Source organism: Orycteropus afer, unplaced genomic scaffold (assembly GCF_000298275.1).
Source record: "Orycteropus afer afer isolate SDZICR_OR568_19922 unplaced genomic scaffold, OryAfe1.0 scaffold00075, whole genome shotgun sequence".
Lineage (NCBI taxonomy): Eukaryota > Metazoa > Chordata > Mammalia > Tubulidentata > Orycteropodidae > Orycteropus > Orycteropus afer.
In genome coordinates, this window is record NW_006921662.1 from 2,587,564 (window position 1) to 2,659,504 (window position 71,941).

Consider the following 71,941-nt stretch of genomic DNA (forward strand, 5'->3'; position numbering starts at 1 on the left):
TAGTTCCATAGTGATAGTGCCTCGAAAACCCAAGGAGGGGTCGCTATGAGTCGGGTCCAACTCGAGGGCACTTAACAACAACAACAACATAACATAAAGAAATGTGGTACAAAACAAATATTTTCTAGAGCAAATCTAGAGAGAGATAAAAACGAAAAAAAAAAAAAGAACTCATTGTTGTGGAGTCAGATCTGACTCACTGTGACACCTCCTTGGATTTCCAAGGTGGTCTCACCAGAGAAGTAGATTACCCAACCTTCCTTCTGAGGAGTGGCTTATGGGTTGTGAACCTCCAGCCTTCTGGTTAGCAGTCAAATGACTTAAGCACTACGCCACCAGAGCTCCTAGATAAGATTTACTGCTTTGTAAATAACATGAGGACTTAGCTATCCACTCTTCAAAGTGGGACTTAGTGCCCCAACTTTTCTTCAGTTTTGTCTATTGTGAGTGAATAGAATCTGTGAAGAAATGAACATGTATTAGAATAAGGTAAGGGCAAGCTCTCAGGAGGCTTTTTATAACAGGAGACACAGTGAATAAAAGTTACTTGGTGTGAAATGACACTGACTCTAAAGTATGAAGAACAAATGAAAATTGAAAGAACGTCAATAATAATTTAAGTAAATTATCAAATAACTGGAAATTACTATTAGGATACCTTGTCATCTCTTTTAATGATACAAGTTTTCATCTTTGATTATACTGTTTTATATGACAGATGGATAGATAGATAGGTATCTGTAAGAATGCACATGTAGGTAACTTGTGAATAGTACAAAACAGCTTTGTTAGCCAGAAGTCAAAAGGTCTTCGCTAATGAGACTGATTTCTAAACCTGGGAATGGAGAGGGTAGGGAAAGTTGTAGTTGATTCAGTGATCTGTCTTACCACAGATCTGAAAAACATTTTCGCGTTAATTTTTGCAATTATTATCTTTGACATTTTGAAATAATTATATTTTATATAATTAGAAAAGTTGCAAAGACGGTACAGAGAGGTTCCATATAACCATCACTTAGTTTCTCCCAACTGTTACATTTTACATAGTTTTAGTACAGTATCAAACCCAGGAATTGGACAGTGGAACAATGTTTATATATAGTTCTATGACACCTTATAGTGTGTTTGTGTAACTACCATCAAGATCAAGATACAGAATTATTCCCTTAACACATATGGTCACTTATCTCCACTCACCTAAAAAACTTCCGGTAACAATACTTACACTTCCTAATAAGCTCTATTTGTTTTCTATTTGAATCTAGTTCTATTTTTTAAAAATTGATGTCATGATGTCAAATAGGCCTTGATCTTCAATTTTTAAAACACTGCAATAAATCTCAACCTCCTGACTTATTTCCTTAATTTGATTTGGGTCTTTAAAAAAACAAGCTGATTTACCGTGAATCCGCTTTTATTTTTAGTTGCTTACTTTCAGTGGCTTTAAATTTGGTCCTACCCTTCTACAGTTTTCCCTAGGGTCTCTTCCTAGCTTTCCAGCGTTTAAACTCTTCTTTCATTGAGCAGTCTCCAGATTCTGGTAACAAATTTATTATTCCAACACAAAAGAAAGAGATTTGCAAACTGGCATTCCAGTTAATTCACCATAAGATTTATAGTGGACCAATAGGGTTTTCCATCAGCTATCCGTTTACATTCCAGTTAAGTTCTAAGAAAATCAAAATACCTTCATGGTTGCACAGTAAACACAAATACCAAAAAAGGGATAGTAGTGGTCTGCGATGGCTTATGTCCCCCTTCTGTACAACTGAAAAGTCTGCTCTTGCCCCCGGGGATTACCTGCTGCCCTTTACAATACTGAAGAACACTAACAAAATTGCCACTCCATACTCGTCCTTTTCCAAAAACCGGAGAAAGGGGAGTGTTCATTCTAACGTCTGAAAACCTCCTGAGTTCATGCTAATTTTCTTACTCTGAATTTTTGTGAGGATATCAGAACTTTAATCTTTGAGTTAAGTATAATTTAAGTTTGCATTTACAAATATTTACGTCGTACCAGTGCTTTTTCTTATTCAGTGTGTGATTTTACTTTTGGTCCTCATTTTAGGGTGTGTCAAAGAATCAAGACATGCACCTCCGCTTCCAACTTTATCCCTAGTACACATTATCCTTACCCGTAAACAGTCTTTCTGGATAGGGCGGACCTAGTTATTAATAAACGTCAGTTATTTTGATCATTTTCTGGCATCTTAAATGTGGCAGTTACGCTGGTTGATCGCAGGCTTAGTTTGATATGGGGGAAAAAAAAAAAAAGGCCCACTCTTCATCTCAGGAGAAAAATGGAATAGCTTCACAATTCAGATCCATAGACGTGGGAATGCCCTGTTCTTCCCCGTCCCCACATCCAGTTGGCCCTCATCAGCTTCGACAGGGCTTTCTTTGGGTCGCCACGAGCCCTAAAATCCTTATCATTTCCGCAGTGGGGCCAAGGGGCGGGGGCGAGAGGCTCCGGTCGCGCGCCCTTCACCTACAGTCCTCGCGGCTCGGACCCGGCCCAAAGCCTCGGCTGTGCTAGAGGCAGGGCGCGCAGCTCCAGGCCCACGCGCCGAGCCCAGGCCGCGTCTGCTGCCCGCCGGGCCCCAGCGCAGAGCGCTCCGCCTTCCCCCAGGCCGGCGGCGGCCATGGCGGCCAGGCAGATCCGGGCGTTGGCAGGCGCCGCGCTCGGGAAGCAACCTCCCGTCGCCCTGCTACCAAAACCTCTCTGGGATGGAGCAGGGATCCGCCAGCACTTCAGCATCACCTACTGCTCGGCTTCCGGGGAAGAGTGCAATGGCTCCGGGCGCCTCTCGCAGAGCAGGCCGGAGGGTGCAGCGAGGAGCTCAGCGAGCGAAGAGTTAACGGCGGCAGAGCGGCGGATTCTAGAGCTGCACACCACCGCCTGCGCGGTGAGGCCCCCTCCAGCCCGCCCCGCCCCTCGCCGCGCCGCCAGAAGTCGGGGAATCGGTGCGTTTGCGCGTGCTCCGCCGCGCAGGCAACCGGAGGCGGCCTAGAAGAGGGGAAGGTTGCTGGGAGCCGGCTCAGTTCTACCTTCCGCCTCAGACACGCACGCGTGTTTCCTGCTGCCATCGTTTCGCTTGGAAACTGGCCATAGTTTGTTATTCCAGGGAATGGGTTTACCTTTTATCTGTCCTGAGTGTGACTCGTTTCTGATTAGCGTCCGGGCTAAATTCTAACCGCAGAATGGGACCTCTCTTCACCCTACAAAGCGCTCTTGTGTTGGGGTGGGAGTGGTTAAAGAACTGACCGAGAGGAAGGTGTGGAAGCTAAGCCGTCTCAGGGAAAATGTGTGTGTGTTTGAATTACAGGTTAAACATTTTGCCATCTGGTGATTTCATCCTGAAAAAAAAATTGTCAAGACCATTCAGACTTTCGCTTTCCAATCTCTGTTCTTTTCCTGGCCACTGGAACGAATCGCGATTACAAAGGAAACTAATCCGGTGCTTACGTTCTTCGCAGACACTGTTGAACTGTTTTCTAATGTTGTGCAGATTTGACAGTTGCTTCTTGTTGTTATGTACCCTTGAATCGGACCCAACTCATAGCGACCCCTCCTTGGGTTTCCGAGGCGGTATTACTACAGAAGTAGATTGCCCAACCTGCCTTCCCAGGAGTGGCTGGTGGGTTTAAACCGCCAGCCTTCTGGTTAGTAGTCAAGTGCTTTAGGCACTAAGCTACCAGAGCTCCTAATTGCTTGTTAGAGCCAACATCTAAACTTACCATATGCCTTCACAGTTTCTCACACCCCAGCCTACTTGAGTTTAAAGATAGAGTGGCGTGTGGTTAAAGCTTTGGGATGCTAACAAAAGATGGCCGGTTCGAACCCACCAGCTGCTCTGCGGGAGAAAGAAGAGACAATCTGCTTCCATAAAGATTTAAGACCTTGGAAACCCCATGGGGCAGTTCTATTCTATCCTATAGGGTCGCTCTAAGTCGAAGTCGACTCGATGATAGTGGATTTTGGGGTTTTTATAAACAAAACTATGTGGTAAGAGAAAAAGTAAATTTTATAATGGAGATAGAAAAACTGATATGAAATTAACCTAATTGACAAGGTGTGTGTGTGTGTGTGTGACTATATGAGACCAATACTTGAGCATTTGTGTTACCTGGTGTGGCTTGAGCCAAAGGGGTAAAGAAGAAATCTTGGAGATTGGCTAAAGCTGACTTTTTTCTCATTGACAGTTAGTAGGCCCTGAGAAGCCACAGAATCTGCTGTCTGATCTATTGTAGTACTTAGGAGGATAGTCGTCAGAAAATGGCAGCTTTTGTTTGTTCTTGTTTATACTATCCTTTTAAATAGGACTTGTTTCCATTTTCACATTTGACTTTGGAGATAAATGAAAAGTTTTCATCTTTTTAGGGCAAACACCTTTGGCACGTAAGGACAGGTTCCATCAGCATGGGAAAGGAACTTTCTTCTCATTCAGGGAGTCCACAGTGGTTTCATCAGTGTCAGTATCACGGGTTAAATGACTGTCCAGGAGACCATAAGTAAACCCGATAACATGCTTGTTGTTTTTCCTTTTCAACAAATCAGACTCCTCACCATGGTTCTTCTTCTACCCCTTGAGGCAAATCACGCTCTTACCTTTTTCCCTGTGCTGATGTGCATCACTGAACATCTTGCTCTCCAGTCAAACTGTCAGAGCTCCTGCGCATCTTTGCTGCCACCATTACGTGAGGCTCATTTACTAAGGACAAATTAAGTTTGTGTGGGCCGCCAACAAGCTCAAAGGTGCTCAATCAATGTGGAAAGCAGAACAGGTGCAAGCACAAGAGCAATCTGTTAGGCTTCCAGGTTGCCAGATAATTGCCTGCAGAAGACTCCAGAAGCTATGAAAAGTGAAAAGAAAACAGCTACAGAGCTCCCAGTGTTTGTTTTTGTTTTTCCTCCAACTTCTATACACAGGCTTTGTAAATAAAGAAGTGAGATCCTAACAATCGGTCATTCTAAAGTAGTGCTTAATGCTCCCGGTTTCATGTAATCCGCTTCTGTGTTCCCAGAAGATTTGGGAGGCCCCTTAGACCAGGCTGGGGACTTGCTGGCTGGCTTTCTGCTGCCCTACCTTTGCCAGAATGCTATAGAGTGGACCTAGACTTCAACTTTTATCTGTCCTTTTGCTCCATACTTTATTCATGAAGCATAGACGGTTAAACCCTCAACCAGAATAACATATTCAGTGACTGACTACAAAAGAGAGCCAGAAGTTGTTCCTGGCTCATATACAAATTTGTATCAGAAGACATGGGAATTTTACCTGTATTTAAATGAAAAGGCTCTATACATGTGTATTTACCTGAAAAGTGCATCTTAATGATGCACTGAGTTACTGCAAGGTGAACCCGTAATAATAAAAGGCCCAGGAGAAAAATTCTCTACAAAATCTCAAGGCTTAGTATTATTACTCATATAACCCAACTCTACAACAGAGGAGGTTGTATATTAACTTTCACACAAAGTAATTGAGACACCTTTTTTTTTAATGTAGGTAGAGTGTGGTTCCTTGACATCTGAACTGATGTTGTAAAAGTTGCTTTTGATCAAATTTGTGAAACCAGTGAATGTTAATATGTTAAAACAATACTTTTTTTTTTTTTTTTTGCTTAAAAATAGAACCAACAACACCCCAAAAAATGAAAGTAGGGTAAAATATGCAATGGAATAACATCATGAAAGTAAAGAAAAATGTTCAATAATAGCAGACATAATACTTTTTCTATAAGGACTGTTGGTTTTGATTAGCACCTTTTCTGTAAGTTTCAATCATTATCCACATATTTTAAGTACTGAAATTGCAACTGCAACTTCTGAGTGAAAGTTCATTTTCAGCCTCTTAAGCTCTTAAAATCATTTAAATCGCCTGTTATTAACCTTGTTACCTAGAAACCAAATGAAAAATACCGAAGCTTTGGCTACGTAGTTATTGGGTATAGAGGAGTTCTTGTTTTTCCATCAACTTCTCATTTTTCTCAAACTATATATTTTCTCCTATGTCATATAAAGTTGGATTGTGTATAGTGTCGGAATGCATTCAGTCTTTAATTGCAAGTGCCACTAAAAATGCAGGGAAGAAGTTTAATACTTTTTAAAGCAAAATGTATGGTATTTTATGAGTAGAAATTATGGTGCGGAGATATGATGAATATTTAGATTAATGAATTGTTTCATTTTATTACCCTTCAGGCTGGCCAGCTCACCTATGTGGATCCAGCTACTGGCTATGTGGTGCTCACACAGCTTGCCCACTTACAGAGAGGTGAATGCTGTGGCTCTGCCTGCAGACACGTGAGTAGCAAATTCTCACATTACAGCAGCAGTTTTCGGTGCTTCTGTAACTTCGTAAATACCTATTATTTGAAAAACAAGTCAAATAAAAAAGCTAAATAGACCTGGAGTGTACTTTTCACAAGCTACTTTAGTGAAGGACAATGGAGTCCTTAGGGCCAACATAGGACCTTTAAAGTTAATGGAATTTTGTAACATTTCACTATGAGCATCAGTTCCTGGAAATACTGTGATTTGAAATTCACGGGAGCTCTTTATTACCAGGAAACTTTTCATGAGGTTTCACTAGGCAGGCACAAAGAGGGCAGGAAAAGAAATTCAAAGTGCTGAAAACTAGATCCCAGCAAGCATTTTCTTCATTAACTGAATAGAAATTGCCAGGCATTGAGAGGTGTATATGATAATGATTTTATATGATAATGATTTTCTTTCTTTTTTCCTTTCCTTCTCTCTCTTCCTCTCATATTTTTCAAGTCTGTCTTTAAAATAAGGTCCCCCCAAAATTAATTCTGTGCATTTCCTAAAATATCTATTTCAGTATATACATCTCTGTATTCATTAAGATGAATTAACTGATCCTTGCCTATTTTGAGCAAAGAATTAGTGGAAAAGCTTCTTAACTATTATTATTTTTTTAAAAAAGGCATAGTGGTAAGGTAAATTGTTATAAGGTTAAAATTATAAACATATAACAACCTCTGTTTTAAAGAGCACTTTGACTTCTTACATGATTCCAAAACATAATCCATTTTATTGCCTCTGTGGATAATGGGAATTCCCTTTTTTGTAAAGGCATCTGTAGAAGCTCTGGTAGCATAGTGCCTAAGGCACTTGACTGCTAACCAGAAAACTGGCGGTTCAAACCTACCAGCCACTCCTCAGAAGGCAGGTTGGGCAATCTACTTCTGTAGTGATACTGCCTCGGAAACCCAAGGAGGGGTCACTATGAGTCGGGTCCAACTCAATGGCACACAACGACAACAACAAAGGCACCTGTGAAAAGACTTTTCTTCATCATGTTTCTAAGCATCAGTCATGAATAAGAAAGTATATGTTATTTGGAGCAAGGAGGAGTTTGTTGTTTTCTTTAACTGACCCACTTTTTAGTTAAGGAATAGACACTAAATACATGTGTCAATGATAGGCAGTATTGGTAAAATAAGCTTTCAATTTCATGTATGCTCTTACCTGTGCTATTCACTGTTTCTAATCAAATACATAAGCACTTGTGTAAATTGAAGACTTGGGGATTTTCTCAGATGGGATTTTTGACAGTAAAATTCTTAAAGTTGGAAGTATGCATTTAGGAAGTAGTTCTTGGATCTTAATGAGGACCATTTGCCCGAGGTTGTCATTACTCTCGTAGTAGTCTGAAAGACTTTATAGATGAAATGATCTGTATAACATTAACATTCTCTTTTTTCACAATGAGTAGTATTACACTTTTTCAAGATGGTTGTGCAATGTTTCAATAATCATTTGTTTTATTTCTTCTGCAGTGCTCATATGGTCAAGTCAATGTTAAAGATCCTTCTAAAAAGAAGCAATTCAATTCATATTTTTATGTTTGACAGCAATTTCATCTCTGTTCTCCATATCATTGAACTTATATTTTTAAAACTTAAAACCTCAATCCAGAATTGCTCTCCTTGTTGTTAGTACTTGAGCATCAGTTTAATCTTAAATATATATATTAAAAGAACATCAAATAAATAAAAAAGCTAGCAAGTGTGTATGTGTTTCTAGAGGGGCACATTGATAGTTATTTCCCTTTCTTTTTACTTCATTATCAGACACATATGTTAAAGAAAGAAAATAATGACTGTCCCATTAAATAATAGTAGCATTCAGGTCACATTAGTAGCTCTTAATTTTTCATGCAGCCTCAGTTTTCCTACTGTTTTCTCATCAGTGTTATCAATCCAAGTGAGTTGTTGGCAAATAGAAGAGTCTGAATACAGTCTTCATTTTATTTATATCTTGTGCTATATAGAAATTGATATAATGCTATATTGTACAGCATATGAGTACCCAAGCAGTGCCATCCTGCATCAAGAAATGTTCTCATCTTCCATCTGTTCTCTTAATAAAACTTTAAATCGTTCTGACTTGGGGGTCAGGCTGCTAAATATGCCTCGCTTAGACCATTCTTCCTTCTCTCCCCCACCGTTCCCTCCTCCATTTATTTTGGTACTTCCCAGTCAAATCTGTTTTGCAGCATCTTGTTAGTGTCACACCCACTCAGTTCAGTGCATTGATACCTCTGGGTGTCATTCTCCAACCCTGGTCAGGACCTTGCTGGAACCATTCTTTCCAGACTTTCTTCTTTGCTTCTTTCTGAGGATAGTGGCCCCCAGGGGCTTCTGTTCTACCCAATGAAGCCATCCTGTGCCAGTGGAAGTTATTCAGTAAAACTGAATTTAAAAAAAAAAGCTTGCTGCCCACTTTTACCCAAAGCTGACCCTCAGCCTTTTTCCCTAGAGGAATCTGAAGGTTCTGAACACCTCAGGGGTCTGCCTCAGGCTCTGCCTGTGGCAGGAATAAAGGCTTTAGAGATCTTAAGCAATGAAAAGGTCCTGTTACCTGCCTTTAATTCAAAATAAAATTCAAGGCTTCAAAATAAAAGCCTTTCTGAACTCTGAAATAAGTGAAAACAAGCCAAATAAGGTTCTAATTTCCCCCTTCATTGTGGCTTCTGGGAGATTTTTTTTTTTTTTTTTTCAAATATTAGTTTCCAAAAATTGTCCGTATATTTGGTGCCCCGGTTTTCCTGGTGCTCTAACTGTAGTGCCCTAAGCAAACTGCCTGGGCCCTGTGGGATGTCAGCAGTCTTCTGGCGGTAAAGGAGCAGTCTCAGTGACCTGGTATTGTCCCATCCAGAAATTATTGTGAGGAAGGGGGCAAGAAAGGAGGCTAGCATTGTGATCCTGGAGGCAGTTAGCCTCTCCAGAAAGGCTTATGGATTCTAGGAACCAGTTTCCTTTTATCTTAGAACAAGAATCAACCTAATAGCTCCATGTTTTCCACTAGGTTTGGAGATTACCAAGGCTATTTTGTGAGGGCAGGATGGTGCTTTCTTTAGCAGCCTCAGGAGTTGGAGGGGAAAAGTTTGGAGCCTTAAAAGACCTTTTTTTTCCCCTGGAGAAACCGAGGAAAAAGAAAGATAGCTCACTCTGAAAGAAGATTACCAATGAAGGCAATTTTGAGAAAGTCCCTTGGCAGGTGGAAAAAAATGGTGAGATGCCTCTTTTCTAAAGGCTGCCCTTTCCTCCTCCCAGTGAACTTCTTGCAGTAGGAACTGGCCAATTGAAAAAGGATTCTGGACGTCCATCAGAGAACCCTTATTTTGGGGATGGGGTGGTGGTGGTGACTGTGATTATTCCTGGCAGAATGTCAAGTTTTACTGGCAACAGCCCGTGCTCTAAGGAGCCACTAGGGGCTGGGAGAGCCGGGAGGAGCCCGTCCTTACTCTTTCCTGCACCTGGAGCCCTGTAGCCTAGTTCTGAAGTTCTCCGCTGTGTCTGGAGAGATGCATGTGAACCACGCGTCAGGGGTGGCTCCGGGGCGGGCGATCCCACAATAAACACAATATGGGCACATAAATGGGCCTCGCTGCAAGAGCTGTAAGCTATATTGTATTCGCACATTGTAAAGTAAAAATCCGGGTTTCTTATTGGGTGTGTGTATACAAACATGTGGATGCAGAGAAATAGACTTCCCAATTTAAATCAACTGCTGCAGCTCGACTTTCAAGATTTCTGGAAACTCCTTCTGTCCCAAGGCCCAATAAATCAAAGGAAAAGTTTCTAACACGGAAGTGCCTTGTGGAAACTTGGGGGTAAAGGGGGCGGGATCCTGCAGCTTCGGTGGTGCTTCCTTCGCTGGAGAAGGACCCTGCAGTTCTCAGGGCAGGTGGATCACGATGCACAATTTCCCCTCTTAAGAAGTCGCACCCGCCCCTCTGATTTTTGCAGAGAGAGGAAGGGAAGGGCATTTCTTCCCCCACCCCCACCCCCAGCAAAACTTGGGGTTCCAAAAGCAGATGTGTTTGGGAATCGGGAAGTGGAGGCGCTTCCGGGACCTGCATGAGTCTTTGTTCCAGTGCGGTGCCGCTACTAGGGCGTTCGCAGTGTGTTCCGCACACGCGGTTCTACCGCCAGAAGCCCGCACGGCTAGAATTTGTCTCCGTACAAGGCTGGGGTAGGGGAGAGGAGCTCTCTCTACTAAACAAATGGCGGTTGGCTTATTGCCTTCCTACCACGTAGGCCCTGGTTAGCCCAGAACGTACTTCCCACTCCACTCCTGGCTACGCCTTGTAGTTTCATCTCTGCATTCGAGCAATGGCTTGAGTTTGTGGATCGGACGACTGTCCATGGTACAGGATTTAAAACTTGGTACTTTTTCACTACCCTGAAACAAAAGGGGTTCCTCTTTCCCCAGAAAAGAAGAGAAAGAAACTCAGTTGTCAGATATATAAACGTGGAGGGGGAGGGGGAGAAGGGAGTCGTTGGGGTCGTACCTTTTGCAAGCGTCTGTGAAAAGCCTGATTTTTGAGATAAAGTTATTGAAGAACTTGACTCCTTGGGTTGTTCCTAGGTCACCAAGCCTACCTTAGATCTCTGATGCCCTGCGGAGCGCCCCCCTGGCTTTGGGATGACTCTCAACTTCATAAAATGTTTCGGGGTTGGGCTCAGTGACAGGAGAACTCTAGAGTCCTGAGACTATGCGCTTAAAATAGAGTTAACCCGGGAATCAAGGAATGTAGAGGCCTTAGGAGATCCGTGACGACCGCATGCTCCCACGCGAATTTTTTATTCTAAGTGTGAGCTTCTGTGTTCGCTTCAGTGCGCGCGCGCGCCAGTGTGTGTGTGTGTGTGTGTGTGTGTGTGTGCGCGCGCGCGCGCGCGCGCATGATTTAACAAACACCTAATATCGTTCGTGACTCTAAAGAAGTATAAAAAATCGTTGCTTTGTACAGGGATGAGTGAGAGCATGCAAGCGTTTTTGAGCCGGTATCATTGTCCACCCATTCTTTGACCTCGCCGGCGAGCTTAGAGACGGAACCTGAACACTTGTCTCCTACCTTGCTGCTAAAACCGTCCGAGATAGGGGGGACTCTCGAAGAGAGAAGGAGTCAAGTCGAGGGGTAGGGTGGTTAAAATGTACATCGGTGGGGGCTGGTGGGCGAAGCCAAGTGGTTAGACAGAAAGGACTCTGTCCCAGGACTTTCTGAACTACAATCCAGGCTCGGATTCACCGCTCCGAGTCGATTCCTGACCCCTTCCCCTCCCCCCCCCCACACACAAATGTGTGGCCGAACTCGCAGAGCCAGAAAGAGAAAGCGACCTCTCGGGCACAGTCCCCAATCCCCTAGTCTAACCCCGCGCAGCTCTCACAGGCCGATCGGAGGCGCGCGGCGTCCGCAACCTACTGCGCCCTGCGCACTCTGCAGCCACGTCCAGCGACGGTGGCGCCGGGGGCACTGAGGAGGGAAGCATCATCCCAGGACAGGCACGCAGGAGCAGCCAATCTCGCTGTTCACACCGCTTCCACTTCGGGGGTGCCGGAGCCTCCACTATAATCTTCCGCCCCTCTCCCCAACCCTGAGCTGCGCACCGAGTGGGGGAGGGGCAAATCATTGGCCTGGGGCCCGGCTACCAGTTCTTCCTTCATTGACTTGAGGCCTGAGTGTGCCCTGGGCGGCCGGGGCGGCACAGCCCCTGGTGAACCCCAGACCTGGTAACAAGGCCCTCGCCCCATCCCGAGCACCCGCGTCTGGCTGAGACCCCGCGAACGCGTGTTTCCCAAGGTTTGAGGTTTTTTTCCGGGAGGGTTAATTGCCACCCTCACCCCCTACCACCAAACTGCGCTGACCCGACCGCCCACGGAGCGCCCTCAAGGGCCGAAAACTCCCCAAGTGCTTGGTTCCTGAAGACCTGAACAGGAGCGCTCAGAGTGAAGGCAGCACCGGGAGGGGAAGGCGGGGATGTGGCGGGTGAGCAATCAATGAATGGCTTGCTTAGCCCAGCTCCCGGCAGGAGCTCCCGCCCTTTCACCGTCTACGCCGGCACCAGCTGGCGGCAGGATCTTTAGGTACTGGCTCAGAGAAGGCTATGGCAAGCTGTAGGCTCGGGAGCCCAGGGCGCGCCGCGGGACTCCAGCCCCCGCGCGGCGCTGGAGTCTCAAGATGCTCTGGCCTTTATGAGGTTCACTTACGGCCGAAATCCTCTCTTAACACCTCCCCTGATTATTGAGAGGCTGGAAGGGCGAACGCAGCTCAGACCTTGTCTCCTGGCACTAGCCAGCGACTGTGTCCTCTGCCCACTCCCTCCCTTCTCCCTCTCCCAATTTAAAAGCAAGAAGAAAAATAAAAGACAGGTGGAGGGAGCCGCGGGTCAGAGGTGAGGGATTCAGGTCATTTCTGACAGAGAGAAAGAGAAAGAAGGGAGGAGAAATGAAGACAGATATTAATTTCCATCCAACAATTATTTATCTATTTGAATTAACAGGGGGACCCTCAGTGAGACGCTGGGACCCACGTGCACCTCTGGCCGCCGCCTCCCGCCCTCCCTCGCGGAGGACTGGTTCTTGCAGGGGAACATAGGAACCTCAAGGTAAGATCCCTGTGGGGGTTGCCTCATTCGAGTAGTTTTTGGCCCTCGATGCCCGCCGGGATGGCGAGGCGCCCTCCCGGAGAAGAGTGGGCCTTGTTTCAGGCCGCCGCCCTACCTGAAGTCGCCTCGGGAGGAGCGGGGAGGCCGCGCCCCCGGGTGCGGTAGGAGGTGCGGGGGCTCCCCGGCCGCGCCGCAGCCTGATGCGCGGCTTTTCTCTGCTAGTGCGGGCCTACCCATTACGGCGCGACCAAGTCCTTGTTGTCTAAGATGCTGAACGACACCACTCTCGAGGCAGGTGAGTTATACGCCAGATTCCTTCTCATTTTCTCTACCCTTTTCCCTGGACCGATGTGTGGATAATGATGATGATGAGTGTTTCTGTGTGTATATCTGTGCAGGCGTGTGCGTTCCTTCGTTGGGTGGAATGTTCGTTGTGTGTCTGTTGATCTTAAAAATGATACTGCTCTTCATAGGCTCCAAAATAAACAGTCTCGTTTAGAGTGTCCTGACAGGATTTCCAAAGCGTGCGTTCCCTTCCTTTTGCCTTTCTCCTGAATGTCTTTGACCTTCCTTAGGACCTGGGGGCCGCGGCGCATGGCGTAGATCACCGAGCCCCGAAGCCGCGACTCACCAGTGGCGTGAGAGACGCTTTCCTGGATCCTTCACAGAGCTGCTGGGGGCGGGGAGGGGGCAGCGTCTCCCCACTGGGTGGGATGGGCTGGGGGAGAAATACACCGTTTCTTGCCTGTGTGGGGCTTCAGTGGAGATTGGCTTCCCTCACATGTTTTTGTTTCAACCAAACCCCGCGCGGTCGTGTCTGCGCGTGTCAGCCGCCACAGTACGAAGACTGTCTCTATTCCTGGGCGGCTGAGAGCAGGTTGCGCGGTACCTCGCAGGTAAAGGGTTTCGGCGGTTAGAAGCTCAAGTGTTGAAAACTCCGCAGCCGCACCCTCCACCTCGGAAGAGCCCTGGGGGCTTGTAGGACAGGGGTTTGAGAGGGGCAAGCAGCTGGCCAGAGGCTTTGCGGGAGGAGGGTGTGCGTGGGCGCCCAGCCTCAGAAAAGGCAAGGCTCCAGCCGGTCCTGGTGCCAGGAGCTGCGGGCAAGGTTCTGGGGAGTTCGGCCGAGCTCTCCAGGTCCCAGTTCCTCTCGGTCCACTTGCCCTGGTCACGAAGGAGGCCCACATGGCAGGATCAAATCAGGCATGCTTTGCTCCAGCCTTTCTCACAGTAGGGGAAGGATTGCCCGTAGAGAATCCAAATCTCCACTGTCCAGAGAAAACCCTCGTGCCTCCGGACCATCCTTCATATGTGGGGCATTTGGGGCCGGGAGGGGCAGTGCGGAGCCCGTGGTTTCCAGCTCCAGGAAGCGGCTGTCTTCCCTGGGGCCCTAGGGTGCTCATTACAGTACCCAAAGCCAGTTACTAGTCCAAAAGCTGAACTTATCAGAACAAGAGGGCTCTTCAACCAGCTTAACCTCTGCCCCATTAAGAGCAAATTTGAGGAGGGGAATAAAAGAGTCATGGTCTAAAGAGCCCTTGAATCACTTGCACTCTCATGCAGGCCTTTGTGCAGACTAGCTAGTTTTTCTCTCCTCTCCACCCTAAATCACAGCCCTCTAGGAAAGGCCAGGCAGCCTGTTACTTCCACTCTCTTCCCCTCTGTCGAGTTACCTGGGCCTACACTCTTTGTCCAGGTGGGCCTGCCAGAGTCTTGTTTGCCCTCCAGGACGCCAAACCATCAACCTCAGCTCCTCTGCCCCAATAGAGCCCAGTTGCCTATTTTCCTGAAAGTGGCAACAATAATGGCCAGATGAGGGTTGACAAACAACAAGAAAGGAGACCTTGGTGGATTTCGTGTGCCAAATTTTGTGAGAGAGGGCAGAACCTGATCAAGATCTGCCACCATTGCTCCTAAAAGAGCTTTTGACTTCAAAGACGAGGCTCAAGACCCTCTTTTCTGGGGTCTCAAGTGGCCAAGGAGAGCCTCTTGCACCTGTCCCATTGAGTGAGGTGCGGGCTCAGCTCCAAGAACTGAAAAAGTGAGCATTCACTTTTATAGAGCACTGGAGGCCCATTCAGCCCCTACCTGTGGGTGGTGGGGGACAGTGCTTCCTGTCCAAAGGTCCCAGTTTCTCCAGAAGAGAGAGGTAAAAGAACACTGAGCCAGGAAGGTATTCTTCAATTTAAAGTGCTTATTGTCTTTTGAAAGTGAAAAGTGATAAGGGAGTACCCTCTTAGGCATTCTAGAAGAGAAGATTAGGACACCCCAGGTCACACACTCAATTCTTGGGGCAGCTCCCCTTCCCCCAACTTCCTCTTTGGGAAGTGTGAGAAGAGGCAGGGCTAGACCGAGGGTGAGCTATTTCTGCAGGACTAACTGGGACCTCCCAAACTCCAGCCTCCCCCACCCCTTCAGTTTTCAGCAGACTTTCTACATTCACTGACAATGAAGAATCCTGGTAGTTTGCTTCTTTATGGGGGAGTAGCAGATCCCACCTGGTGCAGGAACTTGTAACCTGAGTTTTATAAGAAAGAGCAGGCATAGCTAGGATTCAACACGGCTGCTGATTACAAAAGGGGCTATACCTGAGAGATGATGAACAGAACAGATATGTGTTGAATAGATGAATGAATGAATGACTCAAGGGTTTATAGGACTTTTGTGCTTGGCTACCCTGGAGATGCCTTACAAAGTTCTGGCTTCTTCATAAACTTTTTCTTCATAATTGTCTCCAAAGTTTCATCTCATACAAGGAGAGTGTGCTCCAGGATTCTTTGTTGTTGCTTTTTGCTGAACTGACAAAAATCCAACCACAGTCAAACCCAATTCCAAACATCCCATTGGGATGAGGGTTCAACACAGAAATGAAATGATTCAAGGTCCCCTATTTACTTTTTCTTTGGAGCTTCTTTGGGTTCATTGAATGATGTTCTTGTCAGAAACCCCTCCTGTTTTCTCTTTACCTCCTCAGCTCTGAGTCTGCTTAGCTGCTTACTTGTGTGAAGGCAATCTGCCCCTTTGTAAGAGTAGCAGCTCTTAAAACTGCCGCGTGCCCCTAGCCCTTCCTCTGGGGCACTTCAGTGTGTATGCCCTGTGCGTGGGTTTGAAAAGCTCATTGATTTCTATCCAAAAGGACTAATTACATTACTTATAGTAAATAGCAACCCTGCTGTCCAGTAGAGCTGCCAAAGGTGTGTGTGTGTGTGTGTGTGTGTGTGTTTGTGTGAGGATCTCCAGCTTAGTTCACTTGATTGGCTTCATTTTTGTGTGAATTTGTGTTTTATGATCTGTATTCTGGCACCCAGAAGACGTAACAGTGTACAGTCTGCAAATAACATTATTTTCCACCCAGAAAAAAAAGCTAGGGGGAAGCATTGGAATCTTGGGTTTGATGGAAAGGGCGACTCCAGCAGTCTCAGAGGCTGTTGCTTTGGGACAGGAAGTCAGGCTGCTGCAGTAGGGATGGCTTCCTCCCTCTTTCATTCCTCCTTCCTTCCTTCCTCCCCCTTTTCTAGTCCTTTCCTCACGCTCTTCCTCCCATTCCCTTCCTTCCTTCTCTCCCGATCGACCTTCTTTCTTTCTTCCCTCCTTCTCTTTCCCTTCATCTTTCTGGATTTGGCCACAGTTCCAAGTCTTGCTCCCCCGGGCGGAGGAAGGCGGGCCTGCCGCGCGCCCGCTCCCAGAGGTATCGAGGATGTTTCAGTACACCGGAAAGCTGGCGAGGAGTGGTGGGAAACAGAGGCAGACAAAGGGAAGACAGGAGTAGAGTGTGGCCCAGGTTTCATCCCCTTTCAGGTTAAAGCTGAGTTGGTTCTTCCTACAGCTCCTGGCTTTGGGGCCCCTAGGGGGCCCCTGGCCTTTTGAATGAATCCACAATATCAGAGTATTGTGGACACTTTTTAATGGGGCCGGAGAGGGGCTGCTGCTAACTGGAACCGGGAGCAACAGAACAATTCCACCTCTTGTGAGGCGCAGGTCTGCCTTTCTACTCCTCAGCTCTCACCTTACCCTCCTCCACAGCGAGGAGCCCCTCTCACACACTCCTAAGTGTTCCGGGCGCCCCTGCAAAGGCAATAGGAACAGCACGCCATGCCGCGCGCGCCTTGTCCCGCTGGGGCGAGAGCCGAACTCCCGGGATTCCCGGAACCACTGCTCAAGTAGACAAGTTTCAAATTGGACTGTAGAACGCCGTCAAATCTGAATTGGGTAAGAAAATGAATCACCCTATGGTCACCGTATGGTTATATACTCGCTCCTGTCCCCTAAACTCGACTTGGTCAATGAATATATATATTTTTTTCCCAAAAGTAACCTCTCCAAGCGCGCTTTCCACTTTGGGATATGCTGCAGCGCCTGATAGGGTTGCAGATCCTCCGGGAGGTGAGGCGAAGAAATGAACTGGCAGAAAACTGCTCTTAAGTGAGTTGAGGAAAACGGGATGTGGAGGAAAGGAACGAATATTATCTTGACCTCAGTGATATACTTGCATTTTTGCCCAATATTTACTTATTTGGGGTGTTTGGTTCAACTGGGGACCACAAAGTCGAGGAAAAGTGAACCCAAAGTTGGAGCCAACATTCTGTGTGCCGCGAGCCCGGATGTGGTCTTGAACGCGGACCACGGAGGCAGACCCTTCTTCCTGCGCCATGGCGGGGACAATAAGGACTCCTTTCCCCCTTTAAAACATAACCACTAGGAACTCTTGGAAGGATGTGTACGTCTGCGTGCGCTGTGTGTGTGTGTGTGTGTGTGTGTGTGTTGAGAGGAGGGAAAGACCCCCTCCTTTTTCCCCCCTCGTCTCCTTACCCCCCCCCCCCTTGTAATGTTTGTCCCCGCTTGCCCATCACCAGGGGGTTGAGAGGAGTATGACAGGTCTTTGTTGTCTGAATAAAAATCCGTGGCAGCTCCAGGGAGAGAACTCCTCCTACTAAATTATCAAAAATGGGCTGGCTTTAGTCTCTTAACAAATTGGACACAGCTCCGGCAGGAGCAGTCCCCAACCCAACCTACAGGCACTGGGAACTTGCAAGCAGTCAGGGACAGCTGAAAATAGCACTTCTTTTTCTTTCTTTGTGTTCAAACTATTTTCTTTCTTCACTAGATTTTGTTTTTCTCCCCCCACTGCAGTTGTTTCCCATTAGTAACCCGATCTCCTGGAGCAGTAAGATTCGCCTGCTTTGCCTCCTTTCCCCTCCGCCCGTGTTTGTTTATTTTCTGCACTTCTCCTTCAGGGAACCGCTGGGGCTTTTTTTTTTTTTTTTTTTTTAATTGTAGCCCAATTTCCACTCTATCTGCCTCTTTTTTCTTTCTTTCTCCCCTCTTCCTCTTGCCGTCCGTCCCCGAGAGTCTCCGCGTTCCTCCACCGCGCAACCATTGGCAGTCCCCTTCTGTTCCTTCACTCGAATGAGCTGAGAGCCCGGGGCGTGTGTATATGGAAATAGTAGGGTGCCGAGCAGAAGACAAGTCGTGTCCTTTCCGCCCCCCAGCCATGCTCTTCCACGGCATCTCCGGAGGCCACATCCAAGGTATTATGGAAGAGATGGAGCGCAGATCCAAGACCGAGGCCCGCCTGGCCAAAGGCGCCCAGCTCAACGGTCGCGACGCGGTAAGGAAGTGTCCCGCAGTGGCGGCAGCCCGGCGTCCGGGTGCGCTCGTTTAAGACGAGCCTCCGGTCCTGGGTCAGCAGTGGTTGAGGATGGTGGGTTATAAGGACGCCCACTTCAGGCTGGCGGGTGGGTTTTCTTCAGTCCTCCTAGGTCTGCGGGGCTGAGAAACTGCCCCCTTTCTGACTTGAAACTTCGAGAACTCGCTATCTTCTGCCGCAGTTGTTCCTGAGCGAACAGGGCGAGCCGGAGTAGCAGGAGGGGAGAGTCCTCCTCTGTAGACCCCAAACTTCAGTCTCCGTGTCCCCTATTGGTTCCCGAGACTTTCCCAGCGAGGATGAGCTGGGCGAGGGCAATGAGCTGAGAGCGCGCGGTTGAGGCTCAGGTTATAGCCAGAGTTCCCAGGACCTTAGTCTCTGGGTCTGATCACTGGACTTTCGGGGCGCACTCGGACGCAACTGAGCCCATCTTCAATGTTCTTACGCTTGGTGCTCAGCACCTCTAAACTTAAAGATTCTCGGGTCTCTGGCAACCCGACTTGGCTTCTCTCGCTTGGCGGGAGTGAATTCAGCTTCCGGGCAGGGTGAATGTATTTGCGCCGGGAAATCAAAAAAATAATCCGGAGGAGCGCGTACCAAACCCAAGAACGAAAACTTTTTTTTTTTCCCCTTAAACCTTAACTGTGTAATCAACTACCACTCTTACTACATTCATAATAATAAAAGCCACGTCTACTTAATAAAGAAAACCAAATCTAAGAGCTTTGCTTCCCAATTACAAGCTGGTGGGGAAAAACTACAAAAGCCTCCGGAAATGATTCCAACCAAACAGCAATGGAGATCTTTTGGCATAGGGAGTTGTAGGTCAGACTAACCCAGATGACTGCTCTAGCCCAGTCAGCGGTGTTTTGTGGTCCCGCCAAGTTGCGGAGATGGTAGATGTGCCTACTTTCGCAATGCTAATTCAGTGTTGGGCCCTGGTCAAAGTAAAGGGCAAAACTTTTCCAGGCCCGCCGAAGTTTCATAGAGTCTTCCAACCTATTTCGGCTACTCTTGAAGGAAATCTCCATTGGTTAACTTCTTTTTCTCGTTAGTGGCTATCCTGTTTATAAACAAAAAGCCAACAACCGAAGCCCCTATTTCTTGGTTCATTCACGGTGATGTTTTCCCCTCCTGGGCTGTGCTGGTGGAGACCAATGCGGGACGCTTGACTTGGGCACTGAACAGGCATTCAGGACAAAAAAAATCTTGTGGGCATATTGATGCCACCTTAAGAGGAGCCCGGACAACGGACTCTTCCTGAGAACAACCACTTTATAACATTTCTGGGAAAAGAACTAATATTCCTGAAAATTAGGGAACACGAGGGTCTGCCAAATATATCCTAATCAAAACGGTGGCCTAAATTATGAGCACAGTTATAGTAAGTAACCTTTTAATTTCAACACTGCATATAAGAATTTAGAGAAATTGAATTGTAATATTGTTTGGGCTTAAAAACAATCTTTGCTAGTTCGAATCTCTTTTTTTCCTCGCTCAATAACAATTCCCATTGTTTTCTTTTGTGTGCCTTGAAAGCTACAATGTCTAGGTTGTAACAATTCCAATTCCAGAAACCTCTTCCCTCCCCCGCCAAAGTATAGTTGATGCGCTCCCAGTCCGTTTAAAGCGACGTTCGGGGTGGCCAGGCTGTCTTTAGGGTAACAGTCCCGGGTGGATGCGAATGTGGGTTCAGGCAGACATTGCAGAAAGGGAACGAGCCACAAACTTCAAACATTTCGCCGACGTTTGTCGGTTCGCGATGGTTCGGAGGTGCGCGGCGCCGAGCGCTCTCCTCAGCGGCGCGGTGTGCTTGCCTTACAGGGCATGCCCCCGCTGAGCCCGGAGAAGCCGGCTCTGTGCGCCGGCTGCGGGGGCAAGATCTCAGACAGGTACTACCTGCTGGCCGTGGACAAGCAGTGGCACCTGAGGTGCCTGAAGTGCTGTGAATGTAAACTGGCCCTCGAGTCCGAGCTCACCTGCTTCGCCAAGGACGGCAGCATTTACTGCAAGGAGGATTACTACAGGTACTCACGCCCCTACCCCTCTTACCCTGTCACACCTGGCGGGGCCACCTCACCTCAGCCTGGGCGCCCCATCCCCGATATTTGTCCCTTCGGGCTGCAGTCAGAGGGCCCGAACCCAAGAAAGTCTACCCGGGCCTCTGCATACACCTTCAAGCTGGTACCCTCTGGACCGGCGCTGAGGCTGAGTGCCAGGGACAGCCAAGAGCTAGATCGTTGTCAGTCAATACCACGCGCTCAGGCACTTCGCAGCTCGGTTGGGGGAACCTGGGGAAATCCAAGGAGGGTTTCCAAATGGACATGTCTTTGCTTTCTGAGACTTGAGCGGTTCATTTCCGCTTCCTACGAAATGAGCAATGTATAAGCCTTGGAACCGAACCCGCCGCCCAGGCAACAGCCAAGGGGTGTTAGGTTTTCTCGCGGGTGGAGGGAGATCTTGTAAGTGACCACGCACGATCGGGAATAAACACCGTTGCCAAAACCCAAGGCACTCAGTTTCGAGCTCTCTTTACCATTAATTAGCTAGAACCGTGAACTCCAGGCTGGAGAGAAAATTCAGCGACAGACGTGCTTATTGATCCTTCCCATTTGTTTGTCTGGATTGGGAAAGACAAAATTATGTGCAGGTGACCTGGTCCGCTTTCCGCCAAAGCGAGAGAGGCAGTTAAAAAAGAACATAACCTTTCATTTACAAAATTGTCCTTTTCTGGGCTATGTCTGTCTGAATGCTTTCAGGCACACTTACACACCTAGGAAATAATAATATTATTCTTCATTGATAGAATGTTTTGTAATCGATGAAACGTTTTTACTTGCCATAGCAATTCAATAGCGATTCTTTCAACAGCGCTGTGCAGGTTTTTTTTTTTTTTTTTAAATCCCCAATTTACCGAAAAGGAAAATGAAGTCAGTTACCCAATTCTTCTGATTTTAATGCAAAGGTTCTTTGTCCTAGTTAACCAGAACAGGCCAATAAGCAGATAACATTAATGTCAAAAGGGGCTCAACTACTGTCCTCCCGGAGACCACTCTGGGCTCAGTCTCTGTCCGCTGTAGACCACCCCTCAGGCGCCGGGCGTGGGAGATGGCCCAGCAGTGCCTTACCCAGGGCCCTGACTCGGCTGTTTCCTTCCAGAAGGTTCTCTGTGCAGAGATGTGCCCGCTGCCACCTTGGCATCTCCGCCTCCGAGATGGTCATGCGCGCCCGCGACTCTGTCTACCACCTGAGCTGCTTCACCTGCTCCACTTGCAACAAGACTCTGACCACGGGCGACCATTTCGGCATGAAGGACAGCCTGGTGTACTGCCGCGCCCACTTCGAGACCCTCTTGCAAGGGGAGTATCCCCCGCAGCTGAGCTACACTGAGCTGGCGGCCAAGAGCGGAGGTTTGGCCTTGCCTTATTTCAATGGCACCGGCACGGTGCAGAAAGGGCGGCCCCGGAAGCGGAAGAGCCCAGCGCTGGGAGTGGACATCGTCAATTACAACTCAGGTGGGTCCCTATCCCCCATCCCCCGCGCCTTCTGGCCTCCAGTTGCCCTAAGGAGGATCCCATAGAATTATTTCTTCACCCAGGATCTGGCTGCAAGAGGGTGCTTTGCCCAACATTCCCCCTTTCTTTCTTCAACTTCCACTAATGCAGAAGGAGGGGAAGGAGAGAGGGAAGAAGAAAGAGGAGGAGAAAGAGGGAGAAAGAGACCTTCCTTTAGGCTGTGGCCCAAAGTGAAAAACGAAACAAAACAAAAAACTAACCCAAAAACCAAAGGAAACAACAACAACAAAGAACACATCCATAACTGTTGGGCTGTGGTGACTTCCCCTAAACAAGCAGAGCCAAATCCTTGTTGCCCATTAGTTAATGAGCCCATTAGTTTCTGGCTCCCTGTCGCAGCAAAATAGCCCCAAGGCAATTCCTTTGTGGACGCCAAATTATAGATCCTGGAGGAGGTTTTCCTAAATACTGGGGGGGAAAAAAATCTTCAGAGGCCAACCCCAGTCTGTCTAGAGGGAGCAGAGGCTGTGGTGACCAGCCCAGAGTTAATCAGAAACACAGTTGGGAAGAGTGTTGAAAAACCAATTCCCCGATCTTGGTGACAAGCAGCTTTAAGGGTGGAAATCATTTTCCACAGCTGAGCTGGATTGAACCTTCCAGAAGTCAGAGTCCTCATCTATCTGGCTCTTCTCTGTGTGATAGACCATCTAGACATCCAGACCCCCAGGCAGACTGGGAGAACCTCCAGGGTAGGCCTGCTGAGGTGGCTTAGCTCCGTCTGCTCTTCTGTCCCTCATTAGCTTTCTCTCTTAATTAAAAACAAAATGTAGGCAACAGGCCAGAGAGCACACTTTCTTGCTTGCATTGGGGGATGCACCCACCCTTTATTAATCTCTCTTCTTCAAGCATCAGTTTTAGGATGCCTGAGCACCCACTTGCTAGGCTGGTAGTTCTTTTCTAAAGGTTGGTGAAAGTGAGAATGGTAATGGGCCCTGCTAATGTAACCTAACTCTGACCAGGATCCAAGCTCCTCTTGTGAGTCCCAGATACTGGGAAGAGGTTCTAAACACCCTGGTAACTTTAGGGAAAGGGCTGGCCTGCCTGCTCTGGCTCCCTTTGCCCTGGCCCTGCTCTGACTGTAAATCCCAGCAAGCAGGAGATTCAGGTGAAGAAAGACCATTCTGCTATCCAAGGAAGGGTCTTTGGGGACCTCATGTGGCAGCCTTGTGTACTCTGAGTACCCCAGTTGCCTCCGTTAGTCCCCAGTGCCTGGTATGGTACCTGACATTCAGTTGGTGCTCAGTAGTAAAGGAAAGGTGCCCAGCCAGATAAATGACTTGCCCAAAGTCACACAGCGAGTGTGAAGGAGTTAGAACTAAGAGTCGTGCTCTGAGTTGAGAGTTTTTCAGAGGAAGCCAAGCAGGTCAGTGGTTGCTGCCCAGCCCTCTCCTCTGCTCACTCCAGATCTACCTGAAGAGCTGATTCGAAATGCAGTGAAGGCTCAGCAGGCAGCTTCTTGGGGGAGAGTAGAGGCTGCAAGCTCAGAGCTGCTACGGTTGTCCCTAAAGCAACGAGAAAGATGATGAGAAAAGAGCCGGCTGGCTCACTACAGAGAGCACCAGGATCGGTTTGCATGAGGACAGCGGGTGCAGCCCAGGGTTTTGCCAACCTCCAACCGAGGGCCGCGCCCTCGCCCTTTTCCCTGCTGAGCTCGGTCAGGAGCTTTGGTGCAGGGCCACTTGCCCAGTGCGCTTACTTCATCTCCTTTGATGCATGGTCTCTGCGACAGGACAGGCAGGACACTAATTGTTCTTTATTAATAGAAGATGACATTGGAATCTTGAGTCACTCTCTAGGACTCTAGTTAGAGTGAGAGAGACAGACAGAGACAGAGACAGACAAAGAGAGACAGACAGACAATGAAGGACTCACACACAAACAGTGCTCTTTGGAGAGGGAAAATCCAGAAAGGGTGGAGATTTTGAGCTGAACAGTGGCAAATCTGGCTTTTTGCTTGTCCATTTAACCTAATTAAGCTGACTCTGATTTCTCCTTTGATCTTATTTTATATTAGAAAGATACAAGGAATTTTTTAAAGACAGTAGAATTCAGCTTCTACTTCTTTGAAGAGAACTAGAGACTACATACTTACATTTTAAAAGGAATGAAAATCTTTCCCAGAGCTGCTTCTGTCTTTAGACCATCCAGACATTCAGACCCCCAGGCAGACTGGGAGATCCTCCAGGTTAGGCCCACTGAGGAGGCTTTTCCACTTTGTCCTTATTGAGAATGCTCTGGGAATTTAGAAAAGGCTAAAAATTAGAACTGACTTTGATTCTTCCTTAGTTGATAGGCTTTCAGATTTGAGAGATCAGAAGTACTTGTGAAGTTGCTACAAATGTACTGGAAAGTTGAAGCTGTCTTGTAAGTGAGGGCAGGAAAAGTTCTGAGGCCCCTCCCAATTGGCATGAGTTTGTACATCACACCACTACAGATGGGGATGCCTCTTAATTAACATCCCTCTCCATCCTTTCTAAACACTCTCCAGAGAAGCTAATAAATAGTATATATCTCTTTAAAGTCAGATGAAAATAATCTGGAGCAATTAGTTTATAGATGCCTTATCAGAAATCAACCTACCATTTAAAAAAAGTTTTTACAAACCTACTGCCAGTTTGTTACAAGACTAGCAAAAGAAATCTTTTGGCGAATTAAAAGCATGTTAAAATATAGAATATAAAATGGACTCCCAGTTCTAGCACATTATTTTAGTTTTCCTTGGATCTTATATTGCCACTTCTGCTTAAATGTAAAGTAGGCTAATAAAGGATAGCAGTGATACTAATAAAACAAAAGAGGGGAAGGCCCTCAATGAGATAGATTGACACGGTGGCAGTGGCTATGGGCTCAAGTATAGCAAGGATCATGGAGCTGTCGCAGGACCAGGCGGTGTTTCATTCTGCTGCACTTAGGGTCAGTATGAGTCGGAGACGACTCAATGGTGCCTAACAACAACAACAACAATAAAACAAATACCACTTATGCATTAATATATTTTCAAAAACATGACATAAAACATGTTTGTAAGTCAAAGATTGCCTGAGAAGATGTGAAAGTTGGCAAAGGTCAGTTGATGTCATTTATTGGGCATATTCTTAGTTTATACTTCTTTGTGCCATTAATCAGATAGATATTATAGAAAGAGACATGTAATGTTTATCTGGTATCTTGAATTGAAATAAAGCCCTGCATGGGTGGGAAGAAAATTTAGTTGTAGGGCTCTTACTTGGGCAGTTTAGCACAATTTAGAGACTGAAGTTTTACCACTTATCAAAATTTCGGTTCCTTAGGTTCTTTGTACCGTTCAAACTTTTAAAGGTCCTGCCTGGTAGCTATTAAATAAGCCAGCCTGGCACTGACCCCTAGTGGTCTTCCAGGGATCAGTTAGCTCACAAAAGGTCAGACACCTTCAGAACAGAAAACCACTTTAGGTTAAGTGACTATTTCAAAAGTAATTGGAAAATACAGTATTTAGATCTTCTCTTTAATTTTATAAGCCTGGATGTGTACTTAGAAGTGGATGTTTCAGACAATTTTAAGAGATTTGCCATTTCATCTCATAATTAAAGAAAAAAACCTGTGGTTACAAAAGTAGACCCTAGGGAAACACAATCACTTGTAAGTTAACCTAATGGTACTTGTAGTTAAACATAAGTAACTTAGGATAACATATTAGTTACTGTGTAGAAGAAACAGATTGCTCTATTAAGTTGTATGATATAAGTGATAACATAGTTACAGAAAAGTCATATACTAGGAGCTCTGGTAGCATAGTGCCTAAGGCGCTTGACAGGTGCAGAAGCCTGGAGGTTCAAACCCACCGGCCACTCCTCGGAAGGAAGATAGGGCAATCTACTATAGTGATACTGCCTTGGAAACCCAAGGAGGGGTCACTATGAGTCGGGTCTGACTCAACGGCACATAACAACAACAACATCAGATAATATTTGTTTACTAACGAGAGAACTTCACCTATCTCTTTATCCATTGACTTGTATTCTATGTGCAAACAAGCCCTATAATTTTGTTTAATGCACTAATATACACTGCTGAGTTTTTAATCCTGAATAATGGACACAGAATGCATATTCAGGAATGTAGTTTTATTAAACCTCACTGTAATTATGTTTAGAAACTTCATCTTAAAAAGTAATGATTATATAATTCAATTATGAATCATGCTTTTCTCAGAAATATTACATTGGGGGAAATGGTTCAGGGCATTATTTAAACACCAGCTTAAGTCTTCTATCTCAAGTGTAATATTTAGTGTGATGTGTGGTTCAGGAAGAGTTACATGTTACTCATATATGATAGGAATGAAATCTTATTTGAAGAAGCCTCCAATGACTGAGGTGTGCCTCTTTGACCATTTTGTGGTGGGTACATTTATAATCTGGCTGTGAAACAGGGCCCAGTTTACTGGAGATAAGTGTAGTTTTATAGTAGGTCCTTAGATTCTGTTTCATCCACTTGAGGATAGGAAAGTGCAATTCTGTAAAATATTTGAACTTGACATATCCTCATTGGGCTGAAGTAGGGTAAAATGTAAAATAGATTCTCTCCATTATCTCTGAGCCTATGTTACCCTTTCTGATGGAGTTTAAGAAGTCTATGTTCAACATTTGAATGTGTATATCTTACTTACATCCTATTCCACATTGATTTTATTTTGCATTAATATCAATCCATAATTTTATTGGTGAACAAAAGGTTCAAAAATCTTGACTGAATGACTGTTGAGCCTGGCTTTGCTAGGCTCTGAGAATCCAAAGGTGAATATGATATAGCGCATTCACTCAATGAACTCACTTACCTGCCCTTTTGCCAAGTATGCTCTCCTACTTATGGATATCTTATGGAAGTATCAACCAAAGCGACATCACTCCATGCTTACTCATGCTGTATTAGTGAGAATTTCTCGTTAAGTAGGTTTCATGATGCAGCTGACCTCTTGGTTGATGATAGCAAAACTTCTGGGTTTCTTTCTATTCAGTGACTTACTGAAAACTTTTTTTTTAAAAAAATGACTTATATCCTTTGTTATTTCCATTATTGGACTCCTTATTGAAGATTATGCAAATGGCAACAGTTTATGGTATTTGTATTTTGTTTCATTGATTTTTTTTTTTCTTTTCAACTTTCTATTGTGATTTTAGCGAAACTTTACAGAGCAAATTGGTTTTCTATTTAACTGTTTAAGCAAGTGGATAACATTTTAGTAGGCAGAATTGAAGAGCTAATATTAACAGATGGCCTTACTTTCTTCAAGATTCAGGTTTGTTTTTCCCCTGGGTGACAAGATCAGTTAGGTTTTTAGGTATTCTATGATAATGCAGCAAAATGCAGGATATTCAAATCTAAATAAACATCAGACAAATATCCAAAATAAGGATTTAAAGGGGGGAAAAATGCCATGCCCTTTAAGTTGTGAAGTTGACTGAATAAGTAAATATTTAGCAAAATGCTTTCATTTCGCAAATCATATTTCCTATGCAGAGCCAGTAGGTTATTGGAAATGACCTTTTAAATGCTTAGCTTTACATCCTGGGGATAATGATTTTCAGGCTGGGTTCAAAGGGTTGAGTTGTTATGCCCCCAGTGCTGAGGAGGAATTTGCAAAGGGAGAGGACTGCAGCCCCGCTCTGCCAGAGCCCTCTGCCCTCAGCAGCTCACAGCTTGCATCCCTCACACACACCTCCAGAGAAAAAGGGCGAACATCTGAGCCTAGAAATAAGCAACCTCAGTGGCTGGGGGAGCGCTTCAGGCATGCACAGAGTAAAGAGAAGTCTGGGCTCATTTTCTTGGAGAAATATTTATAAAAATAACTCATAAGGAAAGATATTTTCTTCCTGGAATAGCCCTATGTTAACCAGTTATGGCTAAAAAGCCCTAAAAAATATTCTTATATTACTTAAGAAATCTGCAAACTTGTATTTCTTAATTTCTCAAGAAATTAGAAATAATTTCTCTATTACAAGCTGCTTTTTCTAAAGAGGACGAGGAGAGGAGGTAGATGAAATCTGCCCCTCCTTGTCTACTTTTTTACTTTGTCCTTATTGAGAATGGTCTGGGAATCCAGAAAAGGCTAAAAATTAGACCTGACTTTGATTCTTTTTTACTTGATAGACTTTTAGATTTGAGAGATCAGAAGTACTTGTTTGCTATATCCCACATGACCAAAAGCAGTGCTTTCAGATAGTATGTCTATTCCACAAATATAGACAAAACAAGGAATCTCTAATTCTGTGTGTATGGAGTTGGGATGGGGAGCTAGAGGTGAAGTGTTGATATTAAATATATTTATTAGAAAAAGTTGTTTTCTTTTAACTTTTGGGTTTGTTTCAGTCCCACTTTACTGTTGTAAGTTGCCAATTGAATTGATTCCAACTCGTGGAAATCCTAGGTCTGTCAGAGTAGAACTGTGCTCCATATGGTTTTCAAGGCTGCAGATCTTTTGGAAGCAGATCCCCAGGCCTCTAAGGCACCTCCTGATAGGTTTGAACAACCTTTCGGCTAGCAGTCTAGCACTTGACCATTTGTGCCATCCAGGAACTCCTTTCCACTCCACCTGTTATGTGCCCTGGAGCTGATTCTGCCTCACAGCGACACTATAGGGCCTGCCTGAAACCTTTGTAAGAGCTGATCACCAGGACTTTTTTCCGACAAAGTGGCTGGTGGGTTCGAACCATCTACCTTTCAGTTAGTGGCAAAGTGTTTAACCATTGCATATCAGGGCTCCTTTTCACTCAATTATGTAGAGCTTATTTATCTTCCCAAGTTTCTCTAGCAACGATTAAGCCAAAGAGATGACTTATCTATTATTTTTCTCTTATATAAACTATGGCTAGTTTATATAGGTTAGCTTAGCTGACTTTGGCAATTAACCTCCTTCTCTTTGTCAAGATACCATTCACAATTGAATCATCAGTCTTTTTCACTGTTGCTTTATTATCCTAGCATTACCATACAGCCTACCACCATTTCCGCTAATAAAGAAGTTTCGCTGTTAAACACAACAGGTTGTAATGAGAATGAGGCAGACCATTTGGACCGGGACCAGCAGCCTTACCCACCCTCTCAGAAGACTAAGCGCATGCGGACCTCCTTCAAGCACCACCAGCTTCGGACCATGAAATCCTACTTTGCCATCAACCACAACCCGGATGCCAAGGACCTCAAGCAGCTTGCCCAGAAAACAGGCCTGACCAAAAGAGTTTTGCAGGTAAGAAAACTCCATCATTGGCTGTACATACATCTCCCTTTCCCTTGCCAATAAAAATAGTTCTATTCCCTGTTTAGAGTGATATGATTATCTCCTGTACTGCTTCTCATTAGTTTATCTATCTCCTGAGAGGGTGGACTGAGATTTTGTGGGGGCTTACCAGAGGCCTAAAGAGAGAACCAGAGTCTTTTGAAATGCAGCATATTCTCCCTACAGATGGGGAGATAGATCCACTACAGCCAGCAGAGCTCTGCAAATATGGGTGATGTTATTTGTGTAAGCTGTGGCTTTAGAAATTTACATTCCCATTAGGCTCAATGCATAGACTTGTAGGAGGACCTGCTGTTGCTGTCCTACTTCAGCAAACTCTTGGCAGTCTTAATCACTTGTTATGATTTTCCAAATTCAGGTTGACACTTATTTTCAACTCTTGAAAAGCCAGAAGTATGGTTAGCATTTCAGCAACCAACTGGACAAGTATTTTCCCATCGTCAGTTATGATTTGTAACAAAACTACATTTAAAAACTGAATACTAGGAGTTAATTCTGCTGTCCAATTGCTTCCCTAAACTCATCATATTTCCTCTGTAAGAAGATAGAAATAATGAAACTAAAGTATGTTGCTGCGGGTCACCTATGAGCCTTTCCCACTTTTCAGGGACAAATACTAAGTGTTTTTGTTCTGCTAATGGGTTTAGGGCTGCCTGTGGTCCATGGTCCCAGAAAAGCTTTTCTTACTGGAAGAAAACTTACTCCATGTGAGACATGTGAACAGCCCAAAGTCTGTCTTGGTGATGTTTATTTCATATGAGTGACTCTTACTTTGAGATACTTTCAGTGACCTATCTCTCCCCATTGTCAAAAGACAACAACTGAGGAAGCAGTGTATATTTTTTCCCCTTATATCTCTGTGCCTTCCTTTCCATGGTATCTCGATGTAGGCAGCAGTTGTCCCAAGGGACACTTGTTAATGCTGGGTGGGGGGGAATATGTGCAGCTGAGAGGGAATAAATCTGTAGTATTATTCGAGTTACTTTGCTTTTAGAAAGAAAGAAAGAAAGAAAAAAAAAAAAAAAACCCTTTCTCCCAAGAAAAAGTAAACAATTATATTGAAAAGAAATATATATCAAAAAAGAAAGAAAGAAAAGGGGGAAAAAACAAAGAAATAGAAAGAAACATAAAAATAAACATCGGTAAAGAAATCAATTGGGATTGGTTTGCAGGTTTGGTTCCAAAACGCAAGAGCCAAATTCAGAAGGAACCTTTTGCGGCAGGAGAATGGGGGTGTTGATAAAGCTGATGGCACGTCGCTTCCGGCCCCGCCCTCAGCAGACAGCGGCGCTCTCACTCCACCCGGCACTGCGACCACTTTAACAGACCTGACCAATCCCACTATCACTGTAGTGACATCCGTGACCTCTAACATGGACAGCCACGAATCCGGAAGCCCCTCACAAACTACCTTAACGAACCTTTTCTAACATTGGATTTTTTTTTTTTTAATTCTTCCTCTTCTTTTTATTATTATTCTAATTATTATTATTTTATTATTTACAAGATTTTTTTTTTTAAACCCACAAAATATTTGGGAAATAAAAAACAACAGCTTGGTGTGTAGCATCTGCAGCCACTTGGCAAATGAGTTTACAGTATTGTCTCCTTCTGGTGAACGTATTTTGTCTGCAAACTGTATTTGGATTTTTTTTTTTCCCTTTAATTAATTAGGTCTTTCAGTAGGTAAGGGCAGTTTTTGAATTATTCTAATAAGTGCCTCTTAAAATTGTATATTACTTATTTCCAGAATCTCTCTCTCTAAAAAAAAAAGAGCTGTATTGTGATGGGCAAATAATCATATTCCCAGTTAAATTATTAAATTAATAAATAACCAGATAATTAATCAAGCAGTTTTTAAACCTTGCAATTTTATGTGTCCTTATGCAATTTAGCAAACTTTACATTTAAAAAAAATTTAAAGGTGAAAAGTTTTGGTTAATTCTTATTTCTTACATGAATTGTGAATGCAAAGGAGGAATATGATTAAACAAAAGTATTAACTATTGCAATTTGAAATATAATGATTAATTGGGCATAAAATCTATTCCAAGAATGTGACTTCTAGGGATGTAAAACCCAACACAACATTTTATTTAGTTGTTTTTCAAAATTTGAAAAATAATTAAACTTCCTGTATACCCATGAAAAGTCCACATAGGATTTGAAATTCCATGCTTTTATTCCCCAAATCATTGTGAAACCATTCTTTCTAAATTACCTTTTTTTCCCCAGGGAAAATGGAAATAAGCAAAATATAATTTTTTAAGAAGTTTAAAAAGTTAGTTTAATTTCATGAAAGCTCTATTGATTGGCTTCAGATGTACCATAAGATTATATCTGGCATTCTATATGAGTAATGTTTTTTTTTTTTTTTTTAAACAAACTTAGAGTAATACCAACAATGAGAAATCTTTGGTTTTGTTTTGCTTTGGGACAGGATATGATATATGTGTAGAAGAAAAATATTTCTGGTATTAGAGATTTGAAGTTATTAGTCTTAAAGTAGGTAAACTCAGAAGCCTTGTGGATGCTGATCTGAATATATTTCCTCGTTTACAGTAGCATTTTTCCCCCCTTTTAATTTAAGCTAAAAATCTTACTGGTCTGGGCAGTGGTGAATGTTCATCTATATGCTTCTGTTGTAGTTAAATACCAATTAGATTGTGGATTTCCTAAAAAAATAAAAAGAAGTCAAGATATATGTCTTGCTTTAGTGGATTGTTAAGAATAACTTTGCACATACTCTCCACTTTTTGGACCCCTTAAATCTCCTCTGGTGGTCGAAGTGGTTATTTAATAGATTTTAAAGGTGTCCTTCTGGCTGTATAAATGTGTGGTTAAATATTGACAGTTCACTGCCCACATTAAAGTGCATTATGTAACTTTTGCTCAGGGTCTTTAGAAAATTAGCACAGAAAGTAGCTTATTTTTTAAAAAAAAAGATGATGGAAGAGAAGTTAACACTGTAACAGAAGAAAGGTGTGATTGCCATTATATATTTAGCAAGTGTGGTTATCATCTTATATGGAGCTTAAATCTTGACTTTTCATATTTCTATTACATTTTGGGCATTTACCACTAACCAGACCAAACAACCTTGGTAAGGCTGAGATCTTATTAATACACTTTTACAGGTAAAATATTGATACTTATAAATTTTGTTCTTTGACAGAACAATATATGGTACTATAGATCTACTTTATTAAGTAGACTAATTATAACTCAGTTCTCCTATGTGCCTTATGATATAACTTGGAAGTAAGTTTGTGAAAAATCAGGATATATGTGTTGTTTGTTAAATTAACTGTTTGAAGCCCTTTGGACACCTCACTAGTTTTGTACTGTTTTACCTCTTATTTCTGACACTCTTTTTATGGTGTATCCTGTTAGAGGGGACAAACATGTCATAGAAAGCAGTTGTGCACTCTTTCAAATATAGTTGATAAATTCAATAATCTTATATATTGAGCTTCGTGTTTATAGTACAGTAAGTGGTCTAGCAAAATTGTCCATGTTTCTTTGTTTATTGATAAATGCATTGTATAGAAACTATTTCCCGTAAATATTTATGGACCAAACAATTGTGATATATCCTATTAAATTTGTGTGAATAAACCATTTTGAATCTAAGGAGTTTTATTTCCTATCAGTTTTATTTAAGGTTTAACTGTACTAGTGTATATCCAATATCAACATGTAAAAGATATTAAAATGGTAATACAACAAATTTTAAACAAACATACAAATAGATTTTAGATTTCCAAACTTCTGATTTATATGAATGTACACATCATTGCATCTGCAATGTAATTCAACCTAGGATCACCTTTAAATATATTTGCTTATAATGAAAGTAATGCCCCACTGATTTGACTCAGATTTTCAGAATTAAAAAAAAAGATAATTAGCAGATAAAGTAATTGCATGAAAAGAAACCTTAAATATGATTAAGATTTAATGTTAGGTCTATTGAGCACAAGTGGATATTTGTAAATCTAAATAGAAATTGCAGACCCCTAAAAGCCAAGTTGCTCTGTAGTTAATAAATTGTCACTATGATTTTTTTCAGGGAGAACAAATCTTGGGGCATTACAGCCAAACATCCCGACGTTTGAAAATTCCCTAAAGTATTAAAAGAAGGGGAAAAGTTTGATCGGAAATCCACTGCAGTGAAGACAAAGAGAATATTAGGTTATGATAATCATACATTTAAAAATCTATTGAGCCAAAAATATTAGAAGAGAGAGAGAGAGAGAGAAAGAGAGAAAGAGAGAGAGAGAGAGAGACTAAATGTCATTTACTGAATGTTAACAAAACAAAACTTTTGTTCTTTATGGTGTCTAACACAAATGAAGGCTTAAAATTATGTGGTTTAAAACAAAATTAGCTAAGTTGTGTATAAATCAGAGCAAACTGGCAGTGATATGCTTACCCATATTTGAAGAAAATTATTATTGAAAAAAATTCTACACATTTGTCAAGCACAAGTAGTTGTAAAATAAAATCCAAACATTCATTCCACCTGCTTGCTAATGTGTATTTGTCCTATCTGTTAATGGCATATTTCGATTGTAAATTCAAAGAAGAGCTATGACTCATTTAAAAGCATAGGGATCAAGACCAGTAATTTTAGTAGTATTGTTTATTCTTTTTTAAACAGAAAATTCTGCATGCACTTTTACATCTGTCACCTCTAGTGTACATCTCTGTATGATGACTTACCTTTGCTGTTCCTTGTATGATAGCTTTCATTAATAAACATTTTATTTGATGCAAACATAGTTAACGTTATGTTAAACACACACTGTTGAACTTAATTTTGAACACTGTCTTAAGAGGCAGCACAGTACATTTCCAACTTGTTATACTTAGGAAAAAATCTAAACACTATAATGAGGTTAAATTCTAGTATTCTAGGATAAAATTACTTACTTGGTTTTTAGCTTTCCTTGACTTAATTTCATTCATTGTATTCAATTAACGCACGTATTAAAAATTAAAAAGAAAAGGAAACACAAATTACAACAAAAATAAACCTCAGAATAAATTGTCATGTAGAATTTCAGCAGTCTTTTTAGATTATTAGGGTAAATTTAATGGATCCTCTATAAGTTTACATGTTAGCTATGCAATGAGCAAATTTATGGAAGTATACTAATATGTTTTGAACTATGAAAAGGTTGATCTTTGCATAGTTCATGTTACATATGATATCACAAGCAAAGGAGCAAGTGGAAAGAAAAATATTTAGGAATGAGGTTTTTTAATTGTTAAAGGAAATATTTGAAGAATTTTTTAGCTCTTCCTATTTAGCTGTATGTCCAAAGCATATGTTAAACAACTTAAGATATAAAATACTTTCCAGAAAATTTTTCATTATGATGAAATTTTTATTATATACAAATGAATCCTATGTAAATGATGTAACTTTTATGAATGATAGACATTAAATATTTCATTTACATGTATTCTCAGAATTTTGAATGTTTTCTTAAAGGCTTTCACTTCCTGAATACTAGAAAAAGAAAAAAAAGTTAAAAAAGAGAGAGAGCAACTTACCACTACTAAAAAAAAAAAAAAAAAAAACTAACCACCATGACAAGTGGACTATTTTGAGTGATCATGAAACATGTTGGTTTTGTCAGTAACGTGAATGTTTATGCCTCATTGAAACCTCATCCATGGCTATAGCAACTTAAATAGATTTTCCAAAACATTTCTAGCCAGTATATTCAAATCTCTGTCCCACAGCTTTTGCCTTCTTTCCCTGTTCTGACACCTATGGCAATTTGGTTTAGAAATATTTTGGAACTTCGCCTGGTTTTACAGACCTTTAAATATTTGTCTGGTATGTGAAATGTGGGAAAAGACCAAAGGGGGAAAGAACATAACTGAAATTAGACATCTGAAAAAAATAATATAAATTCAAAACAGGCACATTTTTAAAAAGTAAAAGCAAGGAGCACTAATTATGTGAGTGGGGAGGGAAAAAGGCATGTGCTGCAGCTTTAGGTCTATCCAGCTTTCCCGAGATGCACTGCAGTCTTTGAGTCTGGGCAACTGCACACTCATTGTTTGGCATGGAATGGAGGAGGAATGTAGGCTTCTTAGTCCGGAGCAGGGCACTAGATTTTTACAGCTTCTACATCCCAAATGCCTGGTCTAGTCTAACTTCTGGCAAAATGATGCTAGGCCAAAAAAACTTTACTGAGAATTTGATAGCTTTGGTTCAGTACCCACCTTAATGCTGACTTATATAGGTTTTCAATACCTCAAATCAGGATAGAACTCCATGAAAAAGGATCCAAAGCAAACACTTTTGAAACCTTGGTGATTTTTTTTTTTTGTCACCTAAAAATACACATAGCTTTATTGAACAAAACCCCAATTGAGTCCAGTTTAGCAATGTGACTGCACATTCTTTCACAGTAAGCTTCCTTCAGTCAAAAACATTTTATAAGCCATATATAAATATCATCCCATTCTCTGATGCAATGTGCTTGTATGAGGTATTGTGGTGGTAACTGTTAGAAGTGGGAAGTTCTGGAATGGAAAATCTGGAGCCATGTCATTCTAGGCTTTCAAGGACAATGTTAGAGATAATACCATCGTTATAAAAATACATAGATAAACACTGAATTTTGCATAGAGTTTTGCTACTTAATTTTCAGCCAAGTTATAATCAATGCTAGTTTAACATTTAGAAAGATTGTGTATTCTTAAGGTAGTTTAATATCTTTTACATTTTATACTGTCTAGACACCAGATTGAAATAAGGACATTAGGACTAGTCCAAATTGGAGAAGTTGCATTGTACTTTCTTTGAAACTGCAGATATAGGTAAACATGGATTGGCCTTTTCAATCTACTTTATATTTTTAGTAATTGAGAACCAACTCTGAATATTCAAGTAGATGAAAACTCTGGTGTAAAGCCACAGTCCTTTACAGCTAATATAATAAATAAGGAAATATTTTCTTTATGGTGTACTGTTGATTTTAAAACATTTTTATAACACATAGTCTGTCCTTATACCATTGTTTCAGATTAATTATGACCATTTACCTTATTTTCAAAATAAATTATTACTCCAAGTTAGTATGTTATTTTTAACGCCTTCGGGGAAGATTTCCATTTTATCTGTTTCTATGGCAAAAACAAAAATTTCAGAACTGTGCATGGCATTCTAGGAAAAGTCTATAAATATAATGTAAGTAGCCATAATCACCACAGCTAAATTTCTTTTTAACGTTGCACAATGGATGCTGTTTTTAATCTAATGTCACTCTCCACTTCGAACATTTCTTTGTAAATATTAATATAGTAGATCCTCTCTTATGATGCATCACATCAAATTTTATTCCCTAGGATTATTAATTTTTGCTTCTTTGCACTACATTTTATCTTGTGCTGAAATGATGAAAAGCAGGCAAGAAGATCCAGGTATTAGCCATATGTAGAAAGTTCCTGGTGTGCATTTCTGTGTATTCTTCCCTCACATATTAGAATTGTCAGGAATGATTTTTTTTCCCCTTTTGGAACTTCATGTTTACATCTTGCATGATCTTATGAATTAATCTAAGAATAACTGGATAACTTTTATGGTTATTTGAAAATAAAATTTGGTACAAATAAGATGCTGCAATCTGTGTTGCCTCATATTGTGCATGAATGTATTAATTTTTTTCTGTGCTTTCCCATTGAGCCAGAAAATATTACCCTTAAAGTATATTTAAATTGTTATCTATGACAAATATATAAAGAGGAAGAAACTCAAAGGGGAGGTGGCTTTTACTTAATCATTCCCGTTCTCTCTCTCTCTTTCTCTTTTTCAACTTCTGGTAGTGTAGTGCCTAAGGCACTTGACTGCTAACCAGAAGGTTAGTGGTTCAAACCCACCAGCCACTCCCAAGAAGGTAGGTTGGGCAATCTACCTCCCTAGTGATACAGCCTCGGAAACCCAAGGAGGGGTTGCTATGAGTTAGGTCCAACTTGATGGCACATGACAACAACAACAACAAAGCAGCAAAAAATCATGATGGCCATTAGCTGTAACGTTGCCATTCAAGGGTTTTGACAGGTTGCTTCACATAAAGTTATATTTATTCAGTAAACTTAAGTTCCATAGAATAAATGCCTTTTATGAAATGTGAGTTTTAAAAAGCATGAAAGTATTTCAGGATATCAGGCAGCTAAATTTGTTTGAAGTCTACAAACAAATAAAGAGAGACTTTTCATAAGAAAAATACAGTAGAAAATTATTTCAAAAATATTTGCAGTATTTTACCTGGATTGACCTAGAAGCACTGTAACAATTTTGAAAGCTATATAAAAAATAAAAAGTTAGGATATAAATAATTAAACAAAAGTATTTTTCTGTAATAAAAATTGAGATAGCTTATTTTATTTTATAAGTGCAATTATATATTTACTTTATTATCTGAATACAGATCTAAAGTCTGTGACCCAGACATTTTAATGATAAGGAAATGTTTATATTTAAAGAATTCTAGTATAGGTTCTAATACAATTTTCTATTCAGTTTTCTTAAATTCAGCATCAAGAAACATGTGTATGTGTGATTTTGAATGCATAGTATACCAAACCAAAAACCAAACTTACTGCCATAGAATCAGTTCCGACTCATAGTTACCCCTCCTTGGGTTTCGAAGGCGATATCCCTACAGAAGTAGATTGCGAGGAGTGGCTGGTGGGTTTGAACTGCCAGCCTTCTGGTCAGCATTCAAGTGCCTTAGGCACTATGCTACATTGGACATTATCAATTAAGGTAGCTGGACCTCAATGAGTTTATTGTTGTTGTTGTTAGGTGTTTTGCTTGAGCCCATTGTTGCAGCCTCTGTGTCAATCTATCTTTTCAAGGGTCTTCTCCTTCGCTGACCCTCTGCTTCACCAGGCATGATATCCTTCTCTAGGGAATGTTCTGGCCATTCTTGCTTCTAAGGGGCATTCTGACAGCACTTCTTCCAGGACAGATTTGTTTGGCCGTCCATGGTATTTTCAGTATTCTTTGTCAACACCACAATTCAAAGATATCAGCCTTTACTTCTTCAGTCTTCCTTATTCATTGTCCAGCTTCCACATGCATGTGAGGTGATTGAAAATACCATGGCATGGGTCAGGCCCACCTTAGTCTTCAAAGTGAAATCTGTGCTTCTTAACACTTTAAAGAGGTCTTTTGCAGCAGATTTGCCCAATGAAATATGTTGTTTGATGTCTTGACTGCTGCTTCCATTGGTGATGTTTGCAGAACCAAGTAATACTAAATCTTTGACAACTTCAAACTTTTCTCCACTTATTGTGATGCTGTTTATTGGTTTTGATTGAGACATGGCTTCTCCTTATATACAGGAAGCAGACAATATTCCCTAAAGTAACCACTCAGCTGCTCACAGTAGATTCCATCATGGAGTTGATTACCAGTCTCATCATGGGGAATACTACATCCAGCTGCCCAGCCACTCAACCAGGCCCAGCCAAGTTGACACACAAACTCAACCACCACAATTTGTGTGGTGGAAAGAGTCTTACTAGATTGTCTGGTTCAAATCTCCATTCTTTTGCAGGTAAAATAGAAACCTCTCAGTCAGATGTGTATTGTTACTAGTTAGGAGACAATTGTAGGCCTTCCTCTGAAACATATGGGTATCGAAAGTTTCAATTTAGTCTCTGCAGCTTTACTCTTTTTTTTTTTCTCCACCATTGCTGACATAATCGATTGCATCAGGGTTGTATCTTTTTACCATACTTATTCAATTTCTATGCTGAGCAAATAATCCGAGAAGCTGGACTACATGAAGAACATGGCATCAAGATTGGGAGAAGACTCATTAATAACCTGCAATATGCTGATGACACAACTTTGCTTGTTGATAGTGAGGATGACTTGAAACACTTACTGATGAAGACTGAAGAAAATATAGTCTGCAGTGTGGATTACATCTCAATATAAAGAAAACAAAATTACTTACAACTGGACCAATAAGCAGCATCACAATAAATGGAGAAAAGATTGAAGTTGTCAAAGGCTTCATATTACGTGGTTCTACAATCAACACCATTGGAAGCAGTAGTCAAGATATCAGATGACATACAAACTCACTGCTGTCCGACTCATAACAATCCCTCCTTGGATTTCCAAGGCAGTATCTCTACAGAAGTAGACTGCCCAACTTTCCCTCTGAGGAGTGACTGGTGGGTTTGAAGCTGCAGCCATCTGGTTAGCAGTCAAATGCCTTACGTGTTATGCCACAATATAGCACTGGACAAATCAGCTGCAAAAGACTGGTTTCAAGTGCTGAAGAGCAAAGATGTTTCCTTGAGAACTAAGGTGCGCCTGACACAAGCCATGGTATTTTCAGTCACCTCATATGCATGTGACAACTGGACAATGAATAAGGAAAACTGAAGAAGAGTAGATGTTTTTTAGTTGTGGTGCTGGCAAAGAATGCTGGAAGTACCATGGTCTGATAAAAAAACTAACAGATCTGTCCTGGAAGAAGTGCAGCCACAATGCTCCTTGGAAGTGAGAATGGCCAGACTTTGTCTCATCTACTTTGGTCGTGTTGTAAGAAAAGACCATTCCCTGGAGAAGGATGTCATGCTTGGTAAAGTGGAAGGTCAATGAAAGAGGGGAAGGCCCTCAAGAAGATGGATTGACACAGTGGCTACAATGATGGGCTCAGGTATTGCAAGGATCATGAAGCTGGCACAGGACTAGGCAGAGTTTCCTTCTGCTGTATAGAAGGTTGCTATGACTCAGAGACAACTTAATGGCATCTAATGACAACAACAACAACAGTCAGTTCCAACTCATAGTGACCCTATGTACAAAAGGAAAAAACACTGCTCAGTTTTACACCATCTTCACAGTCATTTCTATATTTAAGTCTGTTGTTGCAACCACTGTGTCAGTCCATCTTATTGAGGGTCTTCCTCTTTCTGATGATCCTTTACTTTACTAAGCATGATATCCTTTTCCAGGGACTGGTCCCTCCTGATAACATGTCCAAATTATGTGAGATGAAGTCATGCCATCCTCACTTCCAAAGAACATTGTGACTGCTTCTTCTAAGATAGATTTAGTCATTCTTCTGCTAGTCCATGGTATATTCATAATTCAAATATATCCGTTCTTCTTTGGTCTTTCTTAGTCATTGTCCAGCTTTCACATGCATATGAGGTGAATGAAAATATGATGGCTTAGTTCAGGTGCACGTTAGCCCTCAATATGACATCTTTGTTTTTAAATATTTTAAAGAAGTCTTTTGCAGCAGACTTGCCCAATGCAATAAGTTGTTTAATTTCTTGACCTCTGCTTCCATGGGAGTTGATACTGGATCCTAAGAACATGAAATCCTTGATAACCTCAATATTTTCTGTTTATCATAATGTTACTTATTGGTCTAGTTGTGATGATTTTTGCTTTCTTTATGTTAAGTGTAATCCATACTGAAGACTCAAATAGTCTTTGATCTTCGTCAGTATGTGCTTCAAATCCTCTTCACTTTTAGTAAGCAAATTTGTGTCATTTGCATACTGCAGGTTATTGATACGTCTTTCTCCAATCTTGATGCTGTATTCTTCTTCATATAGTTCAGCTTCTTGGATTATTTGCTCAGCATACAGATTCAGTAATTATGGTCAAAGGATAAAACCCTGATGCACACTGTTTTCTGACTTTAAATCCCATAGTATCCTCTCTTTTGTACTTAATCATGCTTATATGGAACCTGTATATAGACCAAAAGGCAGTCATTCAAGCAGTATCATAAAGATCACAACCTAGGAAACCCTATGGTGCAGTTTTACTGTGTCATATAGGGTCGCTATGAGTTGGAATCAACTCAACAGTACACAACAACAAGAACATTGTCTTCCAAAGATGGCTATTGATTTTGATAGTCTTCACCTTGGAAAATAAATACTAATTTTCTTCACCAAAAGTATGTGAAGTTAATAGTCCTTAGTAAGCATGAACTATTGGAAATGAAAGGTGAGCAATAATTTTCCATCTCTACTTTAATAAAATAAACATGGTGTTTAGATATTACTAGTAGGCAAGATTAACATTGAATTATAAGATTATGAAGCAAATCATTATTATTATTTTTTTGAAACAGGTGAACATTTAAGTATGATCAGGTTTGCAGATGGGAGTATTTTTGTTCAGTTGCTCTTAAATTCTTCTTTTATGGAACAAAAGCCTGCTCTCTCAACTTTTGCACAGAACTGAAAAGCAGATAAGACTAAGGCTGCTCTAGTGGAGAGAGCGTATAGAAACCATTTTGTCTTGGGTCACTTCTTCCACAGCCACCCAGAGCCTTGCCATAAAGTCAGGACTTCTAGATGCACATTTTGGAAACCACACTTTTGGATCTACTTTTGAGATCCTATTAAAAACTTTGATAAAAGTGTAGAGAGGAACAGAAGTGATAATCTTGTGGCAGTCTATCAGATAGGGCAATGAAAATATAACAGAACAAAGCTATTACCTTGAATGTTCAAATCACTTGACTAGTGTTGGTCTTAGTTTCATCATCTGCCAAAAGAGAAACTGCCCTAAGTCAGGTTTCTAAAGTGTACCTGATTCTAAAGCTTACTTGACAGGCTTTCTAAAATGAAGGCGATTCCAGCCCCACCACCAGTCTGCTCTGTATAAAACCAGTTGCTGTTGAGTTGATTACAATTCTTGGCAACTCCACATGTGTCAGAATAGAACTGTGCTCCATAGGGCTTTCAATGGCTGATTTTTCTGATGTAAATTGCCAGGGCTTTCTTCTGAGGTGCCTCTGGGTGGACTCAAATCTCAACCTTAGAATTAGCAGCTGCACATACTGACCAGGGAGCTCTGGTAGCATAGTGCCTAAGGCACTTGACTGCTAACCAGAAGGCTTGTGGTTCAAACCCACCAGCCACTCCTCGGAAGGAAGATGGGGCAATCTACTTCTGTAGTGATACTGTCTCAGAAACCCAAGGAGGGGTCACTATGAGTCAGGTCCGACTTGATGGCAAATAACAATAACAAACAACAACAACATACTAACCATTTGCAGTTCCCAGGAACTCCTTAGTCCACACAAGAATGGTTAAAAAAAAAAAAAAAAAAAATGTTTTTACATAAATGTCTCTGGTTATCAGGCAAGTTTTTGAAAATACTGGCTTGAATAACTCTCTGTGGTAACTTTCAGCCCTAACCTTTTAATGATTCCATTCAGCTCCTATAGTTCTTTGATATCCTCTGTGACAGGGACATTTCTCCAGATTAGAAAAGGTAGAGCAACTCTGAAAAGGAGGAATTTAAACATGAAGGAGCAACCGCAGTTATATAAGCTTCCATAGAACTAGCCCAAAGAGCATTCAGGAATCTTTCAGAAAATAGCAAAAACAGGGTGCACATTGGAAGATTGTGTTTGGAGTTTAGCAAGCTATTACAGTCTTTCATGACACCCTTCAGGGTGAAATGAGTACTGAATAATTAAATAGTATCTCTGTATCTTTCCAGGCCTCATCAGTCTGTGAGTACAGATGGCCTCACATCACTGCTAACACCCATATCTCAATACTTTCCCCATTTGTGTTCCTTGAGGGCTTGTATCATTTTCCTCTATGCCCTGCTGGAAATGTGTGGGAGTCCTACAACTGTTTCAGGTGTACTCCCAAATCAATCTATCAGGTACATGATCTGAGGTGCCCTCCTGGTCTTCTCTTTGGCTCTGGTTTTCCTGTATGTCTTTTGCTCTTGCAGCTGTGGGAAGGTGCTCTTTAGGAGACTGCAGACTTTGTGCCAAAGGTGTTATTTCCTAAATGTTCCCAAAGGAGAATGCCTTGTCCCCCATTCACTGTTGCAGTTTCTTACCTGGGACCCAAGCAGCACTGTGTGAAACTCATTGTCACAGAGTCCTTGCTTCATTGTTTGTGGTCTCTACTATATTCATGTCTCCATACCAGCCCACAAGGCTGAGTGTGAGAGACATCTCATTGACCATCATCTCACCTCAACCCCAGGCATCTGTATACAAACCTCCTTCCTGCTTCAGCCCCAAACAGAAGTCCCCAGAAAACTAAGTCCTGAAAATCTACTTTCAAGACTTCCAGTTCCCTAGACATGATCAGACATATTTGAATCTCAATTTGTGCTCAAGGGGGGAGAGCCACTATATATAGTTATGTGAATTGATAGCAGATTTGAAAAATCAATCCTGGAGAGTGCCAATTAATGAATTAATATACCCTGTGGGAGGTGTCTAGGGGCTTATTCATGGACTCTGTTCATTTCAACATTTTTATTAGTGAATTAGTTTGAGGACAGAGCTGTCAAGCTAATAACACTTACAGATGGCACAAAGCTGGGAGGGACAGAAAATATACTGAATGGTAAAATCAGAATTGAAAAGACACTAAGAGGTTGGAATGATCATCTGAATCTTAGAGATGAAATTTAGCAGGAAGGAAATGTAAAGCTTCACTCAAGCCCTAAAAACTATCTGCCAAGAGAAGCTGAGGCAATGATTTTAAAATTTATTTTACCATGGAATACTTTATTCAGTAAAATCTTACCAAAATTCTCATATGTAAGAGAAAATCTGTTCTGATTGTAGTGGGCAACAAGGAACTTGGGGGGCCTCCCTACTCTTCCTTACCCCATTTCCCTGGCCCTTGAGGTCCTTCTATGAAATATAATTAGAAAATTGTGGGCTCTGGGATGATAGTGGAAGTGAGTGTAGGAAGAAAGAAGTGGGATGACCTATCATCTAGGTGAGGCACATGGAGTCTGGTTTCAACCTCTGCTTGAGTGTAGACAGCATTACAGGGGACAAAGTGCCTTTTGCCAATGCTATAGGCAGAATGCAGGCCTTTCATTCCCAATCAGGTCACCAGTAATGAGATCCTAGAAGCTTTCCCCAGGGTCAGCCCCTGATGTTAAAGTCAGGCTCACTGAAATTTGGGCTCATCAGATTGAGTATCTAAAGAGGGGAGGTGACAGCCAAAATCCTAAGCAAATGGTGCAATAGTTAGATGAGGACTGCCTTCAAGCAAGGTTAGAAGAAGCACTGTAAGGTTACTATGAGATAAAATTATATGTAAAATAGTCTGGCTATGATTTTTCTTATACATAAATTTTTAAGGGATGAAGTTTAAAATTCATATACAAAAGGAATCAAGGGACTAAGTTTAAAATACGGAGCCCTGGTGGCACAGTGGTTAAGTGCTCGGCTGCTAACTGAAAGGTCAGCTGTTCAAACCTATCAGCTGCTCCATGGGAGCAAAGACTTGACGATCTGTTGCCATGAAGATTTCCACTGCTGCCAAGTTGATTCTGACTCATAACAATCCCATAAGTCAGAGCAGAATTGCCCTATATGGTTTCTTGGGCTGTAACTTTCACAGAAGCAGATTGCCGCATCTTTCTCCTGTGGTGTGACTGGTGGGTTTGAACCACCAAACTTTAGGTTAGCAGCCAAGCACTGCACCACCAGGGCTACTCCCATAAAAATTACAGCCTAGGAAACCCTATAGGGCAGTTCTGTTTTTAGATCAGAAGAACTAGATGGTTGTGTGGGCTGTGGTTCCCATGGTCTAGTAGGTCCTGGACTAATTGTTTCCATGTCTCTTTGATTTTCTTCACATATCTTTGCTCTAGATGAGGGGAGACCAATAGTTGCATCTTAGATGGCTGCTGAAAAGCTTTTAGGATCCCATATGCTACTCACCAAAGTAGGATGCTGAGCAATGTTTTTGGATACTTGCTGTTAGGTGCCATTGAGTGAGCTCTGACTCCTAGTGACCTTACGTACAACAGGATGAAACACTGCCCAGTCCTGCGCCAGCCTCACAATCAAAGCCCATCATTGCAGCCAGTCTGTCAATCCATCACGTTAAGGATCTTACCCTTTTTCACTGATCCTCTACTTTACCAAACATGATATTCTTCTGCAGGAACTGGTCCCTTCTGACAACATGACCAAAGTACGTGAGACAAAGTCTGGTCATTCTTGTTTGTAAGGAGAATTCAGATTGTACCTCTTCCTAGAGAGGTTTGTTCATTCTTCTGGCAGTCCAAGGTATTTTCAGTATTCTTCCCCAACACCACAATTCAAATGCATCAATTCTTCTTTTGTTTTCCTTATTCATTATCCAGCTTTCACATGTATATGAGGCGATTGAAAATAACATGGCTTGGGTTAGACACACCCTAGTTTTCAAAGTGACATCTTTTCTGTTTAACATTTTAAAGAAGCCTTTTGCAGCAAATTGCCCTGTTCAATACATTATGGGATTTCTTGACTGCTGCTTCCATAGCCATTGATTGTGAATCTAAGGAAAATGAAATCCTTGACAACTTTAATCTTTTCTCCATTTATTGTAATGTTGCTTACTGGTTCAGTTGTAAGGCATTTTGTTTTCTTTATGTTGCTGTGTAATCCATCCTGAAGACCATAGTCTTTGATCTTCATCAGTAAGTGCTTTAAGTCATCTTCACTTTCAGCAAGCAAGGTTATGTTGGCTGCATATCACAGGTTGTTAATGAGTCTTCCTCCAATCCTGATGCCACATTCTTCTTTATATAGTACAATTTCTTGGATTATTTGCTCAGCATGCAGATTGAATAATTATGGTGAAAAAAAACACACCCTTCTTGATTTTAAACCAAGCAGTATCCCCTTGTTTTGTTTGAACAACTGCTTTGTGGTCTGTGTACAAGTTTTTCATGAGCAAAATTAAGTGTTCTGGAATTCCCATTCTTTGCAATATTATCCATAATTTGTTATGATCCACACAGTCAATCAAATGCCTTTGCATAGTAAATAAAACACAGGTAAACATCTTTCTGGTATTCTTTTGCTTTCAGCTAAGATCCATCTGACATCATATCCCTTGTTCCATGTCCTCTTCTGAATCTAGCTTGAATTCCTGGAAATTCCCTGTGAATATACTGCTGCAACTGCTTTTGAATTATCTTCAGCAAAATTTTACTGGTATGCAATATTAATGATATTATTTGATAATTTCCACATTCTATTGGATCACCTTTCTTTGGAATGTTGTATAGTATGTTTTGCCAACTGAGCTTGATGTTCCCAGTAACCATGGTCCTATGCTCACAGGCCTAGTGACTCACTCCCTCAAGGTGTTTTGCTGTGGCTAAAAAGTTACCATAACTTTGCTACCTGTTAGCTCTATGATATATATGACATTCTTATAGCATGTAAAAATACATATATGGAAATATCATCTGCTAAATCTACATATGGGCATGTGTATAATCTCTTTTACCTACCTATACCTGATCATTTTGCCTATCTATCTACGTATTTGGAAGCTCTGGTGGTATAGTGCCTAAGGCATCTGACTGCTAACCAGAAGGCTGGTGGTTCAAACCCACCAGCCACTCCTCGGAAGGAAGGTTGGGCAATCTACTTCTGTAGTGATACCACCTCGGAAACCCAATGAGGAGTTGCTATGAGTTGGATCCGACTCCACAGCAGTGGTTGTGTTGTGTTTTTTGTGTACTTATGTATTCAGATTCTGCACAGCATTTCTCAAGCTAAAAGTACTGAAGAGAAAATTTAAGTCTTGAGTTGCAATATTGAAAAATGCAGGAAACATCAAAAGAAGATGAAAGGAATATACAGAGTCACTGTACAAAAAAAATTGGTCAATGTCCAACTATTTCAGGAAGTGGAATATGATCAAGAACCAACAGTGTTGAGGGAAGAATTCCAAGATGTACTGAAGGAATTGGTGAAAAACAAGCCTCCAGGAATTGACAGAATACCCATTGAGATGTCCGACAAGTGGATGCCGTGCTGGAGGGAATTACTTGTCTATGCATGTAATTTGGAAGACAACAACATGGCCAATTGACTGTCAGAGATCCATGTGTACCCAAAGAAAAGTGATCCAACAGAATGTGGAAATTATCAAAGAATACCATTAATATCACACACAATAAAATTTCACTGAAGGTCATTCAAAAATAGTTGCAGCAGTATATTGACTGGGAACTTCCAGAAATGCTAGCTGGATTCAGAGGAGGATGTGGAATGAAGGATATCATTGCTGATGTCAGATGGATCTTGGCTGAAAACAAAGAATATCAGAAAGATGTTTACTTGTGTTTTATTGACTATGCAAAGGTATTAGACTGTGCGGATCATAAAAAATTATGGATAATATTGCACAGAATTGGAATACTTAATTGTGCTCATGAGGAACCTGTATATAGACCAAGAGGGTTTCATTTGAACAGAACAAGGAGAAACTGCATGGTAAAATCAGGAAGAGTGTCCATCAGGGTTGTATCCTTTCACCATATTTATTCAATCTGTATGCTGAGCAAATAATCCAAGAAACTGGACTATATGAAGAAGAATGTGGCATCAGGATTGGAGGAAGAATCATTAACAACCTGTGGTATGCACACAACACAACCTTGCTTGCTGAAAGTGAAGATGACTTAAAGCACTTACTGATGAAGATCAAAGACTACAGCCTTCAGTATGGATTACACAGCATAAAGAAAACAAAAATCCTCACAACTGGACCAATAAGCAGAGTTATGATAAATGGAGAAAAGATTGAAGTTGTCATAGATTTTATTCTACTTGGATCCATAATCAGTGCCCATGGAAGCAGCAGTCAAGAAATCAGATGTATTGCACTGGGCAAATCTGTTGCAAAAGACCTCATTGAAGTATTGAAGAGCAAAGATGTCACTTAGAAGACTAAGGTGCGCCTAACCCAAGCCATGGTATTTTCAATCACCTCATCTGCATGTGAAAGCTGGACAATGAATAAGGAAGACAGAAGAAGAGTTAATGCATTTGAGTTGTGGTGTTGGTGAAGAATACCGAAAATGCCATGAACTGCCAGAAGAACACAGACATCTGTTCTGGAAGAAATGCAGCCAGGATGCTCCTTGGAAGTGAGAATGGCCAGATTTTGTCTCAGCTACTTTGGTCATGGTTTCAGGAGGGATCATTCCCTGGAGAAGGAAATCATGCTTGGTAAGGGGAGGGTCAGTGAAAAAAGAGGAAGACCTTCAACGAGATAGATTGACACAATGAGTGCAAGGATGAGCTCAAGTTTAGCAAGGATTGTGAGGATGGCACACATCTGGGCAGTGTTTCGTTCTGTTGTGCATAGGGTCACTGTGACTCAGAGCTGACTTGACGGCACCTAACAACAACAACAACAACTTATGTATTCACCCATAAATTAATGTTTGTTATTAATGATAATACAGTATTGTGTATGTAAAATATTTACCTTTGTTATCTGTATCTCTTCTGTACCTCTCTGTGTCTTACTTTTCCTTATTTCACTTATGCTATTTACTTGCTTTTGGTACATTGCCTTTCCCCTCACCCAAATTAATACACATGTCTTAGCTAGCTAGTGATTTTCCCTTTCCTCCTCTCCTATCTTTGGTAAGCAACAAAGAAAGTTTTCTTCCAAGTGTAAACCTTTCTTTGGCATGTTATGATAGTGGACTCACACAACATTTGTCCTTCTGTGATTGACTTATTTCACTCAGCATAATATCTTCCAAGTTCATCCATGTTACAATCTGAGGTGTTTCTCAGATTATTCATTATTCTTTATTGTCGTATAGTATTCCATTACGTCTATGTACCATAGTTTAGTTATCCATTCATCCACTGATGGACATTTGGGTTGTTGCTGTCTCTTTGCTATTGTGAATAGTGTTGTGATGAATATGGTTGTGCATATATCTACTCGTGTCCCAGATCTCACTTCTTCAGGATATATACTTAGTAGTGGGGTTGCTAGATCACATGGTATTTCTATTTCCAACTTTTTAAGGAAGTGCCATATTGTTTTCCACAGTGGTTATACCATTTTACAGTCCTACCACCAGTGTATGAGACTTCCACACCCTTGCCAGCGTTTGTTGTTTTCTGTTTTTTGAGCTTTGCTATTATTGCTCAGGTGAGATAGTATCTCATGTTTTGGTCTGCATCTCTCTAATGGCTATGATTGTAAGCATTTCTTCATGTGTTTGTTGGGCACCTGCATATCTTCTTTGGTGAAGTGTCCATTCATGTCCTCTGCCCATTTTTTAATTAGATTTTTTGTCTTTTAGATGTTGAGGTGTTGATGATTTCTCTAAATTTTAGAGGTAAGTCCCTTTTTGGATATGCCATTGGCAAACATTTTCCCTCAATGTGTAGGTTCTTCTTTTATCCTTTTGGAAAAGTCTTTTGATGTACAAAAGGATTTAATTTTCAGAAGGTCCAAGTCATCTAGCTCATCTTCTGTTGTTTATGCATTTTTGGTTATGCTTGATAGTCTATTTATGCCATAAATCAGGGGCCCTAAGTTTGCTATTATTTTTTTCCTTGATGAATTTTGTAGTTTTAAGTTTTCCATTTAGGTCTTTGATCTATCTTGAGTTAGTTTTTGGGTGTGATGTGAGGTGTGGATCTTGTTTCATTTTCTTTGTCATTATCATTTGTTAAAGAGACGGTCTCTTCCCCATTTAATGGATTTTGGAACTTTGTCAAAGATCAGCTGTGCATAGGTGGGTGGATGTATTTCTGCATTCTCATTTCTGTTCCAGTGGTCTATATCTTTGTCATTGTACCAGTACCAGGCTGTTTTGACTGCCATGGCTGTCTAGTAGTTTTTAAGATTGGGGAGTGTGAGACCTTCTACTTTGTTCTTATTTAGCAGTACTTTGCTTATCCTTGGTCTCCTTCCTTTCCATATAAATGTAGTCGTTGTTTTTTCCATGTCCTTAAAGAATGTTGATGGAATCTGGCTCAGAATTGCATTAAATCTATAGATTGCTTTTGGTAGTATTGGTATTTTCACAATTTTCTGTCTTACAATCGATGAGCATGGTGCGTTCTTCCATCTATATAGGTCTCTTATCACTTCCTATCGTTTCTTGCAGTAGTTTTGTCATTTTCTTTGTCTAGGTCGTTTGTGTCCCTGGTAAGATTTATTTCTAGGTATTTTATCTTTTTAGTAGCTATGGTAAATGGTATTGTTTTCCTTATTTCCTTTTTAGAGATCTCTTTTTTGATAGGGGAATCTGCTTCTAAAAGATTTACAGCTTTAGAAATCTAACAGGGGTCACTATGAGTCACAATCAACTCAATGGCAGGTGTTTTTTTTTTTGTTGTTGCTGTAGAGGAATCCAACTGATTCTTGTATGTTGATCTTATATCATGCCACTTTGCTGAATCTTTCAATTACTTCCAGTAATTTCCTTGTTGAGTCTCTTGGATTTTCTATGTATAGGATCATGTTGTCTGCAAATTAAGATAGTTTTATTTCTTCTTTGTCAATTTGTATGCTTTTTCTTTCTCTTCCTTGCCTTATTGCCCTGACTAGTACTTCCAATACAATGCTGAATAAAAGTGGTGATAGAGGGCATGCTTGTCTGGTTCCTGTTCACAAAGGAAAGGCTTTCAGTATCTCCCCATTGAGAATAATGTCAACTGTTGGTTTTGTATATATGCCTTATATTATGTTGAGGTATTTCCCTTCTATTCCTATTTTTCTGAGAGTTTTTTTTTTTTTTTTTTTTTTTTTTAAATCGGGAATGGGTGTTGGATTTTATCAAATGCTTTTCTGCATCAATGATATGATCATGTGGTTCTTTTTGTAATGGATTTATTTATATGATGGATTACCTGGATTTTGAATTTGGCAGTATTCCATCCTTTGCTATGCTCTGGAAAATTTGAGTAGAATTGGTGTCTGCTCTTCTCTGAATGCTTGGTAGAATTCTCCAGAGAAGCTGCTTAGGCCTGGACTTTTTTCTGTTGTTGTTTTTTTAATGATCTGTTCAATTTCATCCTTTGTTGTGGGTCTGTTCAAATTTTCTACCTTGGTCTGTATTAGTTTATGTACATCATGTGTGTCTAGAAATTTGTCCATTTCTTGCAGGTTTTCAAGTTTGTTGGAGTACAATTCTTTGTATTATTCTGTTATTATCCTTTTTATTTTGGTTGGTTCTGTTGTCAGAGATTATTTTTTAAAGATTATCTCAGGGTAATAGTTTCAAGGGTTCACTCACCCTCCATGACTCCAGAAAATTTAGAGTCCATGAGAATTTTTTTTTTTTATATTGTGATTTGGGTGAAGATTCACAGAGCAAATTCACCTTCTATACAGCAGTCCACACACACTCTGTCCCATGACATTGACCAGAGCCCACCACAATGCAACAGCTCCCCTCCTACCCCCTCCCCACAGTCGCCTCCTCCCAGTGTCCATTCCTCCATGCACTCCTGCCCCCTGAGCCATACCCCCATGCATAAGCAGCCCCTCTTTCTCCCATGATTGTTCCTTCCAAAGAGTGCATCTACCTCAGGTAAATGTTCAACTCATATGCCCGTCTTTTGCTCTGCTGGAAACCATGAGTGTGGGTTCAATTCCAGACCTGAAGGGCAGCCAGGGGCCATAGTCTCAGTGGTTACACCAGAGAATTTGAAATTGTGTTCTGCATTTCCTCTCTTTTGATTAGGATTGTTCTATGCAAACTTTGATCAAAATGTTGAGTAATGGTTGACAGACACCCAGTTCTGTTCTCATGGCAAAGGAGGCAGTTGTTCATGAATCCAATTAGCCACGCATTCCAAATCCTCCTCCTATTCCTGACTCTCCTTCTTTCTCTATTGTTGCAGGTGAATAGAGACCACCATCTATCCACTTTTGATAATACTTGATGCTCTCTCACTCCATCTTTTCATCACATTTAAGTGATAAATACTGAAACTTGGATAAACCTAGCTATGTGCTTTCTATATAGAGAAATAGCCAAATTCTGCCAGAGAAATTTTCATAAGAGGCCAGATAGGTATCATAATAAATTTACATTAGCCTCAATATTTCATAGCAATCTTATGACTTTCTAATCAACTTGGTCTCTCCCCCTCTGCAACAACTCTTCAGATCTGCTCCACTCTTTTCAAGCACGTGATACCACCTCTTCTCTGGTAATACCCAGCCTCATGGCCCACTTGTTATAAGCAGATGATCTGGCCTATTTCTCAGGAAATAGGATCCATCAGATGGGAACGATATCAACTTCCTGCTAAAAAAAATATACCAACTTAGTAACAAAATGATGCAGTCTCTCTTCCCTCCCCTCACAACAGAGGAGGCTTCCTTCCTCTTACCTAAAAGTCTTTCCATCTATGGAGCAATTTTCTCTTGTGTTTTCAGGAGTATTACATAATAATTCATTCCTCTCCTAACTTGCATTTTAATAGATCGCTTGATCATCCTCATACTCAGTTCCTATCCAGTGATTTCTATTTTAGGTAATGGCACCATCATTTATCCATTATGCAAGCCAGAAATCCTGGAGTCATCCTTGACATTTTTATTTTTCTTTATTTCTAATATCTAGTTTCTTATCACATTCTGACAATTTTAGCTCCAAAATATTTTTCAAATCCATCCTGCCCCATCTCCACCACTTCTGTGGTCTAAGCTCACATCTTTCTTTTTATAGACTACTCTAAGAGCTTTTAACTGGTCCTCCTGCAGCCACTGCTGCCCCCTTCAATGAATTTTCCATTCTGTGTGATCTTTTCAAAATGCAACTATAATCATGCCACCATCCCAAGTCACTCCAGCCCTCCTGCTTTAAACTTTCTTAAATTGCTCCCCATCACTTTAGGAAAAAAGAGCATCATTGTTAACTTTGGATAGAAAGTCCATCTTTCATTATGCTCCTCCTGACTTGCTGGGCTCTAGCCATGCTGGTCATGTTTCCTCTCAACATCGACCTTTTTGCACATGTTGTTTTCTCATCCTGGAATGTACTTTGGTGCTTCCTGACGTATTAAACACCTACTCAGCCTCCAATTTCAGCTCAAGTGACACTTTTTCAGAGGCATATCTCAGAAAAGATCATTTCCCCACTAGAAGGTCTCATCATGTGCCTTTTCTTCATCAGACTTCTGAAAACTGACATCTAATATTTATTTGTGGGATTACTTAATTACTGTCTGTCTCCATCACTGGCCTGAAAGCTCCTTCCTGCTTTTACACTGTATAGCTAACATAAAGCCTGGCATGTAGTAGACACTCCATAAATATTTATTTAATGCATGTGGGTTGAATAAGTAATAGTATGTTCAGGCCACCATTTTAGATGCTCTAGGGCACTAGTTCTCAAAGGTAACATCAGAATCACCTGATGACTTGTTAAAGTGCAGATTACTGGGCCCCACTCCCAGAATTTCTGACTCAATAGGTCTTCAGCACAATAATTTACATTTCTTACAAGTCTCAAGGTAATGCTGATGCTGTTGAACCAGGGACAACCAGTTTTAGAACCAGTGCTTTAAAAACCCACTGCATTGAGTCAAACTCGTAGTGGCCTATTGGGCAGAGTAAAAATGCCCCATAGAGCTTCCAAGGCTATAAATATTTATGGAAGCAGACTGCTTCATCTTTCTCCCACAGAGCAGCTGATGGTTTCAAACCCACAACGTTTTGGTCAGCCTCTGAATGCTTTAACTGCTATGATACCAGAGTTCCTTACCAGTGCTTAAAGAAATTAAAATACATGGTTATGATATGGTCACTAACTTTAAGAAATTTATAAGTTAATACTGGACATAAATAGCAGATAAGAGAAATTTGAGTGAAAATATGAAACCAAAATAAACCGAACTCACTCCCGTCAAGTTGATTCAGACTCAGTGACCCCCATTGGGTTTCCAGGGTTGTAGATCTATACGGAAGCAGACCACCTCATCTTTCTTCCACAGAACTGCTGGTAAACTCAACACCTGACCTTTTGATTAGCAGTCAAATGCCTTAACCACTCTACCACAAGAGCTCCTTTAGTGAAAAAATAGTACTTAAAAATTGTGGTAGCAAGAAATAAAATGGACAAGCCATGATCTTGTCTTATCTATTGTTGATACATACAATTGATTGGCACACCAATTTTATGGCCAATAATTACTAGTGGGGTTTACATCAGAAAGATTATTTCAGATAAGAATGATAATAGGCATAATTTATAGGATTAATGTGAGTCTTTAAGGAAATTTAAGTAGGGTTGAGAAATTGAATTCTAGAGCTGGAGTAAGATAAAAAAAATAAAATAGAGACAGGGCAATAGTAGAGATGAGGAAGCAAAAGAACTACTTGGGGATATTGGGAATAAGCTAATATAGCTGAAACCCAGGATTCATATAAAGGGGGGAGTATAAAATCAGGCAGGAAGTGGAGAGAGAAGAGGAAAACTTTGAGCAGTGAGAACAGTAATACAGGAAAAGGTGGTTAGTAACAATCCCCTATCCCTCTGTGGGGAGCCAAATTATATTTTGTTGTTTTGTTGTTGTGATGTACTGTCGAGTCGGACCCGAATCATAGTGACCCCTCCTTGGGTTTCTGAGGAGGTATCACTACAGAAGTAGATTGCCCAACCTTCCTTCCGAGGAGTGGCTGGTGGGTTTGAACCACCAGCCTTCTGGTTAGCAGTCAAGTGCCTTAGACACTAAGCTACGAGAGGTCCCAAATTACATTTACATTTATTCTTGTTTTTCCATTAACTGCCACCTGCCTCTTTTATAGTGTTCATGGTCCTAGAAAAAACCAAAGCCTCCTCCTGTAGTGTAGTAGGCATTCTGACTTCAGGTGTGCTCCATTTCTATCACCACTGCCCCATGTATATTGACAGACCAAAGAAGAAGGACCAAGAGTGTCAAAATTTTTGTAATTATCTGGTGTTTTGGAAGCAGATCCTGGCACAAGTAATCCCTAGCCCCTTAAGATTCTACCTGTTTGTTCAAGGTACTTAAAACATCATCATTGTTTGAATAGACTCTAAAGCTATTGTATCAAGTCATGGTCAGAGATGAATTGTGAAACACTCAGGGCTACTATAGAATAGGGCAATTGTGTTCTGGATATAAGGGCTTAAGTCGTAAGTGAGTACTGTGCTTTGAAGAATAAGGGGAAACTTTCATTCATATTCACACCCAGTGATAGAGAGTAACACCCTTACACTTGATACATCCAGTTATTATTAGTATCTATTAACTACATTAAAACACAGACCTTGGACTTATATGCAGTGGAAATTCTTGGCTTTAGAATATATCACGTCATAAACTTGATATTTTGGAATATATATAATGGAAAAACAAAGTTTTGGATTACCTCCATTGTGTAATAAACACTCAATAAGTATACAATTCTATAGAACTGAATTAAATACATCTAGGGTTTTTTTTTTTTTTTATATGACTAGATAATTTTAGCCATATGGAACAGGCTGCTATTCCACATTTTCATGTAGGTTACACAGTAAACATTATGCTACAAAATTTGCCAAGTGTTTTGTACTCATTCCAATAAGTTAACCAGCTGCTATTGAGTTGATTTCAACTCATGATGATCTTATGTGTGTCAAGAAGAACTCTGTTCCAAAGGGTTTTCAATGGCTGATTTTGTGGAAGTGGATCGCCTGGCCTTTCTTCCAAGGTGCCTCTGGAAGAACTCAAGCCTCTAACCTTTCCATGAGCAGCCAAGTGTGTAAACCATTTACATTTCCCAGGCTCCACTAAGTTAAAACCAAAACACCCACTGCCATCTTACTGATTCTGACTCATCAGAGCCTCCACTGGGTTTGTGAGGCTGTGAATCTTTAGGGAAATACATTGCCTCATCTTCCTCCTGCAGAGTGGCTAGTGTGTGTTAACAATTGGCCTTCTCTTTAGTGTTCAAATGCCTTACCCACTATACCACCAGAGCTCTTTCCACTAAGTTAAGTTGGAGAGAAGAAAAAAAAAAAAAATATATATTCCAGTGCAAAAAAAAAAAAAAAATATATGTATTCCACTGCAAAAAACTCCATTGTCCATTCACAAGTGTGAAAGCAATATTGAAGGAAAAATTCTGCCCTCCCACATATCTGATCTGCAGGATAACAGTTTGTTTAATGTGTAAATTCCCTTTGGTGACTGACAATTGTGTCCAGATTTAAAAAGCAGTACATGTGTAATCAAAAGAAATCATTGTTAACAGTACCCAGACTTTTCCTTCTTTCCTTATATTGTACCAGTGTCAGAAGTGGAACTGCCTTCCCCTCTCTGTTTAGCAGGAAACAATATTGGGGATGTTGCCCTTCTCTTGATCAGCATAATTTTCTGTTTGTTTCTTTCTGAAATTTGCATGATGTATTTGTTCAAGTTTACTGGGATTCAAAAAACACTATTTTCATACTTAGGGAGGCTGCCACATGGCTTCATTTAGTTCAAATTGCACAGAGCATTTCTAATGTTGTGTAACACATATTGTCTTTGGAAACTTGTGGGGCTTAGAATTTAACTTGACCCAAAATAATTTGGTTTTGCCCTTGTTTCCTGAGAGATAACTCAAAAAACTTTGTAATTTCCTGACTAACTGAGGTGCCCATGTGATGGAATCAACTTCATGGCAACTGGTTTGAACTGGTTTTTGGTTTTTCTCTAAAACACACCTGAGGGCTGGTGCTTAGTAGTAGGGGCTGTCCAGACTACAAAGACCACCTAGTAGTCTGATACCAGCTGACCCTAGGAAAGGAGGGGAGCATGATTCAATCAGTAATGCCAGTGCATTGAGGCCTCAACAGAAAAGAACAGAAAGGAGGCCAGTGAGGCAGAAGGAGAGCCATGAAGATGAACGTGGAGTCCTAATGAGCACGTTGTTGTTGTTGTCATGTGCCGTCGAGTCGGCCCCGACTCATAGCGACCCCTCCTTGGGTTTCCGAGGCAGTATCACTACGGAAGTAGGATTGCCCAAACTTGGAAGCCAATACTGTAGAGTCTTGTAAGATATTTGTGGAACTTCAGTTTTAACTCTATGGGAGATGGGAAGATATTGGAGTGTTTGCAGCAGAGGTACTACACAATATCTGTAATGTTTTTAGCATGGTCATTTGGGCTGTTGTATTGAGAAAAGCTATAAGGGGATCTAAGAGACCTATTACAGACTATTGTAACAGTCAAGTAGAGAAATGGTGGATTTAACCAGGGGTGTAGTGCCTAAGCCATTTGACTGCTAACCAGAAGGCTGGTAGTTCAAACCTTCCAGCCACTTCTTGAAGGAAGGTTGGGCAATCTAGTTCCGTAGTGATACTGCCTTGGAAACCCAAGAAGGGGTCTCTTCAGATTCGACTTGATGGTAGCGGGTTGGGTTGGGTTGTGTAGAGCTACGGAGGTGGTAAAAAGTAATCAGATTTTGGAAATATTTTGAAGGTAAAAGTTAAAAGGATTTGTTGACAGATTGGATATGAGATATGAAAAGAAACAATTAAGAATTATTCTCAAAATTTTAATCTCAGTAGCTAGAAGGATGAAGATACCATCAATTGAATTGGAACAACCGTAGGAGGAGAAAGGAGCCTGGGTGGTGCAGTGGATAAAGCACTTAGCTACTAACTGAAAGATTGGTGGTTTGAACCCACTAGCTGTTCTGAGGGAGAAAGATATGGCAGTCTGCTTTTGTAAAGATCCATAGTCTTGGAAGTCCTATGGGACAATTCTACTCAGTCCTACAGGATCACTATGGATCAGAATCAACTCTACAGCAGTGGGTTTGGTTTACTTTAATTTTTGGTGGGAGGAAAGGTCCAGGGCATTGGGAGTTTGATCTTCAACAGTTAAGTTTGAGCTGTTGTTGTTGTCGTTATGTGCCATTGAGTCAGCCCTGACTCATAGTGACCCCTGAGCTATTGATTGGATATTTGAGTGGAGATGTTGAGTAAGCAGTTAAGTAGTAGTTAAGGTTGAATAAATAATATTATGTATGTATGAAAGATTTCTTGTCTTGTTGTAAGTGGTTGCAATTGAGTCAATTCTCACTCATGGCAATCCTGGGTGTTCAGAGTAGAACTGCTCCATAGTTTTCAAGGCTTTGACTTTTCAGAAGCAGATTACCAGGCTTGTCTGCCAAGGCACCTCTGGGTGTGTTCAAACCACCAAACTTTCATCTAGTGGTCAAGTGCTTAACTGCTTGCAACACTCAGGGAGTCCTAAAGATGGAAAAACTGTTAATGGTGACAGAGAGGGGAAGATTGCTGGACAGATGATCTCCTGTAGGTGCTAAAGAATGGAATCTAGTGCCCAAAAGGAGCATAGTTCATTCACAATAACAGGAAAAAGGCAGAGTACGTGACACAGATGCAAGGGGTGGGTAAATATGCTAGTGGGAGCTTGTGGGAATTCTCTACTGATTATTTTAACATTCTCAGTGAAAAAGGAAGTGAGGATATCAGCTGAGAGAGAGGATAGCTGAGAAGGTGTTGGGAGTTGGAGAGAAAAAAAGGTATGAAACAATCTGAAATGAAAAAGAGTATGTGGACTAGTGAATCATAGTGAATTGCCTGCCCGCCTGAAGGGCCCCTTTAAGGTTATGGTTGTGAATTTAAACAGAGACCAGCCTGTCTTCAGCAGCATTCAGCTGAGCAGGTGCAGGGCGGATTAAGCAGGGACCTGGAGCTTTGCCAAGGCGAGGAAGACAAAGTGAGAGAGGGTCCAGGGAGTGAAGGGTCTAACCAAGGGAGCAATTATCATGATGGACTACGAAAGCTGAGCTGTTAAAAGGGAAGAGGGATGACATGAGTGGGCCGAGGGACCTTGAAAAGGTGGCAGGATCAACGGATTGAGGTTCCCTGGATCAGCAAAGGGTTGTTGGAGTCTTGGTACCAGAGGAAATGAGCTGACCTAAGAAGAGGTGGAGATTAAGAGTAAGATTCCTAAAATGGAAATTGTATCCATTATGTCCTGAGTCCTCAAATCCAACGTACAGAAAGACCTGTGACTAATGGACAAAGTCCATGAATTAATATTAATTTAAATAGAGACTAGAAGTGCCCCCATGACTGTGACTTCTATTTGTTACTATTTCTACAAGCAGAGGGCAGGCTAATAAAAGTATTAATACATGCCTGGAAGTTATTAATAATAAAATCACATGCCTGTAAGCAACTTTAAGAGGTCCTAGACCAGATTACCTCACACTCTCTCACCAATTCTAAATACCTTGGAGAAAATGCCACTGCCGAGCTGACTCAGTCACTTGCTCTGGAACTCCTTATCAGAGTTGTAGTTTTTGTAAATCATTTCTACTGAATTTAAAGCCTACGTACTCCTCCCCGCCCCCTCAGGGGAGAGAAAGAAGAACAGGTTAATAGTTTCTGTTTAATAACTCTTAACAGATTCTCAACTGAAAGGCAATTTTTAGTCAAGGCTTGATGTGTACATAGTGTCATATGAATGTTTTCACCTGACATTTACTGGATGGGCGGAAGAAGAGACAGAGAGGTAGAGAAAGACCATTCATGGCAAAGGGCAGAGAATTCACTATAATACACTGAGATGGAAATGTTCACCTCCCATATTTCAAGGAAATGTGACCATATGACCTTTCTGTGCATTTACAATGGCATAAAATCTCACTCAGGAAAACTGTGAGCCCCACATTTTTTTAAAAAGGATGTAAGATTCATATTTTCTAAAACTCTATAGAAAAACAACAACAACAAAGATATATATATGTGTGTGTATTTAATAATCTGTATTGTGTTTAAGGTTGAAACTGTTTCCTTGCTGATTCTTTGCATTGGAGTGTCTTTGCATTGGAGTGAATTGTACTTGGAATTCTCTGGCCGCCTGTTCTGGAACACAATTATCCTTTCTGGTTTTGCAGAAATTTGAAGTAGGAGAGCTTGTTAGGGGACTTGTTACAACTGAACCGGCTGACTCAGGTGATCTTGAGGGGAAGACTGTTCTGAGGAGAAACTCTATTATTATTAGGCCTTAATAGGGTTTTTGAGCCTTAGGCTTTTTTTGGCAGGTCAATGTGCTAAATCATTAAAAAATATGGAAAGTCAGATAGAAGGTCTTTTCTTTCTTTTTATTTGTTGAGGGCTGGGAGCAAGCACACCAGACAGACTAACCAGAAATCAAAGAGAAGGGGAAACACCACTTCATAAGCAGTTGTTGTTGTAGCAGTTATTGTTGTTGGGATATCTGGAATACAGCTTTAAAAGGAAAGCTTTTTTTTTTTAAATAAAAAAAAATCAAAGTCCCAAACTCAAGAGAGTGAAGTGAGGACAAAGATTGAGGATTTAATACCTGTCTCATTTATTGCACTGATAGATGCCTAGAGAGAGATTTTCAAAGAGAGCTCTGGTAGCAAAGTGCCTAAGGCACCTGACTGCTAACCAGAAGGTTGGAGGTTCAAACCCACCAGCCACTCCTCAGAAGGAAGGTTGGGCAATCTACTTCCATAGTGATACTACCTTGGAAACCCAATGAGGGGTCGTTATGAGTCCAGTCCCACTCTACGGCACATAATGATAACAACAACAACTGAAAAGTATTAGAGCAAAGCGGTTGAAAAGAAAAAAATATGCTGTTTCAAGGTGGTATGTTTAATACGGTAAGAAGAAAGTAGGAAATAATTAGATATCTAAAAAGAAGAAAGTAAGAAGAACTATAATAGACTAAGTGGTAGAACTCACTCAAACTAGCTTAAGGGAAAATACAGCTGGGAGAAATAAATTACAGTTGAATCTGAGGAACTAGAAATAGGAACTGGAATAATATTGGCAACCTGGTAGTATCTTTCTCTTATCCTCCCCTCTCTCTCCCTACAGTTGGGTTTTTGCTGCTTTGCTGCTCATGTGATGGACATAATTGCAACACGTCTCCTACGTGTGAATGTACTGAGAATAAGACAAGTATCACTTACTGACTTGCCTCTCTCACAATTCTAAATTCCTGGCAGAGAGATTTTGATGGCTCCATTGTGATCAGGGCCACATCAGGGAAGCAGGGTCATGTGGTACAAACCAGAAGGCTCAATTTCACCTCCATAGGTGCTTGAAGTAGTTCCTAGGTGGTGCAAATGGTTAGCATACTTGGCTGCTAACCCAAACGTTGGAGGCTCAAGTTTATCCAGAGGCACCTCAGAAAAAAGACCTGGGAATATACTTCCGAAAAAGCAGCTATTGAAAACCTGATGGAGTACAGTTCTACTTTGACACACACGCTAACTGGAGCCATGAGGTGGAGTTGACTCTACAACTTTTCTTTCTTTCTTTCTTTCTTTTTTAGGTGAATGGGTGACTAAAGTTCTCTGAGAAGACCATGGAGTAGGGCAACACCCCAAGAATAATGAGTATTTAAGAATTTATATCACTAGACTGATTTAAAGGAGTCTTTGGCAGATGTATGCATTTGCATACAGGTCCGGGTTTTTGCACAGTTGTATTCCTTTTGACATGTTGAGCAATCTCTCTCCTGAGACTTAGAAGGCTTTGGGGAGTATCATATATCATAGTTAATTGCTAGTTCAGTCTGGCTCTTCTTGCCAGTGTGTCACCATTCTGCCATATTCAACAGTCTTTTGGGTGACGTGGTGTGAATGTGTAGAGCTCATTATTAATAAACAAGGGTCTAGTTGACTTTTTCTGGACTTTTCTCTTTCATTAATGCAATGAATTGGAATCATGGTTGGTGGTGTTAAGGCATGGCTCATTTTTTGTTTTTTTTTTTTAAGTTTCTGAACACATTAATTCCGATATAGTATATATGTATTCAAATACTTTGATTTCATTGCCTTTAAAAATATTTGAAGAAATTGCAGCACAGAATGTTTTCAGTACATTTAATTACAGGCCCATTTAGCAACAAATCCTATGCTAGGAATATGGTAAACTGAAAAAAAAAAAGAATAATTAGTGTGTTTAAGGGAAGATTTCTGTATTTCATAAGTAACTTAGAAACTCTTTCCTGAACGAGTGGCTGTTATTTCTGCATCTATTTGGACTAGGATCCTGGTAAATGTGTGAAACCATGTTGTCTGCTGTGAGTCAAATATTGCTCTCTGGGGGTTGCAATAATTCACACATCCTCCTTTCTGAGACAAAAAAGGGGAGGGTAAGACTCTCCTTTCTTAATAGAATATGTGTTTTCATTTATAAGATATTGGAAATAAAATTTAGGGCTCGTTTTTCTTCTCCAAGTTTTTCATGCCTTTTGGCTCATATATTTATCTTGACAAGAAGCTTCTAAAAGTAGAATAGTCCATATTTTGAGATACCATCTTCCACCAAGATATAAACTGCAAAATTCTCTATAATTTTGATTTAAAATAATTGGGAGGCAGTTAGTTTGTGTTTGCTGGTGTTGATATGAACACATTTTGAAAATAACATGCTAAATGTAATTTTCTTTAAATAACTTAAAAATACCTCTTGAGGATAAGTGGGCAGAGAAGCATCTCAGTGAGAACCAGAGTGCAAAAGCAGTGGATAGCCATTTATTTATTTATTTATTCTGTGACAAATGAAGTCATTTTATTAATGTTTTGTTATTCAGTGTTAGATTTTTTTTTTAGTTTGTTCTTTTATTCATTTATTTATTTTTAAAATTTATGTTGTGATTTGAGTGAAAGTTTATAGAGCAAATTCACTTTGCATACAGCATTTCATACACATTTTGGTTCATGACATTGACCACAATTCCTCACAATGCAACAACTCTCTTCCCACTTCTTCCCTGTAGTCACCTCTTCCCTGTGTCCTTCCCTCCCATATACTCCTGCCCCCTGAACTATCTCCCTGTGCAAACACTACCCTTCTGTTCTCCCACTATTGATCACTCCAAAGAGTGTATCTACCTGATGTAAATGTTTACCCCATATGCTTGTCTATTGTTTGAGTGGAAGCCACAGGAGTGAGTTCAGTTCCAGACACAAAGGGTAACTAGGGGCCATAGTCTTGAGGGTCTCACCAGGCTCTATCTGACAAGGCAACCAGGTTTTATTTTTTATTTTATTTGAATTTTTTTTGTGATTATGAATTTTGTTCCACATTGTTCCCCACTCTGTCCAGGATCTCCTGCACTGATCCCCCTCCAGGTGGTTGATGGTGGTAGCCAGGCACCATCTAGTTCTTCTAGTCTCATGGTCTTATAGGCTGAGGATGATCACGTGATCTACTAGTCTCTTGGACTGATTGTTTCCAGGCATCTTTGGTCTTCATTCTTCTTTGCTCTGCATAAGAGACCCATTGTTGCAACTAGATAGCTGCTTGTAAGCTTTTAAGACCCCAGGATATAGATCAATGTTTTTGTATATTATGTTATGTCCCCTGTGATCATGGTCATGAGCCAACAGGTCCAACTACTCAGTCCCTCAGGGTAGCTGGCTGTGGCCAAGAAGCCACCACAAACTTGCCCCTTGCTATAATACATCCAGATATTCATACAGCACATACAGATATTCATGTAGAAACATTGTCTGTCAACACTATATATGGTCATGGGCACACTACCCCTTGCCTAGACATACCTGATCATTCATCCCATCAACTCATCTATCCACCCATAGATCAATGCTTGCCATCACTGACAACGAGGTACTATACATGCAAAAGGGTATACATCTTTGTTGTCTGTACCTCCTGTGTACCTCTCTATGTCTTCCTCTTCCCCAGTGCCACTGTGTTGATCACTCACTTTTGGTACATTGCATTTTCCTTCACCCAAATCAATATTTGTCTCTACTTATCTAGCAGTGTTCCCTCCCTTTCTCTCCTATCCCTGGTAACCAACAAAGAAAGCTTCCTTCCATATATAAACCTTTCCTTGACTTTTTATAATAGTGAACTAATACAATATTTGTCTTTCTGTGATTGACTTATTTCACTCAGCACAATGTCCTCCAAGTCCATCCACATCATGTGGTGTTTCACAGATTCTACATTATTTTTTATTGTTGTATAGTATTCCATTGTGTTCATGTACCATAGTTTGGTTATCCATTCTTCTGTTGATGAGCACTTAGGTTGTTTCCATCTCTTTGCTATTGTGAATAGTGCTGTGATGAACATGGCATATCTGTTTTTGTTCTGGCTCTCATTTCTTTAGGATATATACCTAGTAATGGCATTGCTGGATCAAAAGGAATTTCTAATTCTAACTTTTTAAGGAGTTGCCATACTGATTTCCACAATGGTCGTGTTGTATTACAGTCCCACCAGCAGTGTATGAGAGTCCCAATCTCTCCACATTCTTGCCAACATTTGTTACTTTCTTTCTTTTTGAACTTTGATATCAGTGCAGGGGTAAAATGATATCTCATTGTTGTTTTGATTTGTATTTCTCTAATGGCTAATAATCATGAACATTGCTTTGTGTTTTTTGGCTGCCTGAATATCTTCTATGGTGAAGTGTCTGTTCATATTTTCTGACCATTTTTAAATTGGATTGTCTGTCTTTTTGTTGTTGAGATGTTGGAGTTTTCTATAAATTTTAGAGATAAGTCCCTTGTCAGGTATGTCATTACCAAATTTTTTTTTTTTTTTCCCAATCTGTAGGTTCTTTTTCACTCTTTTGGAGAAGTCTTTCGAAGCACATAAGAATTTAATTTTTAGAAGGTCCCAATTATCCAGTTTATCTTCTGCTGTTTGCACATTTTGGGTGATGCTTGATAGTCTGTTTATGCCATAAATGAAGGCCTCTAAATTTGCCCCTATTTGTTCCTTGAGGAACTTTGTAGTTGAAGGTTTCACATTTAAGTCTTTGATCCATCTGGAGTTAGTTTTCATGTATGGTGTGGGGTATGGATTTTGTTTCATTTTTCTTCAAATAGATAACCAGTTTTGCCAGCATCATTTCTGAAAGAGACTATCTTTCCCTGGTTTATGGATTTTGACCCTTAGTCAAAGATCAGCTGACCATAGGTTGATGGATCTATTTCTGGGTTCTCAATTCTATTCCACTGGTCTATGTGTCTGTCATTGTATCAATACTAGGCTGTTTTGACAACTGTGGCTGTATAGTAGGTTTCGAGATCTGGGAGTATGAAACCTCCTACATTGTTCTTCTTCAATAGTGCTTTGTTTGTCCAAAGTCTCTGTCCTTTCCATATAAAATTAGTGATTGGTTTTTCCATATTCTTAAAAAATGTTGATGGGGTCTGGATTGGGATTGCATTGAATGTATAGATTGCTTTGGGTAGTATTGGATTTTCACAATGTTTAATCTTTCTGTCGATGAGCATGGTATATTCTTCCATTTATGTAGATCTCTTATGGTTTTTGAAGTAGTCTTTTGTAGTTTTCTTTGTACCGGACTTTTGTGTCCCTTGTAAGATTTATTCCCAAGTATTTTATTTTTTTGGTAGCTGTTGTAAATGGTATTGATTTCCTTATTTCCTTTTCAGCAATCTTTTTTCTAGTGTAGAGGAATCGAACTGATTTTTTGTATGTTGATGTTTTGTCCAGCCACCATACTAAATCTCTCAATTAGTTCCTGTAGTTTCTTTTTTGCTGAGTCTTGGGTTTCCTAGGTATAGGATCATATCATCAGCAAATAAGGATAGTGTGACTTCTTCCTTACCAATTTGAATTTCTTTGATTTCCCTTTCTTGCCTTATTGCCCTGGCTAGGATTTCCAATACAATGTTGAATAGAAGTGGGGATAGAGGGCATCCTTGTCTAGTTCCTGTTCTCAAGAAGAATGGTTTCAGTCTCTCTCCATTGAGAATAATGTTGGCTGAGCAATTCCATTACTAGGAATATATCCTAAAGAGGTGAGAGGCAGTGCATGAACAGACATATGCACACGTCTGTTCATTGCAACACAATTCACTATAGCAAAGAGATGGAAATAACCTAAATGCACATCAATGGATGAATGGATAACCAAATTATAGTACATTCACACAAAGGAATATTATGCTACTTTAAAGAACAATGAGGGATATGTGAATCATCTCACAATGTGGGTGAGCCTGGAGGACATTATGCTGAGTAAAATAAGTCAATCACAGAAGGACAAGTACTGTATGAGCCCATTACTGTGAAAAGACAAAGAAAGGTTTGCTTGGGAAAGGGAATTCACCTTGTAGGTTATCAGGGTCGGGAGGGAAGTGGAGGGATTCATTTTGGGCTAGTTGGGGCCCACATGCTGATGTAGGTAAGAGGAGGGATGTATGCAAAGACTCTCTGACCACCATGATAACATTAGGGAAAGGGAAGACTCTGAATTGTGCACATAGGAGATAGATGACACTAATACCAACCAGTGTGTCCATAACACTGCATTACCATTAACACTGAACACCAGGCTACAGATAAACACATAAACAGCTGAGAGGATCAGATGTGGGTCAGTGAACAGGAGTGTACTCTAGACCAAGAATAGATTCAGCACAGGCTAATCTTGCACAGACACCAGTGATACAAAATACCTGCAATCCTTACAGAAACAACAGAAGACAGACATACAGTGATCTCTCACAGTCAGCCATACACTGTGGGAGAGAGATCCAATGGATCTACTGTCTCAGGACCATAGTACTAGGGGACACCAGACTCAGTTGGCACAACAAAGTACATAAAAGCCTTGTTCCTCATCCTACGTTGGTGAGTAGTGACTGGGCTCTTAAAAGCTTTCATGCAGCCATCTAAGATGCAGTTAATGCTCTCCTATTGTCAGAAGCAAAGAAGTGTGCAAAAAATCAAGGGCACTTGGAAGCAATCATCCCTAGGACACGATGGCACTTGAGAACAGAACTAGATGGTGCCTGACTACCAATGCCAACCACTAAAGAAAGGATCAAATCTGGAGATCCTGGATAGAGTGGGAGGAAAAACATGGAACAAAATCCAAAATCACAATAATGTGATCACAATAATGACCACAATTACTGGTCAGATGGAGTCTGGTGAGACCCCCAATACTATGGTCCTGGGATACATTCTGGGCCTGTAATAAAGCTTACTCCCAGGGGCTGGCTCTCAGCCCAATAGTAAACAAGATGTACATGCGGACCATTCAACCCAGGGAGACACACACACATACTCTATGGAAATGCATCCCTTGGAGCAATCGACCATGGGGCACCAGAGGGGCAACATTCACAAGGAAGATATACAGGACAAACAGGAGTGCATAACTACGAGGGGATGGGGGAGGGTTGGACATGGTAAATGGGAGTGAAACTAAATGTACACGTAATGTTGAATGTAAAACAAACTCTTAAAATAAAAAATTAAAAAAAAAAAAAGAGAATAATGTTGGCTGTTGGTTTTGCACATATGCCCTTTATTGTGTTGAGAAATTCCCCTTCTATTCCTATTTACTGAGAGTTTTTATCAGGAATGGGTGTTGGATTTTATCAAATGCCTTTTCTGCATTGATTGATACAATCATGTGGTTTTTCCTTTGTTTTATTTATGTGATAGATGATGTTGATAGTTTTTCTAATGTTGAACCATCCTTGTATACCTGATATGAGCCCCACTTGGTCATAATGTATTATTAGTATTATTTTTGATATGTTGTTGGAGTCTATTGGCTAGGATTTTGTTGAAGATTTTTGCATCTGTATTCATGAGGTATATTGGTCTGAGGTTTTCCTTTTGAGTGATGTCTTTGCCCAGTTTTGGTATTAGGGTTATGCTTGCTTCACAAAATGAATTTGGGAGGATTCCATCCTTTTGTATGTTTTGGAATAGTTTGAGTAGGATCAGTGTCTAGTTCTTCTCTGAATGTCTGGTAGAATTCTCCAGTGAAACTATCTGGGTCAGGGCTTTTTTCAGTTGGTAATTTTTTAATGACCTGTTCATTTTCTTCATTTGTTACGATCTGTTCAAGTTTTTCACCTCAGTCTGTTTGTTCAGGTTAGTAGTATGTTTCCAGAAATCTGTCCATTTCTTCTAGATTTTCAAATTTGTTGGAGTACAGTTCTTCAAAGTTTCCTGATACTATCCTTCTCATTTCAGTTGATTCTGTTGTGAAGTCACCCAATTTATTTCTTATTTATGTTCTCACCCTCTTTTCCTTTGTTAAGTTTGCCAGTAGTTTGTCAGTTTTAGTAACCTTTTCAAAAAACCAACTTCTCATCTTGATTTTTTTCTATTGTCTTTCTATTTCATTCATTTCTGCTCAAATCTTTATTTTTTCTTTTCTTTTGGTGACTATAGGCTTTCTTTGTTCTCTTTTTCTAATTTTTGGAGATGTTGGGTTAAGGTGTTGATTTTGGCTCTTTCTTCTTTTTTGATATGTGCATTTATTGCTATAAATTGTCCTCTGATCATTGCTTTTGCTGTGTCCCAAATATTTTGCTATGTTGTGTTTTCATTCATGTTTGATTCAAGGAATTTTCTAATTTCATTTTTTATTTCTTCAATTACCAAGTCATTTTTAAGGAAGGTGTTACTCAGTTTTCATGTGTTTGCTCTTTTTCTGTTGATCTTCCTATTGTTGATTTCTAATTTTATAGCATTGTGATCTGAGAAGATGTGCTAAAAAGGCAAGGAGGCCACATCTTCTGACCTCCTGCACCTGCACAAGAGGAAAACAGAAGCACTATCAGTAGCCCAAGGTCCATTAATGTGAGGCCAGACATGTTGCCTCCCTCCAGCCCTTACACCAGCCGTTCCTCTCGCAGCACCCAAAACCTATCTGCTGGGTTCAATAATTCACTGCAGTGGCCACACAGAACTCACAGATTATGGGATTTATTAGGGAAGCCCCAGTCTACAATTCAAGCTCAGGAACAATGTTCAGCCTCTCTCCTAGCCCACCGTCTTTCACCCAACAGTCTTTCTCAGTCTCTCTCAGTCTCTTTCCAGCAATGCATGTCCCTTGGTATCTCTTTCTCAGCAGCACGTGTCTCTCGGTTCTCTTTCTCAGCAACACATCTTCCTTAGCCAGAGGTCAGAGAGACTTCTGCCTCTAGGAGGCCTCCTTTTGAGCCTGGCAGAGTGGTCAAACAAACCAATCATAACATCAGAATTCTAAGCACCTGAGAGAGAGTGGGAACTTCCCAGAACATTGTTTTGTGCCACTCCCAACAGAAAAACCCCTGGTGGATGACTTTAACAATCAGAAGTTACTCAGTTTCTCACAGCAAATTCCACCATGGAGTCTACAAAGATGTCTGGCTAGAAAAGCCATACCAGGTAATTTACTACACCTCAAGATGCTTTGCAGTATTTTAATGTTTTTAAATTTATTAAGGGTTGCTTTGTGACCTAACATATGGTTTACCCTGGAGAATGTTCCATGTGCACTGGAAAAGACTATATTGTGCTGTTGTTGGGTGAAGTGCTCTGTAGATGTAGGTCAAGTTGGTGTATCATATTGTTTAGTTCTTCTGCATCTTTGTTGAGTTTCTTTCCAGTTGTTCTATCTTTGAATGAAAATGATACATTAAATTCTCCTACCATAACTATGGAGTCATCTATTTGTCTTTTCAATTTTATTAAAGTCTGATTTATGTATTTTGGGGCTCTTTCATTGAGTGCATAGATGTTTATTATGGTTATGTCCTCTTGTTCAACTGATCCTTTAATCATTATGTAATGTCCTTCCTGTCTCTTATGGTGGTTTTGTCTTAAAGTCAATTTGATCAGAAATTAATATTGTCACTCCTGCTCTTGTTTGATTGCCATTTGCTTGACATATCTTTTTCCAACCTGGGATTTTTAATCTATTTTTGCCTTTGTCTCTAAGGTGTCTCTTGTAGACAGCATATTGATGGGTTATGTTTTCTTATTCAGTCTGTAATTCTCTGTCTCTTGAGTGTGCATTTAATCGATTTATATTCAGTGTACTTATTGACAAGTATGAATTTGTTGTTAAAATTTTGTTATGTGTTTTTTTTGTGGTGTTGATTTCTTTGTTCCATATAATTTTCTGTGCTAAGTTCATTTTGTTTATGAATCATGTTATCATTTCCTTTGTTGCTATTGCTTTAGTATTTGCTAAATATTGGTGCTGGTCCTCCTTTTTATTTTGATGTGAAAGTTTATTGTTTTTCTTTGAGGTTACTCTGTGATTTATAATTTTCTTTCCAAGTTTAGAGCAGTTTGTTCTATCTTGAAATTGTCTTGACTTCCTCACTTTTTAGAAGTTTTGTAACTACACTATTTTTTCCCTCTTTTTTGGTTTGTAGTTTCCCCCATTTGCCAATTAATGTCTCTGGCTCCCTGTTCACAGTCTTGTAAGGTTATTTTACTTTGGATGCTTCCATAACTTGGTTGATTTCTGGGTTTTGTCATCATGTGTGTTAATGGTCAGTTGCTGTTTTTTGTTGTTGTTTCTCTGTCCAAAGGACTCCCGTTAGCATCTCTTGTAACTTGGTCTGGTTTTAACAAATTCCCTTAATTTCTGCTTATCTGGAAATGTCCTAATTTCACCACTTTATTTGAGGGTCAATTTTGCTGGGCATATAATTCTTGGTTGGTTGGAAATATTTTTCTTTCAGGATTTTATATATACCATCCTATTGCCTTCTCACCTGCTTGGTTTTGCTGAGAAATTGGAGTTTAGTCTCATTGGTTGCCCTTTGCAGATAACTTTTCATTTTTGCCATGCTGCTTTCAGGATTCTTTCTTTGTCTTTTGTTTTGGTGAGTTTGATTAAATGTATTTGGTGATTTTCTTTTGGGGTCCATCCTGTTTGGAGTTTGTTAAACTTCTTAAATGGATATATCTCATCTTTCATCACATTAGGGAAATTCTCTTCCAACAAATCTTCAACAATTTTCTCTGTGGTTTTATTTTATTTTCCTGTTCTAGAATTCTGATAACATGTAGGTTACTTCTCTTGATGGTATCCCACATGAATCTTAGACTTTCTTCATTTGTTTTGATCTTTTTTCTGATTGATCCCTTACCAAAGTAGTATTGAGGTATGTGCCTTCGCTCTCACTAATTCTATCTTCCATTGATTCAATTCTACTCTTTTGCCCATTCAATATGTTACCTATTTCTGAAAATTTAGTATTAATCTTCTGGATTTCCATCTGTAGATTTTGTATCATTTCTAATTTTTCATTTATTTTGTCATTTTATTGTTGTATTGTCTTCCTAAATTGTTTTAGGCTTTTGTTTTCCTTAATTTTGTCAGTGTTTTCCTTGATCTATCTCTCAGTCTATTGAAGGTACTTAAATATAATTCTTTTGAATTCCTTATCAGGGAGTTCCAATGCTGCTTCTTCCTCAGGGATATTTTCTGAGTCTGTATCCTGGTCCCTCTTTTCTACTACTTCATCTTGCTTCTTTGTGTGGTCTGTAATGGTCTGTTGTCTATGAGGCATTGCTAAAACTGTGAGGAGGCCACATGTCCTGACCTCCTCTAATCCTACAAGAGGAAGACAGGATTACCAGCAGTAACCCAAGGCCTATTCCTACAAGGCCAGACATGCTGCCTCCCTCCAGCCCTTTCTCCAACCATTCCTCCCAAAGCACCACCACCTCTCTCCTGGGTTCAATAATTCACTGCAGTGGCCACACAGAACTCATGGATTATGGAGTTTATTAGGGAAGCACCAGGCTACAACTCAAGTTCAGGAAGAATTCTCAGTCTCTCTCCCAGCCCGCCATCCCTCAGCCAATAGTTTCTCACAGTCTCTTTCCCAGCAGTGCTGGTCCCTCGGTGTCTAACTCAGCAATGCATGTCTCTTGCATCTCTTTCCCAGCAACACGTGTCTCTT

General features: G+C 41.0%; 2 protein-coding genes and 1 pseudogene across 2 annotated transcripts; 2 read left to right on the forward strand and 1 right to left on the reverse strand.

Annotated features, from left to right (window-relative positions):
• The window catches only part of LOC103197282, a 47,765-nt pseudogene extending 45,121 nt beyond the window's left edge, over window positions 1-2,644 (reverse strand).
• CUNH1orf53 (chromosome unknown C1orf53 homolog) lies at window positions 2,643-7,878 on the forward strand. Its single transcript, XM_007941085.1, has 3 exons — window positions 2,643-2,906; window positions 6,206-6,307; window positions 7,807-7,878. Exons 1-3 carry the CDS (start codon window positions 2,643-2,645, stop codon window positions 7,876-7,878), a joined length of 438 nt encoding a protein of 145 aa, XP_007939276.1.
• A 5,310-nt stretch (window positions 7,879-13,188) lies between these two features.
• LHX9 (LIM homeobox 9) lies at window positions 13,189-30,843 on the forward strand. The gene is made up of 6 exons (XM_007941088.2): window positions 13,189-13,216; window positions 18,408-18,526; window positions 20,387-20,589; window positions 21,722-22,077; window positions 29,160-29,362; window positions 30,586-30,843. Exons 1-6 carry the CDS (start codon window positions 13,189-13,191, stop codon window positions 30,841-30,843), a joined length of 1,167 nt encoding a protein of 388 aa, XP_007939279.1.
• Window positions 30,844-71,941: the final 41,098 nt, after the last annotated feature.

What these genes read in the sequence shown, in the direction of transcription:
- CUNH1orf53 (XM_007941085.1), top strand. Translation starts at nt 2,643, where the DNA reads ATGGCGGCCAGGCAGATCCGGGCGTTGGCAGGCGCCGCGCTCGGGAAG. An exon ending in TGCACACCACCGCCTGCGCG is followed by an intron (nt 2,907 to 6,205) that starts GTGAGGCCCCCT and finishes ATTACCCTTCAG; the next exon opens with GCTGGCCAGCTCACCTATGT. An exon ending in GTGGCTCTGCCTGCAGACAC is followed by an intron (nt 6,308 to 7,806) that starts GTGAGTAGCAAA and finishes TTTCTTCTGCAG; the next exon opens with TGCTCATATGGTCAAGTCAA.
- LHX9 (XM_007941088.2), top strand. Translation starts at nt 13,189, where the DNA reads ATGCTGAACGACACCACTCTCGAGGCAG. An exon ending in AGCTCAACGGTCGCGACGCG is followed by an intron (nt 18,527 to 20,386) that starts GTAAGGAAGTGT and finishes CTTGCCTTACAG; the next exon opens with GGCATGCCCCCGCTGAGCCC. An exon ending in CATCGTCAATTACAACTCAG is followed by an intron (nt 22,078 to 29,159) that starts GTGGGTCCCTAT and finishes TAAACACAACAG; the next exon opens with GTTGTAATGAGAATGAGGCA.